Genomic DNA, 69,694 nt, shown 5'->3' on the forward strand with positions numbered 1-69,694 from the left:
TCAGATTTTTACTGAGAAAATGGGGAATGAGGAGTGAGGAAGGGGTGGGAACAAGATGAGAACCAAGGAGGCCAGCTGGAATCCTATTGCAGCCGTCCTGGGTGGAGACGATGCCATGCCAACCACGTAGTGTGGGAGGATGTGGAAAGGCCCAGGAATTTACGAAGCATTAGAAAGTGGAGTGGTAGACCAAACTGCCATCCCGAGAGAGGGAGGGATCTGGCTTTGATCAGGTCTAATCAGTGATTGAATATAACTTCTGACCTGCAGGAGTAGTCACTGTTGGGATGTATCTGGGATTTAGTAATGACCTACAATGGTGCCAGAGTCTCTCAGATGGATGAGCGCATCACCCAGCGGAAAGTCAAAGTTAAGAACAGGGCCGCGGACAGAACCTGTGGGGATGTCAGTGTTGAGAAAGTGGGCAGGAAGCGGGAAGGAGGGAAAGCCGGCATCCAAGGCAGGGGGAATGTTTCAAGAAGAGAACAGTGAGTAATCCCCACACATGCACCGTCCAACAGCAGAGGGCCATTCTTACCTGTCATGTTGGCAGAGATTTATTTATGTATTTAACAATAATACCCATTGTTGCCAAGGGTGGAAGAAGACACCGAGAGCCTTCACAACACGGAAGCACAAAGCATCCCCCCAGCGCTCAGGAAGGGCCCCGGAGCTCCTCTGCTGGGCTGGAGGCTGGTGCGCCTCTCCCGCCCAAGGCTGGGTCAGCACAGGGGACACAGCGACAGCTGGCGGTGACCACGCAGCCCCTGGAACAGCAGAGGCGGCCCTTCTGGGGCGTTAGTGGGGGCACGCGGGAGCCAGGTGGGTGAGCGCCCTAGGAGCAGAGACTGACTGGCGTCAGGAAGGGAGAAGCCCGCAGCAATATCCGCAAGGGGACAGCGGGAAAGGCTCTGGGTGGCCGGCTGTGCTGGAGAAGGCGCCCACTCTCCGACCCTGGCTGGCGCCCACGGAGCCCTTCCAAACGGGACTGGGGCCTTGTTTCGGGTCCTGGGGGGCACAGCGCACCAAGGCGGGGCTGCCGGGTCACTCGCTGGCCAGACCAAGACTCGGGATTCCTGCCCCGCAAAGGCGCTGGCCACAAGTTTCTTGCTTTCTCCTCACCGAGCCGCTACCCTGAAGTCCCGGAACCAGCCTGAAGGCGTGGCCAGCGGCTGCGAGGGCAGCCCAGGACGACCCTGACGACCCTGTCTCCTGGAGTGTGGACCCCTCGTCGGACGCGCCCACCACCCACTAGCAAGTCGAATCTCCCGGGCGCCACCACCCACGACATCAATTACAACTCGGAGCTCTCCGAGAGCGGGCGGGTTCTGCAGCGTTGGCCCCGCCCTGCACCCCCATTGGCCAGGGTCGGAGGGGCGGGGCCCGGAGGCGGGGCCCAGGACCCCAGGCAGCAGGGACTGGGGCTCAGGGCAGAGGTCTCTCTGGTCCCTCTGAGCAGGAGCTCGTGGGTCCCCACCTTCCTGAGCGCCAGGACTGCGCGGGCCTCGGCAGCAGTGGGGTCGGAGGGCATAGCGGCGACAGAGAAATTAGCCGACGTTGTGCAATCCCTGAACTAGCCTCTGCCCCAGGTGTTGGCGGCCACAGCCACCCAACCCAAAGCCGCGACAGGTGCCGCGTGTGGGTTTCTCCAGTGACTGCGCTGCGGCCGCGGCCAACTCCGCCCCGTCTCGCCGGCCGCTGGACCGGCCCGCCGCTGGCCCGGCCGGCAGCTCGCCGTCCCGCGTCTCCCGACCCCCCGGCAGGCGGCGAAGCGGATGCACGCGGAGTGAGCGCCGCCGGCCAGTCCCGCCCGCCATGGCCGCGCGCCCCGGGCCCCTGTGGCTCCTTGGCCTGGCGCTGTGCGCGCTCAGCGGCAGCAGCCCCAGCCCGCGCCCTGCAGCCGGCTGCCCGCAGCGCCGCCTGGGTCCACGTGAGCGCCGCGACCTGCAGCGCGAGATCCTGGCGGTGCTCGGGCTGCCCGGGAGACCCCGGCTCCGCGCGCCGCCTGCGGCCGCCCGGCTGCCCGCGTCCGCGCCGCTCTTCATGTTGGACCTCTACCACGCCATGGCCGGAGACGACGACGAGGACGGCGGCCCCCGAGAGCGGGGCCTGGGCCGTGCAGACCTGGTCATGAGCTTCGTCAACATGGGTGAGTGTGGGCTCCAGGGATGGGTGCCGATGACTCAATGACAGTGCGACCTCCGCGAGAGTGGGCGTGAGGGGACGGTGAGCGAGTGTCCGGACGCCCCCACGGTGGCTCCTTGGGAAGGAACACAGGCTGCAGGGGAGAGTACACAACCTTGGACAGTGGGTTCCCCTTGCGAGGAACCAGGAGTCACCGTGTGGTGGACAGGGCCCCACAAGGGAGTGCGAACTGCCTAGGTTACGGTGGCCAGGTCTAAGGGGTGTGTGGGTCCGTGAGCTGTTTGTGGGTCGGGCGGGGCAGACACAGGAATGTGAGCCCCAGGGGCGTGTACAGTCACCCCGCCCCCAAACACACCCAAGACTAGGAATCATGTAATGTCAGGTGGACCTGGGCAGTGCCAGGAAGACAGTCTGGTCCTGGGGAGACAGATGAGTAAACAGAGGCTGTGAGGCTGTCACTGTGATAAGGGCAGCACTGCAGAGAGGGACAAAGTTCATTGCAGAAACCGGGTCACATCACCAAAATGACCACAGCCTGAGAGGAAAACCCAGATGTCCTGAGTCCACAGCAGCCTCTTCCCTGGGGTGGGGCTCCGGAACTGTAGGTGGGGGTGTGGCTGTCAGGGGGTCAGGTGGGGAAGGAGCGGGGTGGGGGGAGGGGTCGGCTCAGCCGGGCAGTCTGTGGTCTTGTCACCCATGCCCAGTACCTGGGACAAGGCTTGACATGCAGCAAGTGTCCAGGTCTGTGGAATGGCCTGACGGGCAGCTTGGGCCCTCACTGTTCTCCCAGGCAAGGTGCAGCTTTTCCTCGCCACTGCCGAATGTTGGAGCCCTTTACCCTTAAGTCCTCAAACATGTTTTTTTCATTACCTAAACTCTCTTTAATCTACAGTCATGAATATTTGTCTCCCATCCACTCTGTCTCCTGTGTGTGGCAAGTGAAGGAAAGGGTGTGGGCTCAGACTGGACACAAGGGCTACAGCTCTGCTCGAGGTGGGGAGAGCTGAGGGCTGAGAGCCGGAGAGCACCCTTGCCCAGGCCACCAGCCTCCCTTCAGCTACAGCACCACTCTTGTTCCCCAACAACCCAGTTAACAACCAAGATGTTCAGCCGCATCTCCCAGATTAGGACAGTGAGGCCGGGGGAGGCAGTGAGTGTCACACGGAGGATGGCTTGGCCTCTGCATGGCTGAGCCAGCACAGCCCAGGGTCCGTGGCCCTACATCTGCTTCTCTGGGACATTTCTGCTGACGGGAGGGCAGGCTTTCAGGGTGCAGGGAGCCTCCAGAGGGGTTTAGGCAGAGGAGCCCAGGCACTGGAGCAGCAGCAGGTAGTGTGGGGTCTCAGCCATTTGCTTCCTACAGGAGGGCAGGAAGAGGGGGCAGCCAAACAGGCCTCTGTCCCTCAACCCAGAGCTGGTGGTGGGCTGAGGTGGGGGAGTGAGCAGCTGTTACCCTCTGCCGACAGCCCAACGCCAGGCACAGGACTTGGGTCACTGGGTCCTGGATGCTGCCTTCCTGTTAGAGGGCAGGGTGGGGACTAGGGACAGAGTATGTGGAACTGAGACTGGAGTTCTGTCCTTGGGACAAGCTGACCCAGGGCTCAGGACCAAGAAGAGCTGTGGATGGAGTCACCCGGAAAATGCCCCCAAGGGAGCCATCTGTTAGAGTGAGTCACCGCCCAGCCCACGTCCTGCTTCCCCCAGCATCCCCTGGGTCAAGGCGTGCACAGCCCTAGTGGGAGCGGCGGCTGTGAGCCAAGCAGTGCCCTGACCTCAGGAAGACCTGGTCCCCCCCCCCCCCCCCCAGCTCTGCTGTGTGATCTTAGGCGAGTCCCTCCCCAATCTGAACTTCAGGTCCCTCCGTGTGAGATGGGGTTCCTAGTGAGCAGTGCGTCGTCCTCGGAGGTGTGTGATTGGTTGATGCCTGGGAGGAGCAGAAAGTCACCCCCTTCCTCAGGATGAACCTGGGCCTCATCACTGCAGACTCCAGTTCCTCCCAGCTGGTGCCCAGCCCTGGGATGGATGTGACAGGAACGTCTGTCCCCATGCGTCTTATACACATGTGCAACCCAGAAAAGATTTAAAAAGCCAGCCAAAGGTGTCCCCACCCATTTTTAGAATAAAAACTAGCACTTGAAGTTCCATAGCTTTGTAAGTCCTCATTTCATCCAGCCTCATTTCATGGGCTCAGAGAGGTTGAATGGCCAGCCCAGGGCCACACAGCAAGTACATGACATCATCCAGGCAGTGGTTTCCAACCCCAGCTTCTTCCCCCACCATCCCTGCGTGTTGCATTAAGATCTGAGGCCTGTGGGGTCAACAAGCCTGTCCTTGTTCAGTGGAAGCCCAGTTGTGGGCGGGCCCCTCTGGCTGTCAGAGGGCCTTTATTCTGATGTGCTAATTGCACTGGTAGAAATCTCAGGGAGAGTGGTTTTAACTGGTAATTACTTAGGCTGATGTGAGGGATTAGACACCTAGCAGGACTCTTTCCTCATTTGGAGGCCCAGGCCCCAGGCCCCTGAACTTTCAGCACCCACACCCAGTCTCCCACACTTGCAGCCTCCCCAGCCACCTCCCTTATTGGCCTCATCTGCCTCCTGAGAAGCCGGGCCTGGTGCCTGCCAGGCCTCTGGCCATCAATGGCAGCCTGTGAGACCCAGTGGCCAGGGGCCTCTCCAAGGTCTCTGGACCATGGGTTAGGTCTCTGTGGCCAGACCTGTTGGCCCTGCCTTGCCTCTTTGTCAATCTCAGCCTTGTAGAATCTTGTCTTCCTATGGCCAGAACACAGTCATGCGGGCAGATGTCCATTTGGAGCCAGTAGAGCCTGTCCTTAGTGTCGCCCAGGCTCAGGGAGGGACAGCTCTGCGTTGGAGCACCCCCCAGGTTCTTGTCTTCCCTACCCCAAGTCACACTCCTTCTCTTCTTTGGGCCTGTTTTCCCATCCAGTCTAAGACTCAGAGATGGGGTCAGGAAAACAAGGGGCCTCCCAGCTCTGACCCTGTGGCTCTGTTGAGCTGGCCCAGCCCCTCCTGAGGGAAAAAGGCAGGAAGGACCAACTCTGCTTGTCCCTCCTGAATCCTCCACCTCATGTCAGTGTGGTGTCTGGTGTTCACCTTCCAGACTGGTAAACTGAAGCATGAATAGTACTTGTGGCAGAAACGCAGCCAGGAACAAATGAACCATGTTCACTCTTGTTCTGACCCTTCCCTACACCAAACTGGTTTGTTCCGGGGTCTCTGGCGACTGAGGACGGGGGCACTGACGGACAGGCCCTTGGATTGGGAGAGGCAGGGCTTAGTGGGAATGAGGGGTGTGGCCCCTCAGCCCTGTGACCTCGAAGAGCCAACTCTTTTTACCTCCGTGAGCCTCAGGGTCACTTTCTTTGGTTCTTCGTTGGGTTATTCTTTCATTTTCTTCACCAATTCACTGAGCAAATAGTGACGTGGTACCTGCTCAGTGTCAGGCACAGTTCTAGTTACTGAGATATGACAGTGAACTAAGCAAAGTCCCTGCCCTCAGGAAGCTGGCCTTGTAGTGGGAGAGACAGACAACAAAGACAGGAGCCACAGAGGTGATTGCCACCTCTAGACAGTGACACTCCCTATCTGGACACCAGGACAGTTGGACAGTGGGACGGCAGACAGGACTGGGGTAGGGGTTCTGACCTGGGACTTAGAATTTGCATCTTTGCTCCGCCACCTACTGAGTGTGGTCTGGACTTTCCAGCCCGCCTCTCGGATCCTCAGTTTCTTCTGTAAAATGGGGACCCTCACAGTACCCACCCTGTGGGGCTGCACAGGGATCGTGCGAGATGACACCAAGGGACGACCCCACGCCCAGACCGATACATCTGTTTTTTCATTTCCATCTCATGGGTACTGTCACATCCTGGTTATAAAGAGAAGAATGAGGCTCAGAGAGGTTAGGTAGTTTTCCTAAAGCCACATAGCATGTGGTCTTGCTGCCTGCACACCCTCTACTGTTCTCCTACCTAGAAGCTGCCTCTCCACCACCCTGAGGCCTGGGCCATCCCAGGTCCAGTAAGTGCTGAATCCGACTGTTCTGAATACGTGCTGTAAACTGAGAATCGTGCACAAAAAATTTCTTCGTTTTGGGATTTATAGAACTAATGCATGTTTATTGTAGAAAATTTATATCATATAGAAATTTATCATATATAATATAGATTTATTATAAAATTTCATTATAGAAAACTCAGATTATATGTTTAGAAACAGAATATGGAAGCCCCTAGTAATCCTTTCTCTACCTCAGAGAAAATCATCATTTTAACCCTTTGGTATAGCTCCCCAACCAGCGCTGATATTTGATCAATACAGATACTAACATTTTATTTTATTTTTTTACAAAGTGGGACACAAATGCCCACTGTTTTGCTACTTTGTCTTTTATTTAACAATAAATATTTTATCCATCTTAAAAAATTTACTATTAGAGTAACCACATGTCCCGTATTTCTCTTAAAAAAACTAATTAATTATTTCAGTTTTATTGAGGTATCATTAACATAAAAAATTGTAAGATATTTAAAGTATACATTGTGGTTATTTGATATACATATGCATTGCTAAAGAATTCTCCCCCCACCTAATTTATGAACCCATCCATCACAGTACTCTTTGTTTGTGAGAGCATTTACGTTGTACTCTCTTAGAAAATTTCAGTTACACATACAGTGTTATCACCTAGAGTTGCTGTGTTTGACACGAGAGTCTCAGACCTTATTTATCTTATAGTCGAAAATAAAAAAGCTTCCACATGTAAGTGGTACTATGCAGTATTTATCTTTGGCTTATTTTACTTCGCATCATGCCTTCAAAGTTGTCAAAAATGACAGAATTTTCTTCTTTCTCATGGCTGAGTAGTATCCATTAAATGTGTATCTTATTTATCCATTTATTCACGGATAGACATGTAGGTTGTTTCTATATCTCGGATACTGTGACTAATGCTGCCACCAGCACGGGACTGAAGCTACATCTTCACTCTTCTGTTTTCCTTCCCTCTGGACACACACCCAGAGGCGGGGTCGTGGGATCATGCAGTCGTTCTGTGTTTAATTTTTTGAGGCACCTCCGTAAGGGTTCCCACGGTGGCAGCGCCTGCGCGCATCACCGCAGTAGCGCAAGGGTTTCCTTTCCTACGCGTCCTCGCTCACACCTGTCACCTTGCCTTTTGCGTGACGTCTCACTGCGGTTTTGCCTCCCCTTGCCTTGGTGATTAGTGGTGTTGAGGACCCTTCTGTCTGCCTGTTGGCTGTTTGTATGTCTTGTTTTTGAAAAATGTCTATTTAGTTCTCCTGCCCAGGTTTTAATCAGATTGTTTGTTCTTGTTGTGTGCTATCGAGTTGTATGAGTTCTTTATATGTTTGGGGTATGAACCCATGATCAGATATGTGGCTTGCAAATATTTTCTCCCATTCCATACGTTGTCTTTCCATTTTGCTGGTGATTTCTCTTCCTAAGAATTGAAAGTGGGTCCCTATCTGGCCACCAGCATGTGCCCTGTGAATCTCTAATGACTAACTCCTCCTCCCCAACCTTCCTCTACTCAGTGTTTTCTCACCCTTCCGGGGTAAATGACTACTATTGCCCCCAGTAGATAGAGGAGGAAGTTGAGTCTCAAAGAGTATAAGTGACTGACCCAATTCCTGGGTACCCAGACCCACAGTGAAAACTGGATCACAGCATCAGGAGGGTCAGCCCTTGGGGCTAGGAGATCAGAGTGGTCAATTACTCTGGACTAGGACACACTGGGTCTTTAATCCTTCACCTGGTCCTGGCCCTGCCTCCTGACCCTGACACTGCCTGGGTCGGCCACTGGAGAGCTGTGAGGTGGTGAAGAGTTTGTTTAAAATCTCTGCATCTCAGTTTCCCCACCTCTACCATTGAGACCATACCTGTGTCACAGTGCAATGGTTAAGTAGGCAAAACATTGAAAAACTTAGCAAAAGCCTGGCAATGCTCAGAATGGCAGCCGGTGTGATGGGGGCTGCGGTGTTTATTGACACCCCTTTGCCACTGGGGAAGAGCACGGCTCTGGGACCAGGCTGCCTGGGTAAGTGCGAACAGAGATGGCCTGTGTCGTGTGCCCCTTATGGTGCTTGACTCAGGTCAGTTCTTAACTGTGGGGGCTGGCACGTTACTTCCGTCTCTCTTCCTTCGACTAGAACACTCTGTTCCGTTTCTGCTTGTCAAAATTCGTCCGCTCTCAAATACGGTTTCTAGAAAAGCGTCCCTGACCCCTCCCCCAAGGCATCCTGTGTAGTTAGAGCCTTCATGTTCCGTCCTGTGTGTGGTTCTCAGGGTTCTAGTCACTTTCCGCCTATAGATTCGGGACCTGTCTGCCTTCTTTGCCCTCCTCCCCAGGAAACCACGAGCCGCCTGGGAACAGGGGCCACAGGCGCCTCTTCCCACTGCTCCCCTGCCCAGCACCCTGGTCTCTGTGAGTCAGGGCTCGGGGCCAGTGGGCGGAGTTGAAGGAAAGAGGAGTTCAGTGGGAGGCAGGGCCAGGACCAGGCGAAGGAGTCTGGCCTGGCCGGTGGGGCCAGCCCTCTCTGTCACTTTGGAAGGTGACAATGGGCGCAGCATGTCCCTGGGCCCTCCCCTGGGACCCCAAGTCCCTGCAGGGTCCTGCCTGGAGGAAGGTGGCTTCAGCAGGCATTGTCAGGGCACCTGCTGACAGACCTTGAAGACAGGTGACCCCCCCATCCCAGCCCTGCCCCCCAGAGGAACTCAAGGGCCACTCGTTTTATATCGGCTCCGAGTCCGAAAGTCCACGTGAAGGACCTCTAACCTGCCATGCGACCCCTGGCAAGTCTGTGCCCCTCTGGGCCTCAGTCTCCCCTCTAGGCACGGTCGCCCCGAAGGCCTTTCCAGCTCTGACCGAAGGATGTGCCCACCGCTGCCTCCTGATGGCGGCGCCTCCAGGGGTGAGGCGCAGGGTGGAGTCCACCCCTCAGGGCCCCCCCGCCCCCGGGAACACGCTCCCCACGGGAGAGGGGACGTGTCAGCGAGGCCGCATGTTCTGGAAAACGCCCACAGTTCCGTTCTCTCCCGGGCTTTTACGGGAGGAATTCGCATCCTCCTTGCTCACATCTCCTGGGTCTATTTTTGGCCTTGGCGGGCTTGATGTGGTGGAGTGTGCGGGTGTTCCCTTTTAATTTGGGGTCTGAAGCCGTCTGAGGCCAGGGCCGGTAATTACGAGAACAGCCATTTATGGAGAGAGCTCCGAAAACAGTCGGTAATGAGGACTGACTAAAAATACCTCAGCACCGAAACCTTGGGCTGCCCTCGGTCAGTGCCGAGATTTCTGGAGGGAGGAAGCCATTCAGGGTGCAGAATCCACAGGTGATCGACTCTGCGGCTCCCCCGTGGGCCTGCACAGGCCGTGGGGACCCGGGCCTTGTTTCGGGTCTGAAACGGGCCCTCGGCCTCCGGCACCAGCAGGACCAGCCAGACGGGCCCAGCCTGTCCGCCTGTGGGGCCCTGGGGGGGGCCTGCCCTCCACCTCGGGGCCAGCGAGTCCCACGGGAAAGTGAGAAACACGAGTGGTCTCTGATGGAGGCACACACAGTGACATGGAGGCCACTCCCAGACTGGCAGCAAGGGCTGGCGGTGCTGGACGCCGGGCCACTGCCTTGGGGACCGGCAGCCCTTGGGAAGAGGGGGGACCGCTTCACACTGTTGGGCCCCTGCCCTCAAACTGCTCTCCACCCCTGGGGGCAGATGAAGCAGGGTCAGGGGCCCCGGGACGGGGAAAGGGGGCACTGACTGGCTCATCTGTGTGGGGTCAGAGGAGGACAAGGGGCTTTCACAGCTGGACTGAGAGGAAAGTGGCCTTCAGACATGGGATGGGGGCCGCCCAGGGGAGAGCGGCTTCGAGGAGGGACTCAGGGGAGGGTGTTGGCAGCCAGAAGGCCCAGGAGGACGAGTGGAGGGGCCGGGCCAGCTCAGGGGGTCCTGGAATGCAGAACCCAGCTTAGGCCCCTCCTGGGGCCCCGCAGGGCTGGAGAACAGTTCGAGGGCAGGAAGGACAGATGGACAGGTCAGAAGATTCTGTTGTCTTAACAGCTGCTCTGGGCTGGAGGAAGAGGGGTTCTTTCGCAGTCTTACTTTTTGGACAGAAACAAGATAGACTCAGGTCATCTGGGTGACTCTAAATTTTGTCCAGGGCACAAAAATAGCCAAAGGCTTTGCTGGTGTCGGGCTGGTGGACACGGGGCGTGGCCTCTGGGGGTTCGGCCTGTGAGTGGCGGGTGCAGGGCCTCAGTGGCCGCCTCCTGCCCACAGGGCCCTTCCCGCAAACATGGGGCCTGGAGGCTGTTTAATCGGGCTGGAGGAGAAGGCCACCAGTCCCATTAGTGCATGGTGATTCATGATTGTTGATTGTTCCGGAAGCCACATTAAGGCCATTCAGGAACTAAATTTGTTCGCTGCTTCCCCAGACAGAAGCTGGTTCAGTATTTGAACACTTTTGGCAGGGTTTATAACTGTGGGAAATAAACATTTAGAGGTCCCTACTGAGCAGGCGTTGCCTTGTCTGTTCCCCGTGCCCAACAGTAGCTTCGTGCACACGGCTTTTCACACTTTGCCAGTGTGTCCGTGGGGTAGTTGTGTCAAAGGGTGAATTCCTACGCAGTTTTGCTGGGGTGCTGCAGGGGGGTATCGCCAGGTCCCTCGACACAGCCTTCCTGCCAGCCAGCCACGTGGGTGAACGTTCACCTTCGCTCCCACCTGTTCTCAGAGCAACGCTGTACTGACCGCCCCGCGGGCAGGAGCCCCCAACCTCTCTTTTATTCTCGATCCCATAACTCTCTGCATCTCACTTACGACAGCTGTGACATCCCCCATTTTACTTTTTGTTTGTTTATCTTCTGCTGCCCCCTTTAGATTGTAAACTCCATGAGTGCCGACACCTGACTTATCTGTCCTCTTCACGGCTGTATTTCCAGTGTCCAGAACAGAGTCTGACATACAGTAAGAACTTGGTACACGTGATGATGAATTGAGCCTGATAAATTAATGCATAAATAAATCAGCAAATGAGTATAGTTATTTAGAAAAACATCATTCCGCGTCTCCCCACCCCCCACCCCCACAGCCGTGGGTTTTCTGACAGTATCGCATCTGGGCCCAAAGTCAGCAGATTGCAAGTCAGGCTTGTCCTCAACTCCTGTCCAATGGCCGCCCTGCCCAGCCCAGTCCGCGGCCTGTTTACGAGCCCATTCACGGCCTGTGAGGAAAGCTGGGCAGTGTCTTTATTCCCAGTTCACAGAGGAGGAGACTGAGCCAATGGGGGAAGTACGTGCCTGCAGGGCCAGGCCTGCAGTGACCACTGGCCCGAGCACTCCCTGCTGCCGAAGCTGCTGCACGGGCTAAAGCAGGCTGGACGTGCACCGTCACCGAGGAGGGAATGGGGGGGCCAGAAAATGCTTTCCCAGAATACCCCTTCCGGGAAACCTCTCTCCTAACTCAAAGCAACAGCCACCGAAAAGGTGACCTCTTCCAGCCTCCCTACTGGCTGTCAGACTGAGTCGCTCTCTCTCCCCACTTCCACACTTCAGGAAATTTCACCAATTTTTGACGAAAATCATTTTTCTAAAGTTTTCCACTTTCCAGAGCTTGCCTGGTGCAGCCAGGTGGGCAGTTTCCTGCACTGGAGCTACTGGGTGGTTTCTCAGAACTTGCAGAATGGAAGTTTGGAACTAGAGTCAGTTCAGGTGAACCAGGCGCCCTGACCCAGCAAAGGAGGGAGGCCGCCCGGCTCCGTGCCTGTGTGGCACTGGCAGGTCTGTGGGTTGTTCCCTCAGTCCCCGGGTCCAACGTGAAAATCGGCGTCAGGCCTGCAGAGGTTCCCAGTGACCCTGTCAGCTCCGCTGCGCCCTGGGCCAGGTCACAGAACGCTGCTCTGACAGCATCTGGTGCAGGGTGTGGAGGAAAGGCAGCCCTTCCTGCTGTGCCACAGCCTGTGACAGCCAACAGCCTGGACCTGCTTTGTCCTGAAGATGTGGTTTGTGTGATCCTGAATCCACAGGAATTGTCACCAAAGTGGTGTGTGTGCGTGAGTGTGTCTGTCCGGACGCCTGCCTTCCGCGCTCGCTGCCCGTGCGGAGGACCCGACGCCACCCTGCGTGTCTGAGACAGCCCGGCTCCCAAGGGCATTTGCTGCGTGTCCGGTGCCCTAATAATGGACATTTTATTTCCTCCTGTCCCGGGTCTGGGGATGGAACCCTCTTCTCCTCCTGCCCAAACACCTGTGCCCGCTGGCCCCACGCAGCGCAGCTGTTTGCCCCGCCCATCGCTGGACCAGGCTCCCACCGCAATGACAGGAAGTGCTCCCCACATCCACCTCCGCCACCCGCCTGGTGACTTGTGGTCACTGAGCCCGGGAGCCAGAGAGAGTTTTTAAAAAGACTCACAGACATATAATTAAAATCTCAGTGTTGGGTTTTGGGGAAGGTGCTGGGCGGCTCCCGCCCCTGCTTTCCGGAAACACAGATTTTTAGTGTTTGAAAGTGACAGAGGCTAAAATGAGATGGCCCTAAATATACCGTGCTGGGCATTTCCGGCAGCTGGGAATATGTGGGATTTATTCTATACCCCAGGCCTCTTGCCCAAAGTGTTGGACCAACCCCTGCAACGGGGCCACCTGGGGTCCCCTCCAGCCTGTGCCTCACTGCCCCCTCCAGCACAGCTTCCACCCCACACCAGTCACCTGCTGCCCTGCTGCTGCTGGAACCCTGGCCCCCACGGGCCAGAGGCACAGCCCATGCTCCTAGGCTGCAACTCCAGCCCTATGCAGTCAGGCCACAGCCAGACTCACACCACGTACCCAACCCTGCTGATGTGTGGGTGGCCCTGGCCCATTTAATCTGTGCATATGACGTCCCCTCTGCCTACAAGGCCCTCCTGGCCACCTCTCCACCTGCCAAGACTCCATCCATCTTCCAAGTCCAGTTCAGATGTCACCTCTTCCAGGAAGCCTGCTCTGATCGCACCACACCATGGGACTTCCCCAGCACCTCACAGAGCCTCTCCAGGAGCTGTCGCTCCTGCCTTGCTTCTCCTTGTTCCTTCCCACCGCCCTCTGGCCCTCCCTCATCCTTGTTCTGAAAGTACCTGCCATCCTTTGGCCCTTTGCTGTGTTTTATGGCTGTTGTTTTCCTGCCTGTGCCATTAGTCCCTCAGCTCTAGGCCTTTTTGCTCATGCAGGTCCCTTCCTCTACAGCATCCTTTTCCCATGACCTCCTGGCAAGTTCACTGTCACCCCTCAAGGCCCAGTGTCAGCTGTGAGTGCTCACCGTCCCCACGTCCCATCCACACACATCGGTAGCCTCTGAAATGCACTCAGTCGTTGTCTGTGCCCACCAAACGGCCTACTCTGCCATGGAGCTGAAGTCCCCTCCAGGGGAGGGACCTGTCCTCTCTGCCTCATCTGTGGGTCCCAGAGTGAGAGCCAGCAGGGGCTGAGCAGGGCCCTGCTGGGTCGGATGCTTGGGACCCAGAAAGGGAAGCTGCCCTTGTTGGCCCTGACTGCGTGGCACATGCTGTGCTGGGCACCTGACTTCGGGGCTCACAGGTCAGCATGATGCAGTCAAGCCCGTTCCCCAAGGAGGAAATGCTTCCCCCGCAGGCAGCCCAGGCCCCTGGGTCCCACCAGGCCCTGCCACCCTGGAGCCTGAGCCTAAAACCAGGAGTGAACACCAGCCTGCTGTGTCTTGCAGTGGAGCTCGACCGCGCCCTGGGCCACCAGGAACCCCACTGGAAGGAGTTCCGCTTTGACCTGACCCAGATCCCGGCGGGGGAGACGGTCACAGCCGCCGAGTTCCGGATTTACAAGCTGCCCAGCACCCACCCGCTCAACAGGACCCTGCACGTCAGCGTGTTCGAGGTGGTCAGGGAGCAAGCCAACAGGTGCCTGCCCCTGCCAGCCTGCCGGTCAGGCCTCTGTCAGTGTGTCTGGCCCAGCCTTGTGGGGAACGTTCCCCAGAGGACAGACGGGGAGCTTCCTGGGGCACACCCTTCTGACGAAGGATGCTTGTTCCAAGGCCCTGGCACCCTGGCTTCAAGCCACCTCCCTGCCTGCCGCCCTGGCTGTGGGACCTTGGACAAGTCACTGAGCTCCCAAGTCTCAGTTCCCCCACCGTCTCCAGGGGCAGCGGCAGGTTCGTACGGGAGATGCAGTGAGATAGGGCAGTAGGCGCCCAGCTCAGAGCCAGGAGGGTCGATGCCCCACGAGGGTCCCCCAGTGGGCACTGGAAACACGGAGGCAGCTGTGCCGGCTCCGGTTAATTGTTCTTTCATATCCACAGGGAGTCTGACTTGTTCTTTTTGGATCTTCAGACGCTCCGAGCTGAGGACGAAGGCTGGCTGGTGTTGGACGTGACAGCAGCCAGTGACCGCTGGTTGTCGAACCGTAACGAGGACCTGGGACTCCGCCTCTACGTGGAAACGGAGGACGGTAAGACGGGGGGGGGGGCGGAGGTTAACCTTCCTCTGGGGGCTCCGATCAGAGAGGCCTGGGTTGAACCCCAGCTCTGCAGCTTTCCAGCTGTCACCTCGGCACGTTCCCTTCCCTTCCAAGCCGAGTTTCCTCACCTGCAGGAGGACTCACACATGCACTCATTCACCAGGTGTCCGGGGGCCCAGCCTCCTGTGTCCTGGGCGGTGGGGATAGAGAGCCCGAAGGCGGGCCCCAGACTGGCCTGCGTGAGCACAGCAAGGGCCCGCCATGGCTGGAGCAGAGCCGGTCAGGGAGAGGTTGGGAGGAGAGGAGACAGAGAGGCAGGCAGGGGGCGTCCTGAGTCAGGGTGAACCAGGGTGAGGGGCTGGAGTTTTCAGGAAGCCTTTTGGATTTACTGGCCTTGGAGGATGCGGGATCTGATTCAGCTTTTCATAGAAGATCCCTCCAGGATGTGTGGCTTCACCCCACCCCTTCAGTGTGGGCTGCCCTCGATGACCCGCTTCCCAGAGGACAGAGTGCGGGGGAGGGGAGGGGCCTGGACAGTGGACAGGCTGGCCAGCACCACCGCAGCCAGGTGACCCAGGCTCCCGTGAGTAGTCACGTGGCTCCTGTGCACCCTGGGTATGAGTGGGTGAGACCCCCAGCCCATAACCCCAGTGTCATAACCATAAGAAAAACACCGGACAGACCCGTGTTGAAGGACAGCTTGCAGAATGCCAGACAAGTACTTCTCGGGACCGTCAAGGTCGCCAAACACAAGGAAAGCCTGAGAAAGTGTCACAGCCTGGAGGGGCCTAAGGATGGGGACCTGGGAGAGAAAAAGGACACTGGGGGAAGCTAACAAAGTCAGAATAAACGGTGCTGTTTAGAAAATAAGAAGACACTGATATTGGTCCATTCGTTGTGACAAATGTACCACAGTCATTGAAATGTGAGCATTTCCCAGGGAGCACTGTGTCTGGGTACGTGGGAAGTCTCTATACCGACTGCAACTTTTCCATAGATCTTAGCCAGTGTAAAGTAAGAACTTTATGTGTCGTGTGCATAAAATAGACACCCCCTGACTTCAGTGGGCCATGCAAACTGTGGGAGACAAGAGTGACGTGAAGCCCGAGTGGCCCCGGGAGCCACGGTGTCCAGGTGAGGGCTGTGGGGGGCGGGGAGCAGCAGAAACCGAGGAAAGTGGGCAGAGGAATCGGGTAAAGTCGACGGAGCCGGTGGATTGGTTTTTAATTACAGTTTACAGTCAGTATATTTTATAATAGTTTCAGGTGTGCAGCGTGGAGCTTAGACAATCGTGTACTTTACACAGGGTTCCCCGGATATTTCCACACCCCCCTGGCTCCATCTGCGGTTGTGACAGTATTACTGACTGTATTCCTGTGCGGTACCTTATGCCCTGTGACTACTCTGTAACTGCCAATTCGTGCTTCTCAATCCCTTCACCTTCTTTACCCACTGCCAACCCCACACCCCCTGACAACCATCAGTCTGTCCTCTGTGTGTCAGTGGATTTAAGTATATGTGTATTTATATATTACATATAAATATGTAAATGTATTTATATATAAATATAGATAGATTTTTCCTGGCCTGTTGGGGAAGAGTAGAGGAAGTGTGGGTTTGAGGTGGCGGGTGGAGACTTCTCTCCAGCCCGAGAGCACTGATGGCCCTGGCAGAGGCCCACAAACGTGTCGTTCCGGGACAGGTGCGTGCTGGAGACACCGGTGTGGGGACCACAGCCATAAAAGTGGGTTTAGAGTCTTGAGACTGGAGCAGGCCACTGGGGAAGGAGCTCAGCAATGGAGCCCGAGGGGCCTGCGACTGAGTCTTCCTCTGAGTGATACCGCTGGGAGGCCCAACCAGGGCGGCTGTGTGGGTGTGCCCCCGCCCGCCCCCACCGTCAGAGAGGGCAGTCCGGGGGCGGGTCTCCTCCCCCACCTCGCTGTCTGCAGTTCCAGGGCAGGGAGGCTGAAAGCCTCCCATGCCCCTTGGTGGGAGGCGTGGCTGAGCGGCGTGGGGGCACCGGAGGGCTGGCGCATCGCCGCCTGGGTGCCCTTCCTGCTCTGTGACGCGCAGCCCGCGGCGTAAAACGCCGCCGCCTGTCCCTGGCAGGGCCAGTCCTGGCCAGGCTCTAGAGTCACATCGAAGCATGGCCGCCCTGCAGCGCCTGGGGGCTTCACTCCGGCACTCCATCCCCGCCTGCCACTTGGGCAATTTCTGCCGATTTGCCACCAGCGCTCGTGCCCGCGCCAAGTTTTACACAGACCCCGTGGAGGCCGTGAAGGACATCGCCGATGGAACGAAGATCATGGTCGGCGGCTTTGGGGTCTGTGGGATTCCCGAGAACCTAATAGGGGCGCTGCTCAAGACCCGCGTGAGGAACTTGACCGTGGTCAGCAGCAACGTGGGCATGGACAACTTTGGGCTGGGCCTTTTACTGGGGACCAAGCAGATCACCCGCATCATCTGCTCCTACGTGGGTGAGAACCTGCTCTGTGAGCAGCAGTTCCTGGCGGGAGAGCTGGAACTGGAGATGACGCCCCAGGGCACCCTGGCCGAGCGCATCCGCGCCGGCGGGGCGGGGGTGCCGGCCTTCTACACGCCCACGGCCTACGGGACCCTGGTCCAGGAAGGAGGCGCCCCCATCAGGTACGACCATGACGGCCACATCGCCATCATGAGTCAGCCCAGAGAGGTGAGGGAGTTTCACGGGCAGCACTATCTCTTGGAGCACGCCATCACGGCGGATTTTGCTTTGGTGAAAGGGTGGAAGGCCGACCGTGCGGGGAACGTCATCTTCAGGAAGAGCGCCAGGAATTTCAACGTGCCCATGTGCAAAGCTGCGGAAATCTCAGTGGTGGAGGTTGAAGAAATCGTGGATGTGGGGTCGTTTGCCCCAGAAGACATTCATGTTCCTCACATTTATGTAGATCGTGTGATCCAGGGGAAGAAGTATAAGAAAGTAATTGAGCACTTAACAATCCGGAAAGAGGAAGATGAAAAAGCCAAGTCTTCAGATGACATAAGAACACGAATCATCAAACGGGCAGCTCTGGAATTTGAGGATGGCATGTACGCCAACTTGGGCATAGGAATCCCCCTTCTGGCCAGCAACTACATCAGCCCCAATTTAACTGTTCACCTTCACAGCGAAACGGAATCCTGGGCCTGGGTCCGTTCCCACTGACAGAGGACGAGGCCGATGCAGATCTCATCAACGCGGGCAAGCAAACAGTCACCATTCGTCCCGGGGGCTGCTTCTTCTCCAGCGACGACTCGTTTGCCATGATCCGAGGGGGACACCTCCACCTGACCATGCTGGGAGCCATGCAGGTCTCCAGGTACGGTGACCTGGCCAACTGGATGATCCCCGGGAAGAAGGTGAAGGGGATGGGGGGTGCGATGGATCTGGTGTCCAGCGTCAAGACCAGAGTGGTGGTCACCATGGAGCACTGCAACAAGGCCAAGGAGCCCAAGATCCTGGAGAAGTGCACGATGCCCCTGACCGGGAAGCGGTGCGTGGACCGAATCATCACGGAAAAGGCCGTGTTCGACGTGCACAAGAAGAAAGGCCTGACGCTGGTTGAGCTCTGGGAAGGCCTGACCGTGGAGGACATCCGAAAGAGCACCGGGAGCACCTTCGCCGTCTCGCCCGACGTCAGGCCCATGCAGCAGGTGGCACCCTGACCAGGAAGGAGGCCTTGCGCTCGGGGCGGTGGCTTCTGCTGAATCTCAGGACATCACTGGAAGGAAGCCGGGAATCACCTTCCTCCGTTTCATAAGCAGTCTCATCAGTCTTCTCCTGCACCTCAGGCTAGAAAGACTCTGCTCTCTCAAGAGGGAAATGACTTTAAATAAAACAAAAGGAGAGCAGAGATGATTAGCGTGTGTGTTCTGAGTCTGCAGAAAGCTCTGCCGCAGGCGCTGAGGACATTGGCTGCCCTCTTCCCTGCGGTGTTCACGTCAAATCTGCGCTGCCCGAGATGACCCCACAGGAGGGATTTCTTCCCTCGTGAATGAATGACGAGTGGCGAAAATGGGGGGGGGCAGCTCCCCGGAGAGTGTAGCCAAGGCACCATTTCACTAGCTCCATGAAAAACACAGGAACGTGAAAGTCTGTCCGTGTGTGGTCTGAGGACATGCTGTCTGAATGAGAGATTCTTTCCTTTGGCCATCTTTCTTTTATTTCTAGTTTGTCTCAACTTTGTTTGTTTAGTGTTTATTTATTTATTTATTTTTAGAGAGAGGAGAAGGGAGGAAGGAAGAGCGGGAGATGACCGAGAATCAGACTGACCTTCTGGTTCCCAGGCCAGCACTCAGCCCACTGAGCACAACAGCCAGGGCCTCTTCTGCCCCTTCTGGGTTTTCGTTCGTGGCCTTTCCTTTTGAGGCTAAGGTCTGTTTCCCTGCAGCCTCACCTTCTCCAGCCCCACGTGTCTCCTCCTCATTGCTAAATAGGTGTCTCTGGAAGGGAAGCAGAACCTGCTGAGGGGGACAGTGACCGGGTAATGGGAGGTGCTGAAGGGGAAGGGACTGTCAGGCCGACAAGCCACCAGGAAGTCTCCTCCATAAATCGTCCCCCTGCGTGCTGCCAAAGGCTGTGGCGTGTGATGGGAGGAGTTCTAGAAACCTAACCAATGGACTGAGATGGGTTTGCTCATCTTAACCCACGGTGTTCCTGCGTCGTCCTGAACAGACACATAGATCCTTCGTCTCTGTTGTGGAGCCCAATCCAGATGCTCGTTAATGCTCTCTTGTAACCCAAGAGCGGGCTGTGAGGTATTTTACCCCCAATCCTTAGTGTCAAGGCCAAGGGAAAAAAAGTGAATTTATCTGTGTGTGTTTGGGGCCTGGAGGGCTGTTAAAATCTGATATGGAGCTCGCACTTCCTAAGCATAGCTCTAGGGGGCGCACGACCAACAGGAGCCCCTTAGGTAAGAACAGGAAATTCCAGCTGGACAAGGAAAGCTTTTCAGGGAGGCCTCACTGGGCCCTCACCCCCAAGGAAGTGAAGGAGCCTGGAATGGAGAGGTGGGGGACAGTGCTCACCGAGGGGACAGTTTGAGGATGTGGGGGGAGTGGCCGGGGACCATGACCAGATAGGGGTGGGTGGCATGGAATGTCATCAAGTGCTCGGGGGAACCCGTGGGGGCTTCTTGGTAGGTGTACCCGGGGTGTCAGGAGAACTTTTCATCAGCACACGGAGCAGGCAGAGGTTCCAGGGCAGACCAGTTACAGGGCTGCTACTCGGCAGAAAGAAGGGAAAGGATTGAGTTTCCCATCTGGGCAATGAAGTCACACCTGCGGGACTAAAACAGACCAGGTTAACAGCTGGGATTCCCCTCAGGTGTCACCCATGCACCCTGAGTGCCCTTCAACGTGGCAGCAGGGTCACATCCATGACCTGGGCAGGGGCTGCAGGGAAGGGTCCGGTGCCACCCAGAGCCTAGGGGAGAGATGGCGGCCATCTGGGCCTGGCATATTTGGGGAGGGGCATGACTAGGGCTCCACACCTGCCCCGGGAAGGAGAGGGCTAGTGAGCTGCCAAGACATCTGGGCCCTGATGGGGCAGACGCTGACGCGGGTGAAGCTGGAAGTTTCATGGGGCCCCCCTGGCTCAGAGGAGCAGCCTGTCTGTCTGGGCCTCAGGGGGAAGCCCTGTGTGGCCCACACCTCCAGGCAGGGCCCCACACACAGGTCTAGAGGCAGGGAGCCAGGACCCCGAGTCCCCTAAGCTCCCATCACTGCCTTTCTGGAAAGGGACCTGCCAGAGCTGGTGTTTATGTACAGCTAGGGCCCCCACACACACTGTCAGGAGAAGGTGGGGAGCCCTGCTCAAGATGGGGTGGGCAGGGAGCAGAGCCCTTTGGAAGGGGAGCTCTGGGCTCCTGGAGGAGGGCCTGGGGGTCTTTTCCCAGGCCTCCCAGAGTAGGCCTTCTGAAAGACCAGGGGTCAGTCCCCTGGTACCTGCTACCCACCGCCCACACATACCAGGCTTCTGCATAGCTTGCTGGTGAAGGGCAGGGTTCTCCTGGCTGGGCTGCAGCTTGCTTCGGACCTTGCACAGGTGCTGCTCTCATGGGCCTTAGTTTCTGCTTCTATGAGATGAGAACCGGAGATCAGCTGCATCAGGATCCTCGGTCAGGCCCCCAGTGCCCCCGACAGGCCTGCCTCGCCTGCTGCCTCCTTGGCATTGCCTAATTGATCCACTCTGTCGTTCTCTCTACACCCAGGAGACCCCAGTAAAATCCTTGAACTGGCATTTGCACAAAGAAAAGCAAAGAGTGAACACAGCCTCAGGGGACCAGTCAGTCCCCCAGCCCCTCAGTGGACAGGGCTTTCCAAGGAACAGGGCAGTGCACACGCAGGCCCAGAGGGCCACCTGGGCCCGAGGCTGTCCCCATGTGTCGGCCAGGCCATGGAGCTCCACTCCAGTGCCGTGTTGGTGACAGCCCCCCGGGTGCTCCTATCTGCACTGCTGCCCCCTCGTCGTGGCTTCAGTGGCCTTTCCCAGGCCTGTCATGCATCTGGCGTCCTGTGTCCTCATGGCTCCACTGCTTCCACATGACTGCGACTTGTCATGACCCAAAGTCTCCCAAATAAATGGCTTCTATCCGGGCTCCTCCAGCAATATTCCCTGGAGCTACAGCCCGTCTTAGCAGGTCCCATCCTGAGTGGGGCCTCTGATGGGCCTGGCTCACGGCTTTGTGGCAGGTGAAGGCATAGGTCAAAGGCGGGTCTCAGGACTAATTAGCTGTTCAATTCACTAAGGCCCATGGACACAGTCTAAAGCTCAGCCATTTAAGAGCTGACCTTTGAGCAGGATTGTGGGTGGGACAGGCAATGTCCTTGACCTATAGCGTGTGATGCAGAATCACGTCAGACCTGCTGATGCGACATATATATATATATATATACCTACATATGTGTACGTACGCACACTTCATGCAGATGTGTGTGTGTGTGTGTGTGTGTATCAGTGATGCAGCAGTGAGGAAATGCACCGGAAGTGGAACAGTTGCCCTGGGGTTTAGGAAATGAAAATGAGTTAGTAATCATGCTCCTGTTGTTAAAATCCCACAGGAAAAGAAAATGAAGAGGTTCTGTCTCATTCTCATTCATAATGAAAGCCAGGAAGTAACCTAAATGTACAATGATAAACTCATCTCCAAGAAAATGACGGTGTATGAGTTTTCCTCAAAAGCCTTTTTATAGTCGTTACTATATTGCTTTGACAATTAAACACCCAGAGCTCGTTTGGGAAGACAAAGAGGCCCAGGAGGATGGTTTCCTTGGTGGAGCCGACACTTGCAGGCTAATGAGTGCTCTTCACGGCGGCCTCAGTCTTTACGGCTGTGGGTGAAATCCCGTTTTTATAGACCTCACTCTTCCTGGGGCTGAGGCGCCAATCACCTCCCTGCCTGCAGCCCTCTCTTTCTTTCTTTTTTAAACCACCGACCTGGTCTTCTGGATAAGAACTTGGGCTCTGGAATTAGACTTACATCAGCTCTGGAACTTTGGTCCAGTGCCTCTGCCCCTCTGAGCCTGGAGTTGGTCTGTGGCATCAGGGAAGAGAGAGCGCCCCCTCTTGGGCACTGATCAGCAGGGCAGGCACGGGCCCAGCCCTGGCAGCTGCTCCAATCAACTGGGTGTCATCCATCCAACCTTAACACCCCCAGAAATGGGGGGGCCAGAAGTCCTCAGACCAATGTGGGTCCCTGGCCATGGGGCTCTGGGAGACCACGGAGTGACTGTGAAGTTTCCCAGTGACATGTGAGGTCCAGGATTACTGTAAAGACCAGCGAGACCCTCAGTGCAAAATGACACTGAAAGCTGTGAAATGCCTCACATGCAGCCGTGTACATGACTGTCACCCTTGCTGACCCTGTGGTTTGCCAGGCCCTCCTCCCACCATCTCCTCCAGACCCACCTGCCAGGGGCCTGGGGCCAGACTGGGGGCTCCAGTCTTCAGCTGAGGAAGCCCAGGTCCTCAGCTTTTGTGTCTGGGCCTGCCTGGCCCCGGCAGAGGCCCCAGCTGTGTCCCCGCGTGGAGCCACCGCCCTCAAATGACCGCTGTCTTTCCTCTCTCTGTCTCAGGGCGCAGCGTGGATCCTGGCCTGGCCGGTCTGCTGGGGCGACGGGCACCGCGCTCCAAACAGCCTTTCATGGTCACTTTTTTCAGGGAGAGCCCCAACCCCACCCGAGTCCCTCGGGCAGTGAGGTCCCTGAGGAGGAGGCTGCCAAAAAAAACCAACGAGCTGCCGCAGCCGAACAAGCTCCCGGGGATCTTTGGTGAGGCCCGTGGGGCTGGGGTCTCAGGTCCACAGGCTTGTGGCCAAGGGCCAGTGTTGGCCACAGAGTCTTCTGGCCCTCAGAAGGGCTCAAACTACGGTCACCCCTCCAGCCGCCTTTCCCGACACCCTCCTCTGCCCCAGGCCCCCTGTGGACCGGCCACTGCACTGTCAGTCCTCCCCGCCACCTGGAAGTCCCTTCTCTGCCCTCCCCCTGCTCACCAGGCCTTCCCATCAGGGGTCCTCCCTCCGGGCAGCACCGCCCTGTGGCCCTCGGCTCTCTCCCAGGCAGCCTGCAGGATGCACGGCTGTCGAGGCAAAGGTCCCCCATCTTGCCAAGACCCTCAGGATCGGGGCGGGCCTGCCCCGCCCTGTGCCTTCCTTTCCTTCACGGGGGTCGGCCCTGTGGCTGGCTCCCGTTGAGCCACTGGACCTGTGGGATGGGTGTGGCAGGACAGGTGGGGCGAGGGCAGGATGTGTCTCAGGAGGAAAGCAGGGTGTGCCCCAGCCTGATGGCAGGCGCCTGGGGCTGTTTTTGGGGCATCAGGAGGCCCAGAGGCAGAAGTTGGGGAGCTGGGCTGAGCGTGGGGGACTCTGGAGCCATCAGAGGCTCTTGAGTTGGGTCCCGGCACCAGCAGCACTGCAGGGAGGGGCCTTATGAGATCAAACAGTTTAGCCCCCTGTCATTCATTTATCCCACAAGTGTGCCCACCAGGGCATCCCCGCCCTGGGCGCCCGCACAGTAGCTGCACAGAGCGAGACCCCAGAAAAGACTTTGTGCCATCTGTCCCCTGCAGATGACATCCACGGCTCCCACGGCCGGCAGGTCTGCCGTCGGCACGAGCTCTATGTCAGCTTCCAGGACCTCGGCTGGCTGGTAAGCGCTGCTTTTCCCTCACTTTCCTTTTTTTTTTAAGGTTTTTTAGAAAATATATTTTATTTATTTATTTATTTTCAGAGGGATGGGGAGGGAGAAAGAGGGAGAGAAGCATCAACGTGCGGTTGCCTTTCACGCGCCCCCCACTTGGGACCCGGCCTGCAGTCCAGGCCTGTGCCCTGACTGGAACCTAAGCGGCCACCCTTTGGGTCACAGGCTGGTGCTCAGTCCACGGAGCCACACCAGCCAGGGCTTCCCCTCCCTTTCTACCCCAACACTGTAAGTGGCTCCAGGAGGGGGTAGAATTATAGGGAATTTTATTTTCTCGTGTATTATTCTTTTCTTGGTTTTCCAAGTTTTCTAAAAGGTGAATATGTTGCTTTTATTGTAACAAAGTGCTTTTTGGTAAAATTATGAAAATGGAGATCTGAATCCTGAGCCTTAAAACGTCAGAGTTTCAACAGGGAAACCAAAGCCAGGGTGGCAGTGCCTTTGCTGCAATGGCAGCTGCAGGACACCTGGGCCATGGGGGACAGGCTGGGAGCATGGTGCTGAGCGCTGAGGGCAGGCGACAGGGACAGAGCTTGTTTCCAGGCCTGTCTGCCGAGGCTCTTGGGGCGGTTGTCAGGCTTCGGGGGGCCTGCCCCAGGAGGGGCTCAAGGTGGGTCAACAGGTCCCTGAGGCTGAGTGAAGGAGGAGGAGGGGCAACCCTGAAGCTTCCTGTGACAGGTGCTGGGTGGGACTCACCTTCTTCCTTCCGCCCACCCAGGATTGGGTCATCGCCCCCCAAGGCTACTCGGCCTATTACTGTGAGGGGGAGTGCTCCTTCCCGCTGGACTCCTGCATGAACGCCACCAACCACGCCATCGTGCAGTCCCTGGTCAGTACCCACCCTGTCCTGCCTGGACCCCGGGGCGGGCTGCCCTGCGGAGAGGGGTTCAGACAGCGGGGGGTGCACGAGCACCTGCTGGGGTCTCAGGGAGGTTTCTCCACGTGGCACCTCGGCTGTGCGCAGGTGCAGTTGAGTGCCCACACCTGTGCAGGCGCTGGTCCCTGCGTGGCCACGCCGTGTGTGTGTGTGTGTGTGTGTGTGTGTGTGTAGACTCACTGCTGGCGTGCACACCTGTGCACACACGTGCAGGTACATGTGGTGGGACCCAGACTCCCAAAGGCAGCCGGCTTGTCATCCCCCACACACACACCCCAGACAGACAGGCCTCCCACCTGGGCTCCCGTGTGCTGTGAACACACACGCCCCGTACACCAGCTTGTTTCACCTCCCGTGACGTGCACACACAGGGCGGGGGAGGCGGACGTGTGTCCACCCGCCCTCTTCACAGTGAGTGCAGAGATCACCCGTGAGGCCTTGTGCACAGGACCCCTCTGGGCTCGGGCTGCCCTTCCGGTCACTGCCCTCGGCCCTGTCTCCTGGTCCTCCCCGCTGCTGTCCCCACGGACAGTGTGGCCTTCAGTGTGCTGGTGCCCGGGCTCACTGTACTGCTGAGCAATAGTTTCTATGAGGACAGTCGCTGCTGCTTGTTGCCCAGTGTTTTACATGGTGTGTGTGTGTGTGTGTTGAGACTTCTTTCTGGAATGTTCACCTAGACTCCTAGGTCCTAGTACACCCGAGCCTTATGTTCACATGGCAAGAGGCCGGCAAGGCGACGCTTTAGGGTGAGAGGAAATGGGTGTAAGGAAAGCTGCTTTGCCTCTTTTCTCAGCGTCAGATGGGATTTGCTGGACCCCGGGGGCTGCCTTCCCAGGTGAAGCTCAGGGTGACAGGCCGTGTGTGGCGGCCCCCGGGCCTCCCGTCCTTCACGCATGGGCGTCTCCAGGCCCCGTGAGGGGTGTGGGGTGAGGACCGCACCTGCACCTCCAGGCTGTCCCTCCCCCTCCCACACCTCTGTCCAGGCCCCAGGTCCCCACCGTGGGTGGGCAGGAGCGAGTGCTCAGGCTGTCGCGGGTGCAGACGGGACAGCAGCTGCCTTCTGGGGGGACCGTGGTTGACAAACAAGCCGGGTCCTGTGAGAAGGGAGGCCTGGGCCTCTGCGTGAGGAGGAAGAACGTTCTGGGCAGAGACCCACGGGCCCCAGGACAGGAGCAGCTGGGTGGGCTCCAGCCTGTGCAGAAGCGGGGCTGGAGAGGAGTGAAGGAGGCCCCAGGGAGGTGACGCTGAGTGGGCAGGGGTCCCTAACATAGGCCTTGAGGTCCCTGGTAAGGTGGCAGGTGGGTGGGTTTCATCCCAAGTGAGCTGAGGTGCTATTGCAGGGTTTTAGGGGCAGTGTCACAATCCGACTGGCTCTCTGGAGCACAGGTGGCGAACACGTGGCCGGGGCCGAATCTGGCCCTCCACTTTGTGTTATCCGGCCTGGCACGTTGTTTCTACCAGGTGACGGTGCCAAGCTTCTTACCCCTAGTTAAGGAGTAGTCACATTTATACAGTCCTAAAATTACATTCGGCCCTTTGACAGTAACCTTGAGGCTGACATGGGCCCCGGGGAAAATGAGTTTGACACCCCTGCTCTAGAAGCATCTCTCTGGCTGCAGTGAGAGGGCTAAACCATGGGTGGAGGGTGCAGGAGGCCAGGACACAGTGAGGCTGCGGTCCCCACGGTCACCTGACAAGAGGGCCAGGGAGGCTGGAGGGTAGTGAGAAGTAGCCAAAGCCCTGTAGATGGGGAGGCAGGGTGGCTGTCAGGATCTGGTGGGAGTGACAGGGGGAGGAAGCAGGCCTCTCAGGGACAGCTTAGCCGATGAGTGGGTGAGGCTTGTGGGGCAGAGTTGTTGTGGGAGGAGAATTTGGGGGATTGCTCATCTTCTTCTGCCACGTGGGGCCTGATGAGACCCCATGTGGCCAAGTCGGGTGGGCAGCAGGGTCCCAGAGTCTGGAGTACGGAAGAGTCCAGGCTGCAGCTCTGAACTGAGGGTCGTGGCCTGTGTGGCTGGTCTTTGAGTCCTTAGAACAGGCGAGATTCTCTGGGAAGATGCAGGCATAGGAGGAGAGAGGCTGTGCAGACTGGCCTCCCCCAAGGAGGGGCTGGGAAGGAGGAGGAGACTTGGGGAGCCTGAGGGCATCTTATGAAGGGAACTCGGGGTGTCCTGGGGACCTAGAGAAGGAAAGTGTCCCTCCAGGCTCACTTTGGGCCATTATCCACGCAGCAGCTGGGCAGTGGCAGGGGCCCCACTAAAATACAAACCAGACCTCTTTCTTAGCTGAGAAACTTCCCTTCACTTCCCATTGTCTTCAGGAGGAAATCTGAGTCCTCGGCTGTGGACTGGGGCCCCTCATTAGCCACTCTGCCCATCTCACGGACGCCCCCAGCACACATCCCAGTACCCTCATCTCCCTGCACATGCTCCGTGGCAGCCTGTGCCGCAGGTTTTCACCTCCCTGCCTTCCTGGCTTTGCACTTGCAATCCACCTGGAGGGCCTCCTCCTCTGCCCTCAGTCCAGCCAACTTCTGACCACCTCACGAGCCTCGGCCATGGTCCTTTCCTGCCAGGAGTGGTCACCAGCACGGACGCACCTGCAGTGCTGGGGCCTGCTGTGATTGTGGTGCCCTCCTGTGGATCCTGCTGTCTGTTGGAGTGCTCCCCCTGTGTCGCCTTTCCTCTCCGCCAAGGATGAGAGCTGGGACCATGGCGGGGACATTTCTGTGCTCCCTGTCCTGGTCCAGCAGCTACAAGGCATGTGTGTGAGATACATTTGTGTTGGAAATGGAAAAAGTACCATTATAGCCATTTCACAGAGTAGAAAACTGAGGCCCACAGATGTGTGATTTATACCCATAGTAACAGAACCTCTGATTTGGTCTCCTAGTGGCTCGAAGCAAATAGAATGGAATGGCACATTAGCTCTGCATATCGATCTCTTTGGTGCCACATGGAATAAAAGGCAGTTTTTCTTACTGTCGCTGACCTGAGAAAGGAGCCATTTCTGAGCAAAATGACAGAAAGGCAGCGTCCCTGCCTTTCTCCAGACTCTCCAGTGTCCCGAGTCTGCAAAGGCCTTCCCCGGTTTTCAGCCACTGAGAGCCCATGATGGGCACACCAGGGCATGTGGCCTGGTCCCTCTCACGTGGGTCTGGGAATACCAGGGCCAGACATCACACGTGGAGGCTGGGAAGCTGGGGGGAAGCGGCCCCCATGTCTTAGTCTGACTGGACACCCCAGAGGCCTCAGCTTCCCCAGAGGGCCATAGAGAGGCTCTGGGCCCCAAGCCAGCCCAGTGCCCAGCTGACAGTCCTCCTGGCCAGTGGGCTGGGGCTTCAGGGACAAGGCCGGGCATTGGGGAACAGGGGCCTGGCTGCCGGACAAGTCCCCCCATCAGACAGTTGCATCCGGGTCCTGCTCTGCAGCCTCCCAGAGGGCTGGGTGGTCCTGGGCCCTCGGAGCAGACACACCACACACACACACACACACACACACGCACGCACGCACGCACGCGCGCGGAGGGAAGCAGGTTTCCTTACTCTCCTGCCCCTGATAGCTCAGGATTGCCTTCTGGGCCATCAGCTCGGGGCCCTGACCAGGAGTCCAGTGTAAACTCAGCTCATGCTGCCAAGTCTCAGGATAAATATTTGTATGGGGCCGAAATAGCTCCTCAGTCAGGCTCTATTTGGTGGGTGAAGTTGTTCTGGAGTGGGGAGCCGGGTCACTGCACCTGGACCCAAGTCCTTCTGGGTGACAGCGCACATGGCCTCTGTGCCCTCGGGTTCTTCATCTGCCGGAGTGACACTTGCCTTAGAAGCTATTAGAGGGCGGAAGTGCTCCCAGAAATAATGGCGTCGGACACCCCAGGGCGGACCTAGAAGCCTAGGCTTTATCCATTTGGTCTGTGAACACTCACTGGGTCACAGGAGCAGAGGACAGATGGTAAACAGCATCTGTCTTTGGTGCCACATGGAATAAAAGGTGCAAGACATCAGGGACATTATGAAAGCACAGAGAGGAGGGAGGAGTATAGGGAACCCTGGAGGGATGGTGCTCCAGGGGTGTCAGGCAGATGGGACCAGCCACCAGCTCCATTGTGTGCTGGGGACCAGCAGGGTCCTCAGGTCTGAGGGGAGTGGGTATGGCAGGGAGTGGGCCTTGGGCCTCAGGGCAGGGCGGGGCAGGGGTCAAGTAGGATCACATAGGGCTGCAGATCAATGGAACAGGGGAGGAGTGAGCAGCTGGAGACCTGGGGCAGATGGGAGCTGGGGGCAGGAGCCCAGTGGGCCTGAGAGAAGTGCTTGGTGCTCACGCCTCTGCCCGCCACCCCCTCCCTGGCCAGGTGCACCTGATGAAGCCAGATGCAGTCCCCAAGGCGTGCTGCGCGCCCACCAAGCTGAGCGCCACCTCCGTGCTCTACTACGACAGCAGCAACAACGTCATCCTGCGCAAACACCGGAACATGGTGGTCAAGGCCTGTGGCTGCCACTGAGGCCCCGCCCCCGGCCCCTGTGAGCACCTCTCAGCCGGACCAGCCCCCTCTCCAGAGGCTGAGACCCTCAAACTCAGCCAGACCACAGACAGGACTGGCACAGAGAGTCCTCAGAGATCCGCGTGTCCATCCCCTTCCCTCCTTCCCCCCTGGACTGGATCTTATCAGGCCCCTCTGCCCCCTCCCCTGCCTGAGGTTGTGATAGATTCTGGCCTCCAATGCCAGTGGTCTCAGTCATCATGCTAGGTTCTTTCCCAGCCCTTGTCCCCAGTGGCATGTGCTGACTTTGGGGTTGGCACAAAAGTCCTGTCTGAGGACCTACTCTTGCTTATTGCTGGCCCAGATTGTGGACAGATGTGGAATGACCTGAGGGGCACCCAGAGCCCAAGGTGGCCACCTCAGGCCCTCTGCTCTCTGTTACAGGGTTGGGGGTATGTAGACAGGTCTGGCCCACCTCCGGTTGCCTGCCCTTCTCAGGGGCAGACCTGGGCATTGCCAGGCACTTCTGTTAAAGAGCAGGGACTTGCCCTCCGTGTTTCATATTTGCTGATCTGAATTACCAAACTGCTGGCCCTGGGGAGGCAGGGAACTCCAGAAAGAGCCGAATGAATGACATGGTGTAGGGCTAAGGCCAATGGCATTTATCTTATGCCTTCCTGTCCTTGATCTGTCCGCTTTCTGGGGAAGACATGCAGTGCATTGAAACTTTGCCTTTGGAGAAACAAAAAATCTTTGGGGCTTTACTGACCCATGTGAGTCATTACGCTGAACCATGGGGCGTTCAGCTCTGCGGGAAAGTAATTTTTTTACTGAGCCAAGAATACATTGGGTGGGCCAGGATGACAGTGCCCAGCACAAAGGACATCATTTTCCTTTTCCCTTTATATGGCAGGCATCAATAATCAATCTTGATATTTGTACTTCCAAATCTGATAGACTTGCAGCGTGACCAGCACGAGCTCCGGGCAGCCACTGCCAGCACGTTGCAGTTGGCATGTGAAGTAAAGACTCTTTGCCGTCCCCTGGTAAGAAGCAATCCAGTCGACCCAGAACGATGTGTCTGCGACACTGGGCAGCCTGTGGCCTGGTGTGGGGCCAGGGCAGGGACTTGTCGGCACCTGTTGTGCCCATAAGTTGTCGAAAACAGGCTGGTCACCAAAGTCTGCGTCATCCCCTGTGCCCAGGAGCCCCATCCTGTTTTTTCGGCTCCTGGGAGCCAAAGAAAAGGCCCCTGTCCCCGGGGAGTGACAGGCAGTAATTAGGATGAGCTGGGTGGGGAGGTTCCCGGAAACCACTGTTCTCTTTGGAGCAGCAGAGGCAGTTGGAGTGTTTATTTGATTTCTGACTTGCTAAACCTGTAATTTACCTGCTGGAGCAGACAGAGTCCAGCTGCCCAAACCCTGAAATACTGTGTCATTAATAGCAGACCCTGGGCTCCGCCCCAACCCACAGGCACAGCCTACAGAGGCAGAATGACCCATGTGCGCAAGGACGCGCATCCCTGGGGTTCACTCTGCACCCTGAGGACAGGCTCCGGAACAGCAGACCTGGAACAGGTGGGACTGGAGGCTGGGGCCATGCTGTAGGACAGTGGCCTCCACACCTGGACCTGGGAGGGGTGCTGGGAGCAAGTGCAGAGGAAGATACCCTTCCATGGGGCCATACTGTAAGGTAGTGAGCTCTCCATCAGTGTAGGGATTTAAGCTTTGGCCTAAATTTCTGGAGAGAGACCTGGCTTGTAGGTGACTTCCTCCTGCAGGCCTCACTTCCTATCTTTAACATGAAGGCAGGGCACTTCCTGATCTCCAGCGGGCCTTCAACCAAGAAATCGTCATCTGAGCCCTGAGCCCAGATGCAGCCTCGTGACCCTGAATGCAGAGCCCTGGAGGCCATCATAAGTCCAAGTCACAAACCAACCAGGTGGCTGCCACGAGTTGGTAAACATGGAACCTATTTGCCATTCCATTACTTAAGTAACGGTTCTGTCTTCCCAACATCAAGGATTGTCTTTTAGGTGACTGCAAATTTAAAATTAGCCAATTAATTTGACAGCTAAGTTTTTACTTCCCCTGGTATCTTTCATGCCCAGGAATAGCCTGGCATAGGCAGGGGTGCACCAGAAACGTCTGTCGGATTACCCAAAGGTTTGTAGGCATGACATGCACCTCCCCTACCAACCAGGCTGTGCACGGCAGGAATGAATAGGAGCTGTAGAACAGTCGAAAAACAGTAAGTCATTGTGTACCTACTTGCCCACCAGACTTCCAGCAACTTCTGAGATCTAGGCACCAAATGAAATCAAACAGAAAAAGCCCTGGGCAGTGAAATAATTGTGAACACAAAGCCCATGCATTGTATTCCATGAGGCATCTTATCTGCTGAGCCAAGGATGGCAGGTACACAGCACAGAAGCCACTATTTCCCTTTCTCTTGCTCGGGACATGGCTTGTTTATCTAGTCACATGGCTTGTTTATCCAGACCAGAAGGATAAATAAGGGTGGTCAGTGCACACCCACTGACAGCAACGAAAAGTCGCCTGACAGTTCACAGGAAGGGAGGGCACATGCAAAAACAGACTAAGAAACAATGCATGTCAGCCTTGATATTTGCAGTGCAATCTTGGCCTCAATATCAAACTGTCTTCTAACTAAGGTAGGGAAGTCACAGGTTCTGGAAACATCCCTAAGAAATAGGGAAGAGGCAGCATAGCAGGAATATAGATTGTGGGAGCCGAATAGATTTGAATCCTGGTTCTTCCCCCAGACAACAGGATATGGGCGCTTTCCCTCCAGGCTGTTCTGGGGATCAGATTTATACATAAATGTTTAGGACAATGTCTGTCTTAGTAATGCTTAACAACTGGTACCTGCTGATACTATTACAAATGAATTGGCTAAGTTTGTGCCCCTTCCATGCTTGTCCACTAAACCTCCTCCCAGAATGTGTCCTACAGGTGATGGTGTATTTATTTCAGAGCTAGGCTTCTGTCCACACACTGCAATCATTCAGGGGCAGGACATGAGTTTTCACCTGCTTGGAAGGCCTGAGGCAAGTGCCCAGCCTTGCCAGCTGCAGCAGGGGCCTTGCAGCTTCGGTGACCCCCACACGGGGATCCCACTGTCCTGTAGGGGGCGTTCAGTACTCAAGTGCCTCGGCGATTTGTGTGTGTACCGTGTCTTCAAAATATTTTTATTTATTGATTTTAGAGGAAAAGAGAGAGAAAGAAACAGCGATTTGCTGTCCCACTTATTCACGCAGTCATTGGTGGATTCCTGTGTGTGCCCTGACCGTGAATGAAACCCGCAACCTTTGTGAATCTGGACGATGCTCTCACCTACTGAGCTACCCGGCCAGGGCCCCTGAGCAATTTGAACAGGGATGGTCCCTCTCAGGTTTTCCTACTTATGCAAAGACCTTGTGCAAACACCTAACCCCTTTTTTAAAACGTGTTTTTCATTTACAATAAAGATAATGCAGTTTTTGAAAGAAGTTTAAAACAAAAAAATACAATTCAAGTCACCCTACTCCTACAACTCAGATAAACACTTAATATTTTGTTAATTTACTTCTAGTTTTTTTCCTCTTAGGATAAACATAGAGGTTCACATATTATAGGTAGGTATTTTTACAAGATTGGTTTCGTATTGTATTAAACTACTTCAAGATACGCTTCTCCTACTTTCTCATATGGTGAAAAGTTCCCTGTTAATAAATATGTTTTGAAAACATGGCTTTCTAGTTTTCTATCACCTGAACTCTATGAGAATCAGTTTTCACCCCTAAAAAAGTAGGCCCTACAACTCCAGGTGCCAGCAGCACCTGGAGGCAGATGGGCTGTTGGAGAGAGCTCCAGCGGCTGCAGCACTGACCCCAGCCCTGGGTCTCTCCCTCGGTGCAGCTGTCAGAGGCCAGTCTGAGGCCCGGGTCCAGCCCTAAAGCAGTTAGGGAATGAACTGGCGAAACAGAGTTCCATGTCCTCAGTCCTGGAACAGCAGCAACATGGACAGGGAGGCCCTCAGGCAGGAGCCAGGCAGTCCTGGGAAAGCAGCTTTGCCCTTCAGGCTGTAGCAAAGGCCCCACCTTGCCCTGGTGTCCACTCCCCACAGGCCAGAGCCCTCCTGAGCAACGAGGGCCAGTGCTGTACTGAGTAGCTGAGTATGCGGCCAGGTTACTATTCCCCCGGCTCTGGGCCCTTCCTGCTGCCTGGCCCGGCCAGGTCCCTGGGCCCCCTGCCATGGACTGAGCCACGAGGCCCAGAAAACCTCCCAGGACTTCATTATGACTGGGGGTGGGAGACAGGCCATGCTTTTGGTCACGGCTCTGCCATGTTGTCCCAGGTGACCTTTGCAGGCAAGTCCCGATCCTTGTTTACCTCTCTCTGTGGAGGGTTCCAGTGTGGACACAGTGAGGTAGCACCAGTGGACACCCTCGGAGACCCCTGGGAGGGGCAGTGGTGCTCAATGACTCAAAACCTGCCAAGCTCCCCAAACTTTGGAAAATCAGTCTCAACCTCCCTAGGCCTCCAGGGAAGAGTGGAAAGCGGCAGGGTCACCTTCGCAGGAGTCGGTCCTCTCAGGAGGCTGGCTGTGCCGAATTCTTCACACACATCTTTTCCTGGTTCTTTAAAGGCCCTGCAGTCACCGCCATCATCCCCACCCTTCACCAGGCCTGTCCATGGCTGTGCCTGCCCTGCAGTGGCTGTGGCATGCACCGACCGGGCGGGCCCTCTGCTCAGAGGGGCTCTTGGGAGCTCAGGGGTAACCATGTGGTACATCCAGAAACCTGGCCACCTGCAGCAGAGGGTGCTCAGCCGAAGGCCGGGAGTCCACTGAGTACATGGGAGCCAGAGGCTGAGCCAGAACGCCACCCTCCCTCAGCAGGAGCGTCCATCCCCGGAGCACAGGGCCAGAGGGCAGCAGGCCTGTCCCTGCTGAGAGCCCTGCACAGATGAAGGATCTTTTAAAGCACCCCAGCCAACCAGAACGTGGAAGGGGTGTGGAGAGAAGCCAGAAGCCAGGCCGCCTTGGCTCCCAGCAGTGGCCACCACAGTAGGTAGGACCAGAACTAAGCACAGGGTGGGACCATGCGTCTCATTCAGGGGTCAGCATGCTTTCTCTGAAGGTTCAGGCAGTAAATATCTTTGGGACTGTGCTCTTTAATTACATGTGTTAACTCGGCTAGGTCCCAGGATTCTGTTTGGGGTCAAATACCAGTCCAGATGTTGCTGTGAAGGCATATTTCAGATGTGATTAACATTTAAATCAGTAGAGTTGAAATCAGATTACATAATATAGGTGGGCCTCATACAATCAGCTGAAGGACTCAAGAGAGAAAAGACTGAAGTCATCACTTTGGGGGGAGGTTTTATTATATCTGGCAAAATAAATTATGATCCATTTTACCACAAGAAATGTCCAACAGCCACACCAGTGGGCTCACGAGAGGCGCCAGCAGCAAAGGCCTGCGAAGGCCACGCCCAGCCATCCACAGCAGGCACCCGGGCCCCGTGCCGGCTCCCCAGCCACACTTGGGAAAGAGCCAGGGGAAGCCCAGGCCGGCCTGCAGGGGAGCTGCTCCAAGCTGACCCCGAGAAGGGCCACGTCACGGACCCCTGCTTAACAAGTGCGGGATCCCCCGGGTGAACGAATCCGGGGCCCACAGGCGCAGCGCAGGGAAAGCGCCTCTCACACGTACTCCCCGCAATCGGAGATGATCACCTTCTCCTTCGGCTTCCCGTCCTTGCTGCCCTGGGCCTTCGTGGGAGGAAGAGAGGAGAAAGCGCGCAGGCAGGGTGAAGATTCGAGGGGACCTCGGGACAGCCAGCCCACCTCCCACGCCCAGCCTGAGCACCCGCAGCCTCCTCCGCCAGCCGCTGCGCCCCTCCCTCCAGGCCGCTCCCGCAGGCCTTCAAGGTGTCAGTCACCCACCTCGATCTTTCGCAGGACATCCAGGCCTTCCGTGATCTCCCCAAATACCACGTGCTTGCCGTCCAGCCAGTCCGTCTTGTCACAAGTCAGGAAGAACTGGGAGCCATTGGTGTTGGGGCCAGAGTTGGCCATGGAGAGCAGGCCTGGGGGGAGCAGGCGAGGGTCAGTCCCCTTCCCCGGCCAAGCCGACTCTGGGACGCACGGACCATGTGGACGCCTGTCCTTCACTCCAGGGGCAGTCCACGGAACAGGGATCAGGGCTGCTTCAATCACTTTATACCAGCTTGTCCTGTGTCACTCACTCGACAAATACTGTCTGTGCTGTGACCAGACCCCTGTAGAGCCTTGGGGACAGGGTCCCGGCTCTGGTGGAGCTCGTCTAGTGCAGGTCACTCAAAAGACAACTGTGCTGTGACAAAGGGAAGCCAGGGGCAGACAGCTGCGCAGGGCATGGGTGCGCAGGGGCAGCCACACAGGGGCTCTGGGTGCGTCAAGTGGGCTGCTGCCACCCTCAGGGAGGCTCTAAGGGGGGCGGGGGACGTCTGAGTTTAGTTTAAGGGCCCAGGTCTGGGGGCGGAGGGGGCAGCAGGAGCAGCTGTAGCCCATCTGTGGTGAGAAAGCCGCTCTCCATGTGGGGCCTCGGCACCCTGTGCTCCCTGGGGGCGGGGCGTGCTCCCTGGGGGCGGGGCGTGTCCCCCTCCACGCTCAGCACTGCAGCGGAGCAGGAGTCTGGCACGGAACAGACCAGCCCGTGAGCACTGTTTCCAATGGTCAAACGTTTACTGCCATGTCCACAGTTGGATCCCTTCCTTGACAAAGTCAGGAGGGGAGGTCCAAGACTTCAAAGAAGCATTTTCCAACCTGGTGGACGTGGCGTGGAGGGCATGTTTACCCCCCGAGTCAATTTTAGACATATCTAAAACGCAGAATAAGAATAGGCCCCCTGCGATAGCCTAACCAAGGCAGACAGCCAAGTTCCTGTTCAGACCAAGAAGCATAGTAACTGTAACTGCAAAAGCCAATGAATCCGAAATTGCTTGCCAGCTGAAATCACTTGCCAGCTAGACTAGTATAGAAGCTTCAGTCTTACTTTCAATAAAGGTCTTCAGAGCATCACCTGCCTTGAGCTGCGTAGTTGCCTGATTTCCGCGCCGACTCCTACCTTCACGGCAGTTTACTGTGTCAGACGCTGACACAGGAGTGAAAATAATCCCACATCCTGTGCTCGAGAGGCTGCCATTCTCAAGGGGAGACAGAAAATAAGTAGAAAAAGAAACTTCCAGTTTCAAACAGTAAGGGTGTGGCAAGAAATGAAGCTGGACTCAAAAAGACGAGTGAGATGGTAGGAAAGCCCACTCGAGGGAGGCCAGGGCAGGCCCCGAGGACGAGGGGACACGTGTGTGATACCCAAAGGGAGGCAGGGGTGGCCCTGCGGAAACCGGGGACAGATGCTCCAGGGAGGAATCAGCACTGGCCGAGGCCCCGGGGGGAGTGAGCTCAGGGTCTGAGGAACGGCGAGCCTGCAGTGGGGACACAGAGCGGCGGGTCGGTGGGTGTGGGCAGGTGCCAGGCCCCGGTGGGTCCCTGCTGGACCGGACCCCACGGGCGACGTGGCCCCAGGAGGAGTGTCCGCAGAACCATGGGACTGGGTTTCCATCTGGAAGGACCGCTCTGACTACCTCGACGTCAGACTACGAGGGGCAAGAGGCGAGAGCGGAGCCGGAGGTGAGCTGGGAAGGCCCCGGTGGGGAGGAGGGTGCGGGGCGGCCGGGCCAGGCAGGGACTGCAGACAGAGGGCTCTGACCTGAGGGTGACCGAGGAGAGGGCTCAAGGGTGGGTCCCAAGGGCCTGACTCCTCGGCCAGGTGGACGGTGGTGTCACCGACTGCAACAGCAGGAGGGGAGGAAGAGTGTGGGGTGAAGAGCACGAGCTGTGGGGCGTGTGAAGCCGTGGGGGTGTGAGGGGAGAGGACAGGAGTCGGGCGGAGACGGACTGTGGGAGCAGCAGCGGGGACGTGACTGCGGCCTGGGGCCTGGAGTGGGCCTGGGCCGGTGGTTCTCAGAGGGGGGGGGGTCCCACGCCTAGGGGTCCTTCGGAAGTTTAAGTGTTTTTGACCATTAGAAATGTTATGGGGTGTTACTGGCATTAGTGGGGGGCCCTGAAATGCTAGGTGCTCTGAAATATCCCACTTAATAAAAAAAATTGTCCCACCTCCTCTGAGACTCTCAAATGTCCTGCCAGACAAGGGTGTGGAAGATCTGTTTACAATTATCTGTCCCTACAACCTCATTCCATTATGCATTTAGGCCCAAAGTTGTTATTTGCAACTACTAGGTAAAGTGAGAGACTACTGTTCTGTTTAATTCAGAACGTAACCAGCTGTGTTTACCACTCCACAAAATCACGTCGCCAACAGCAATACTGCTCGTGGCGTCCAGGCTGCCGGTCCGCCTGCCCAGCCGCCCTTCTAGTCGCTGCGCCCAAACAGTCGCTGTCACCCGTGAGTGGGTCGTGCTGGAACGTTTGCGTGCGGAAACCCACAGTCTCCTCCTGCAGCTACTTACTGTCCTTCGGTGTTCCATTAGTCCAGAACAGTACGGACTTCTCAGTGAGTGACTGAAACTTGGTTTGTGAAGTAATTATGTGGGGAGGCAGGATACACAGTCTACAGAGGCTTCAGCAGAGCAAAGAGCCGCACTACAAACAATCGGTTAGAAAACAGGGACGATGGACGACACCAGGCTTCCATGGAGAACAGGAAGGATGGCACCGAGCCCCTCTGATTTTTCAGGGTCAGTTAAAGGAGGAGACAGCAAAGACTGAGAAAAAGGAGCCAAGTGGATAAAAGGGAAACAAACCAGAAGAGGGAGGAGTCCCGCCAGCCGAGGAGCACAGGCTAGGAGTGTAAACGCCGCGGGGAGGCGCAGTAAGATTAGGCGACAACCAGCTATTGGCATCTTTCCCAAGAGTGGATAGGTCGGTGGGGCCAGAAGTCTGGCTAGAGCGGTATGGGGACAAGGGAAAACAGGGAGTCTACAGAACTTTTTCAAGAAGTTTGCTTAGAGCCCTGGCTGGTGTAGCTCAGTGGATTGAGCACGGGCCTGCAAACCAGACAATCGAGGTTCGATTCCCAGTCAGGGCACATGCTGGGTTGCAAGCCAGTTCCCTGCAGGCCACTTCCCAGCAGAGGACGCATGAAAGGCAACAGTACATTGATGATTCTCTTCCTCTCTCCTTCCCTTCCCCTCTAAAGATAAATAATAAACGCTTAAAAATAAAAAAGTTTGCTTAGAAAAGGGACCAAAGACATGGGTGAGAGCTGGGGTGGGATGTGGTAGGGGAGGGGGGCGGTGGGCAAAAGTCGAAGGATGATTTTTGGCTGATGCCACATTTTTATGTTGATGGTGGCTCTGGCGGAGCAGGGGAATGGGGTGTCCAAGACAGCAGGGGGAAGGGGAGGAACAACCGCAGAAGCCGGGTCCCTAAGTAGGGGAGAGGGGATGGCGCGGGGAGACAGCCCATCCCCTGTACTTGGAGGGAAGTCAGGGTGGGAACGAGAGATGCAGAACAGCGGAGGCAGAGGGCGATCTGGAGGTGTCAGGAGTGAAGGAAGGTAGGGAACTGTCGGGACTGAGCGTTAACTAAGGGAACCTAGTAAGTCTGCCCAGGGGCCCGGAAGAACCATGGTCATAAGCTTCGAGTGGGACCACTCAGGACAGCCCTCTGTCTGTCTCTAGCTGCCGGGGGACCAACCACTGTGATCGCTTACTGGGTCAGTCTGACAGGAAGGAAGGGGGCAGTGGGGTTCAGCAGTAAGAAAGAGTTGATAATGGCAGACCACAGAATCTAAGTTGGGGGCTACAGGCAGTGTGGACACGGCGCGGGGATGGATAGCATATGAATGGAAGCAAACTTGCTCTGCTCTGGCCGGGCTGAACCCTTCTCCTCTGCCCGCTAGCTGGGTCTCCTGCAGACCCCGATCCCTTGGCCACACCACAGCCCAGTGTTCCTCCCGAACAGCCAGTCCGATCCTGCCCCAGCCCCACTCGCCACCCCCCACCGATCCTGTCCCACCTGGCCCCGTGTGCTTGAGGATAAAGTTCTCGTCATCAAACTTCTTCCCATAGATGGACTTGCCCCCGGTGCCATTGTGGTTCGTGAAATCGCCGCCCTGGCACATGAACTGGGGGATGATGCGATGGAAGCTGCTCCCCTTGAAGCCAAAGCCCTTCTCGTGGGTGCACAGGCAACGGAAATTCTCTGGGGGGAGAAAGGAAGAGGTGCTCAGGAAAGGCACACAGACCTCCCTCTGACTGGATTCTGAAAACTGTACCTGATTCCGTTTTCATTCGAACGCTGACACAGAGGACCACAGGAGACCCTGGCTAGAGGAGGAGGGAGTACATGCATTCTAGCTCTGCTCCACGCTGAACAGAGGAAAACTGAACAAGACCTTCGCAAAAAACACAGGGGCAAAGCTTTGTGGCTTTGGATTTGGCAACTGTTTCTTAAATATGACACCAAAAAGCACTGATAAAATAAAAGATATGTAAATTAGACTTCATCAAAATTAAAAACCTTTATGCATCAAAGAACATTGTTAAGAGCGAAAAGGCAACCCACAGAATGGGAGAAAGTATTTGCAAATTGTATCTCATAAGGGTTTTGACACCCAGAATATATAACAAACTCCTATAACTCAACAACAAAAAGACCGACAGCCCAGTTAATAAACGGGCAAAAAATGGGAATAGACATTCCACAAAAGCAGATACACAAATGGCCACTACAGCACATGAGAAGACGCTGACGTTACTCCTTAAGGAAATGCGGATCAAAACTGTATGAGACGCCACTTCGCAGACACTAGGACAGCTGTGATAAGCAAAAAATAACAAGTATTGGCGAGGGAGTGGGGAAACTGGGACCCTCGTACACTGCGGGTGAACCGTAAATGGTGCAGCTGCTTAGGCAGACAGCTTGGCGGTTCCTCAAAAAGCTAAAGTTACCTTCTGACCCAGCATTTCCACTCCTAGGTACATACCCAAAAGAACTGAAAACAAGGACTTAAACACACATGGATCACGAATGTCTGTATCATTCACAACAGCCAGAAAGCGGAAGCAACGTTCATGCGTCCATCAGCACGTGAACGGCCAAACAAATGGCGGTGTGGCCACACGATGGGGCGCCGTTTGGCCATGAAATCAGTGAGGTGCTGACACATGTGCACATTATGCTAAGGAAAATAAGCCAGAATGAAAGGACCGCTATCACATGACTGTATTTATATGAAATATTTAGAATAGGCGGATGCAGGAGCTGGGGGGAGAGGTGGGTGAAGAGGCATTGGCTAGTGGGGTAGTTTCTGTTTGAGATGATGAAAAAATTTTGAAAATAGGTACAAGTGTTGGTTGTGCACACTGTGAATGCAATTAATGCCACTGAATTATACACTTAAAAATGGATAAAATAAATAAAAGAGAGAAAGAGAGAAGAGATAACAGCAACAAAAAAATTTTGAAAGCTTGAAAACAAACAGATGAGTCGTAACAGCTCTAAGAAAGCTGACTCTGGCTGGCACAGGTGAGAAGCAACCAGACTTATGTTGCAGAAACACCACAAGCTCAGACACGAGGGTGAAGGCAGTTCTAAAAACAGGAAGTCTGGCTGAAGGCCTGTTTAAATGGCCAAGATGTGAAAACAACCTCAGTGTTCTTTGACGGATGATTGGATAAAGATGAGGCATATGTACACACAATGAAATAGTACTCAGCCATAAAAACGATGAAATACTGTCATCTGTGACATAAATAGATCTTGAAAGTATTGTGCTAAGTGAAGTCAGACAAAAAAGGACAAGAACCACATGATCTCACTCATGGGATACAAAACAAAACAAACACACAAACTCATAGACACAGTATAGTGGCTGGTATAATTTAAACAGTCACATGTAGCTAGTGGCTACCATATAGGATGGCATAGCTCTAGATAGGGAACAAAAGAGGTTTGGTACAAAGGACCAAGCATTGGAATGACATTAGACTTTTCCAGAATTCTAGGCCCTACCTGTCCATCAAGTGGGAAGGCAGACATTTTCAGACATGGGTCTCAAAGAGCTTACCTTCCCAAGCACTTTTCTGCAGAAGCTGCAGAAGTACATTCTCTACTGAAATGAGGGAATAAATAAATAAATAAAAAGACAACAGAGGTGGCGACATAAGAGGTGGAAGAGCAGATCCCAGCACAGAGGCTGTGAGTGGGCCCGGAGAGCAGCAGGCCCGGACGGGAGCTCATCTCGAGCCTCCAAGGAGAGGCTACTACAGGAAAGTGAAATCGACAGAACATCTGCTGTGTTTGAATTTGATGAGAGATTTAGGCAGGTAGGAGAATTCGGGAGAGAATCAGGAATAAATGCATACATACAAAACTAGGCAAAGGGAAAACAAGATAATTTTGAATTCCAGGGAGAACAAGATGCTATGCACAAAAGTTCTCACAGTATGATGCTTATTTACATAGTTAAAATTACCTGCGATCTAACCAAAATTGTGGTAACTATGTAAGGAAGATGAAGCTGATTTTTAAAAGCTAATTCCTTATCTTCTGAAGTAGGAAGCCAATAGATAACGTCTGTCCTGAAAAAACCAGGAAGTGGCAACATAAACCTGTTACCTACCGACACAGCTAAGAGCTGAGACTGGCCGCCTCTGAGGGGGAGCAATGGGAGGGGCGGGGCAGGGCAGGGGACAGCACCTGGGACTGCCGGTTTATCAAGCAGGCTTTCTGAAGTTGATTTGCAAATCTACATGTCTGAATAATAATCTTTAGATTAAAAAGAATAAACTGAACTTAATATTTACCTAACTGGAAAGAATACAGTAACTTAATGGGGGTGAAGGTTTCACAGGAACAACTATAAAGGACACACGGACAACAAGGCGGACGTGGAAATGGGAAGGCGGCGGGGAGGGTTGGGGTGGTGGGAAAAGGCAGAAAACTGTACTTGAACGCTTAAAAATAAATAAATAAAATGGATAAGAAAGAAAAGAATATAATAACAGTTAAAGTACTTACTTCTGGAGAAGACTAGATGTGAAAAGGGGGAAAAGACTAGTTTTAAATTTACTGCCTTCAATATTTTTGAAATATGTGTAAAGTCTACGACCATACCACCCTGAACGCGCCCGATCTCGTCTGAAATATGTGTGTGGTATTTTTTAAAACTATGAATACATGTTTACTTACATTTTTTCTTAAAAGTAAGTAAATTATATTTAAAAGTATATTTATAAAGTATTATATTTTATTGACAAAGCTATTACAGTTGTCCTCCTGATTTTCCCCCCTTTGTCCCCCTCCACTCAGCACCCCCACTCCCTCAGGCCATCCCCCCACGGACACTGTTCACGTCCACGGGTCATGTGTATAAGCTCTTCGGCTACTCCATCCCCTGTACTGTACTCTACATCCCCGTGGCTATTCTGTAACTACCTATTTGTACTTCTCAATCCCCTCACCCCTTCCCCCATCCCCCACACCCCCCGCTTCCCATCTGGCAACCATCAAAATGTTCTCTGTATCTGTGATTCTGTCTCTGTTCTCATTTGCTTAGTTTGTTTTTTAGATTCACTTGTTGCTAGGTATGTGTTTATTACCATTTTATTGTTCATAGTTTTGATTTTCTTTTTCTTAAATAAGTCCCTTTAACATTTACTATAAAAATGGTTTGGTGATGATGAACTCCTTTAGTTTTTTTCTTGTCTGGGAATCTTTTTATCTGCTTTTGATTCAAAATGATATCTTTGCTTGATAAAGCAATCTCGGCGTAAGTCCCTGCTTTTCACGACTTTGAATATTTCTTGCCAATCTGGTTGAGCCTACAGGGCAGGGTGGTGGTGCTCTGACGTGGTCTGTAGCTGTCCACTGGGTGCGCAGCCCAGACTCTGGGGTTTCGTGGGTGGTGCAGGCCAAGATCAGCACCCAACCTGTGTTCTGCGTGGGGCCACCCTGCAAGAACTACAAAGCAATCTGCAGATGGCTGCTACTTGTGCTGGGCTTGGAGGTTCCCAGGCAAAGCCAAACTGTGATCCGCAGCTGGCTGCTGCTAGTACCAGACCTGGGGCCACTTAGCCAGAGGTCTAGGGGTTAGGGGCTCGCTGAGGCTGGTTGTTGCCTGTTTGAGAGGATTTGGGATTATGTGAAGCCTGAGCTAAGACCAGCCATGCATGTGGAAAAGCCACTGTTAAAAGCTTGGATGGGCCCTAAATTGGGTAGGGCGGAGCCTCGGGAATTCTGTATGAGTAAACTATGTGAGCCAGGTTAATGGAGTCTCAGATATGGCCCCCACCCACCTTTCTGTCTGGGAGATAGTTGTCCCCCAGCTCTCACCCTGATGCCAGACACTTCAGTTCCTTCCTGCACACCACCTGTGCCTTTCAAGCTGCTACCCAGGTGCTGGAGCCCAGAGGGAGTGAGTCTAAGTCTGTGTGCAGGTCCTTTAAGAGGCACTTCTTGGGAATCCAGTACTTCCTTTCACTGACTCAAGCTCCACTGGTTTTTACAGCCAGAGGTTGTAGGGACTTACCCTCCTGGCACTGGAACCCTGGGCTGGAGGATCTGGTGTGGGGCTGGGACTCCTCACTCCTGAGACAGTCCTCTCGAATTTTTATCCACCACACACGGGTGTGGGACCAGCCTGTTCCATGTCTCCGCACCTCCCACCAGTCTGGACGGATGTGGTTTCTTTGGTTCCATAGTTGTCAGACTTCCATTTAACTTGATAACTCGATTTCTGATGGTTCTGAGACTTGTTCTGTAGTTCACTTGTGATTTGTATGTGGTTGTGCAAGGAGGTGAGCTGTGTTTACCTACTCCTCCATCTTGACCAGAAGTCTATTTACTCATACTTTAAAAAAATTATTCAAAAATAGTAAACCAGCACCTACAAGGCTTAAAGAATGCTTGCTCTTGACTTGTCTGCTACCGAACTGCAGGATCAAATCTACTTAGGTCAGAAACAATGTCAAGGGCGCCAGCCTCCCGGCAGTCCTGACCTGAGCCCTACTCACCTGCTGTCATGGGAACGACATCCGAACGCAGGAGCATCTGGATGCGGCCCGCTGGCTTGTTCCCGATCTTGACGTCCATGTACACCTGTGGGTTGGAGCGGGCCTTCTTTGCAGCGGGCTCTCCCTGGGTGAAGAAATCGCTCGGTTAGAGAGAACTCCCTGACTCCCCGAGTGGGAGGACGAGGATTTCTCTGAAACCACACCCAGAACCTGACTGCAGTGAGCAGGCGGGGCTGCAGGAGGCAGAGGCCATGGTCACGGCACCCAGCTGGACGCCCAGTGACAGGAGACCTCAGCGCTATCTAACCCCAACCCCGCCCCACAGGCACGTTATCTCATCAGGTGACTCACCCTCAGACAGGTCAGCCCACTTCACCTCCCTGCGGTCACAGAATGACACTGTGCTGACCTAACACAACTCTCAGCACCACCAAGCCCCAGCTCAAGCCCACCCACCTTATTCCAGGTGAGCAGACCCATTTCTGCAACACCACCTCCTCCTGCTGTGCTTAGCCCCATGGATCCACAGGCTGGCTACGATGGAAGCAAGGGGGCCCTTGCTTCCCTGGGCCCGCTAGTTGGGCTCCGAAGACAGTGAAGGAGGTCGAGGGGGCCTTGCTTTATACCCAAGTAGACAAAGCTAAGCAGAGGAGAAGGAGACATCTGACACAGCTGTCACATTTGTTCCAATAGAAAAGTCAAAGGTTTGCAACTTGTTTGTGGTTCAGTTTAATAAATGTCCTGAAGATGTCATTCCTATCGTTTGTGGCTAACGACATCAGCAGCAGCAAATGCCCACATAGCCTTTGCCATGTACAGAATACTATTCTAAATGTTTTAGGTATAGTAGCTCATTTAATCCTTATAACCATCCTTGAGATCAGGACCACTACTACCCCTGCTTTATAGATGGGGAAACCGAGGCACAACAAAGTTCAGTAATTTGCCCAGGGTCACAGAGGTGGTTAAGTGGTAAAACTGGAATTCAAATCTACGCTACTCGCCCTGCCTGGTGTGGCTCAGTGGCTTGAGTGCTGGGCTGAGAACCAGGGGGTCATTGGTTCGGTTCCCGGTCAGGGCACATGCCTGAGTGTGTGGGAGGCAACCACACACTGATGTTTCTTTCCCTCTCTTCTCTTTCTCTCTCTCTGAGAAAAGATTAGTAAAATCTTTTTAAATAATCTACGCTACTCATGCCACCCACCCAGTCCCTGCTCTTAATCACATTACCCCACCTGACATTTTTATTAACAAAATGAATGACCCAAGACCCCCATCCTCACAGCGAGTCTGCTGCCTAGAAAGGGAGGCAAGAAGCACACGAGTGGCCTACACGAAAGCAAAGACAGGGAAACACACAGCCTGCTTTACAAGAGCGTCAAGTGGGGACTGCAGTGTGGAGAGGTGCCACTGAGACTGGTGAGGCGGGCAGGGCCGAGGACCTGGAGAGTCCCTCCTGGGCTTCACCCCTGGGACAGGCGACAGGGAGCCACAGGGGAGTGCTCAGCAGGAGAGTTAGATGACTGGTCTTGTGCTTTCAAAAGATCTTCCTAGCAGCCTTTCTGAAAGACTGGAGGGCAGGGAGATTCCAACCAGAGGCTAGTTAGGGAGCTACTGTAACTATCCAGATGAGATGACAGACTAAATCAGGACAACGGGACAATCGGGAGGAGGGATTCAAGGAAGACTTCAGAGAAAGACTTACAGAATATGATGATATATTGTCATCAGAGACATTTGTCTCTGTTTCAAAGGGGGGTCTAGACGATCCAGGGTTATTCCTTTGACCATGAGGGTAACAATTTATTTGCTGTTTTGTACCAGAATTTCTGGCTCGGGTCAATGTGTGGATGGATGATGGAAAATTAGCAGCTTGGGAATGAATACAGGAAGAACAGGATCAGAGAAGGAGAGCAGCCGTTTAGGCAAATTTGAGGTGCCCGTGAGACTTGCAGCACAGTGTCGGAGGCTCAACACTAGACACAGAGACCATGAAAGTCTCTGTTTCACAGGAGAGGCTGCGAAAGAGCCAACTGACTGCTACCACTTTGGCCAAAAGAAGAAAGCATGCTGTGAAAGCCAAGAAAGCAGCAATATTCATGAGGAGGGGAGGGAAAAGCCCGAGAAGCAATGATCGGAGAGGCTGCTGAGAACCAGGAGAAAGTGTGGAAGTGGCACACTCTGAGAAAGGGGGACCTTGAACCCGTGCAGAGATGGCAGGGGGTGGCATCTCCACCCTGACCTGACTCTGCTACATCAGGGCAGGAACCGGAGTACCGTGAGCCTGCTGTCAAACGCTGGCGTGAAGGGGGCGGGGCTGATCAGGAGGGGTGAAGAGGAGCACTCATTACCCTTCGCTGGAGGTGGGCTTCCTCCTCCTCTGCTGCCAATCACTAATCAGCACCTAAACCGAGCTAACGAGGCTGACAAGTTCACTCCCCACAGCACGAGAATGAGACGCTTAAAGCTTCTCTCTTTAGTCCACTCAAAACCGCCTTCGCCAAAGTACTAAGGGTTCGTTCTTCATTCTTTCTGCTGCTGTATTTCCATAAAAGTTAAAAAGCAATCTCCTGTGGAAGCGTCAGCCTCCCCTCCAGAAGCACGCGCCTTTGATCTCACCTCCTGCTTTTCCACTTTGGGAGGCTCTGACCCCTCTTCCTCTTTGTTTTCTTCCAGAGTCTTCCCAGAGAACTTCTTTAACCAGTCATCATCTGACCAAACTGAAGGGGGAGAATCCAACAAGTGTTAAGAGATTCACACTGTCAGCCGACTGCTAATTAGCTGCTTTCGTCGGCCTAGTGGAAGAACCCCGAGGCCCGCTCAGCCACAGGATTCTGCCTGGGGAACTCCCAAGGGTACAGGAGGGTCCCCCTGGGAAAGTCACTCGGAAGTCCAGATCTCAGCAGGGCTAGGTGAAACAGCTACGTCAAGGGGGGGCTGTAGTCTTGCCAGTTCCAGCCCTTGGGGGGACACCCCAGGAACAAGAACATGGGGAAAGGTAAGAGACCAGACAGGGTTTCTCTATCGTGGAAACAACTACCCTAAGAAGCTCCAACTCTTTTTATTCCCCACAAAAGTGGCATGTGCCCTTCGTCAACATGAACCACCCTCAACTCCTGTTCACCAGGTGTGGCACTTGGCACCTACTTCCATGGAACAGGGCTAAAAACGCAACTCAGGCAACACTGGAGGACATGATGGGGAATCTGTGGGGGATCCCACTTACCCGGTCTGGAAGAGCCTTCCTTAATCCTCATCGGTTTGGCCAAATTGACGCGAATTGTTCGTCCAAAGAGCTCAGATTCATTCTGAAAAGATTGCAAATTCAGCTGCTTAAACTCTTGTTAGGTTAAAAGAGAGTCAGACAGCTTTTCCATTGGCTTCCGATACATCTGAGACATGATCCTGATTTGTTCTCTCTTAATTCCTGAGACCCTCACAGCAAGCTCTGCGCCCACCACAAAGCAGCCCATGGGCTGCAGGGAACTGCCTCCTCGGAGCTGTCACACACCTGTCTTTCAAGGCAAGTGAAGAGCTGTGCTACCGATGGTAACTCTAGGTTCAGGGTTACAAGGGTAAATGCAGTTTCCAAGTACCTGGGTTCACCTTTAAAAGTCAAAATCAGCTTTGAAATGGTGAGAAGCGATCTCTCTCTGAGAGCTGAGGACGATGTTCAGTGAACAGGCAGAAGAGACCAGGGATAAAGGAGAATCTTACTACCCAAAGATAATTAGTACCGGGAATGGCCACTTACTGTAAACCCATTTAGGGCAGTGAATAGAATTTCATGGTAAAAAGTAAAGGAAAAAAACGTTTGACTGTGATGAAACTGAAAGTAATGAAAATAAATTTCTTGTAGTTCAAATTCAACTACGCATGAATTTGTAGAACAAATGTATAGCAGGTGCTGATGAAATTGCAGTCTCTTTTTCAACAACAAAAGTCCTATCAACAGTCATCTTTACACCTTATATATGACATGCAAACACAGGGCTCTCAACGAGAGCACAAACACTCAAGAGCTCCATCATTTTCCCCAAGGGCCTCTCCAGGCATTGAAATCGTTTGCCATCGGCAACATACCCGGTCAATATCCTTATTGAATTTCCATTCTCAGTTGTTTCCTGGTCTGATGCTTCATGAAATCTTGCCTCTTTTGCAAAATATGCGCACTGTGCAATCAGTTGGCATAGTGCTTGCAATTTATTATCCTAGACACAGGGTAGTCAGTGAGAGATCCGCCCATAAGGACGATTATGATTTGTATTATTGTTGAATGGGGAAGGATGTTTGAGTAAAGGTTAATCTTGTAAGTGATTACTTCCCAGGGAACATTTTCACACGATGACAGTTTTTACTTCCCCATGCAACCTGGTAACTTTGGAGGTTCAGCAAACCGATATGTGAACAAGGACCCCTCTGTACCACCAAACCAACTTGAGTAAGAATGAAGATTCCCAGCCATACCATGTTGTCAATAGCTGCCGCCGCATCCTGCCAAGGAAAGACAGTACAAGTTTAGCTTCTCCTGAGCATATGTTTAGGTGTCTAAAACATACAGATACATAAAGAACCCCACAAAAAATCAAAACAGGAAAAAAGTCACCTCTACAGTGTCTGCCTAGGTTGTGTGTGCATCTGACAGAGAGGGCTTCCTGGCTGACTTTAGAGCTGGTGGTACAGCAACTCGCCATCTAGTGGAGGGCGTAAGAAGTGATCCCCAGTGCGGCCAGGCAGGAGCCCTGGGGAGCTCTGCAGAGCAAGAGCTCCAGGACCTGGCTGGTCTGCGGTGTTACCCAGTCTACACTTTGTGTGAGGGAAGTTTGTTGGTGTTGCTTTTTGTTTTTAATCCTCACCCAAGGATAGGTTTACTGATTTGAGAAAGAGAGAGAGAAACATTGATGTGAGAGAGAAATACTGATTGACCGATATTTGCCTCTCCTAAGTGCCCTGGCTGGGGATCAAATCCACAACCTAGGTATGTGTCCTGACCAGGAATTGAACCTACAACCTTTTGGTGTACAGGTGACACTCCAACTAAGCCACCTGGCCGGGGATGTGGGCAGTTTCTCTGTGGACAGCACTTCTTGTCCTCTTTGAAGTGTCAGCGTAAGGCCCAGAAACCGAACCCTTTGCAATCAGTAATGACACACAAGCCAAAGATGAAACACAGGTTAAACAGAACTTTCTCACCTCGGCCAACTCAAATTCAACAAAAGCAAATCCTCGGTGCTTTTCTAAAAAAATAAAATAAAATAAAAATTAAAAAAAAAAAGGAAAACAAAACCAAGTAATTACTGTTTAGGGCAATGGGAAGAAGAGACGGTCACAAGGAAAGGGAAGCCAGTCACAAGCCGTATGCAGACATTAGAAATGCTATCCAGTCCCTCTTTCAGAAGAAGGAATCTCTTTAATTCTTCTGGGTTTAAAAGACATTTCAAGCTATATTCACTCTATCTTTTAGTGAACATAGCTAAATAATAAACAACACTTTTCTTTAAAATAAGCATTCTTCTACCAAAGCCAAATTAAAACCTTTACCATTGCAAGCAAGGCGACTAGAAAAATTAAGTCATTTAACTTATTCATTCTGAATATATATCTTGAGCAACAATTGTAAATAAAGCACGAATCCTAAAACCCGGATCAGGATACTCATTCTTTATCCTCAGGAAAATGCTGATCTACCTAGAAAGGCCAAGCACAAGAGGGTTAATTTAATTAATCGAGTAACCTTATAGAACCAGTATAATTTTACTGTTTTTACAGATAAAGATCCCAGGTCCAGAGAATTTAAAGACCTTGCTAAGAAACATGCAGGGCTGATGACAGGGCTGGGCCTAAAACTCCAATCTTAAAAGTCACAACAAAAGTAAACAGAAAACTGAACTATATCAGTGATGTCTATTAAAGGAATATCTACTCAGGCAGACAGAGGCCAAGGCCCCATCATTAGGTGAGGCTTTCCTGCTGTCATGTTTAATAGCAGAGAAGCAAGCAGGTATGGTAGGGTCCCGGGAGACAGTTTGAAACAACAGTCAGGTCCATTTTGAGCCCCGTGTAGCTCAAAATCTATCTTCCAACTGGGCTATTGAAAATTGTTTTATCTCAAATCCAATAGATGGGACTTTCCGAAGAGTGCTGTTACAGTTTACAACCACAAGCCTCAAAACATTCCCTCTACTACGAGATCATGGTCATACTGCCCTACTGAGGCACCACCCTTCAGAACTTTCCTACATACCAACCTTATAATACACTATGACAGGACTTAAAAAATTTTTTTAAGTTCTTTGCCCAATAGGAGGATTCTTACCATAAGAGAGTAAAAGGACTCACCTGTTTCATAATCCAGAGGAATCTGAATATCTGTGATGTCTCCAAAAGGAATAAAAGCAGCATGAAGAACTTTGTCATCCACCTCCTCTGCAAGTCCACCTGCAAAGAAGCCAAGGGCCTTCTGAATCACTGTCCTTTATTCTCTTGAGAAGTCCCTGCAGCCCAGTTAGCATCCTATAGCTAAGGGGAGGGGTCATTCCATCCAGTCCTTTGGGTACACAGGCATTCCGTTCATTTGCTCCCTCCCCCAACTTATGAAAACACACTGCTCTTTTCACCCTTCTTGTAGAAACCTCATCCAGCTCCAGAATTACTGCAATAGCTTCTTAACTGATCTCCCTCTCCCCTACACAGCCAGCTAGGATGATTCTGGGAATTAACCTATCACTTCCCTGCTTAAATTCCTTCAAAGGTTTCCTGCTGTTCTCAGGATAAAGTGGCTCAGGATAAAGTGGCTCAGGATAAAGAGGCTCTTCATAATTGCAGCCCTGCCCACCTCTTCAGACTTTTCCCCCCTGCTTCCTCAAATCTCTGGGTTCTCCTAAAATGACCCACTTGCTCACAAGTATTTCACACCTCCTGGGCCTTTACTCTTAAGGCTCTCTTTCAGTAAATACACTTGCCCCTATTTTGACTACCTGGCTAAATCCAGGTCATTAGCTCCACCGTCACCGCATCCTGAAAATATGCTCTCACCTCTCCAGATGGATCATTTCTCCCCGCACCCAGGTGCTTGTCATCGTTGTCTGTCCCCACCAAAGCGCTAATCAAACTGTGCTACTGAAGTTATTCTCACTTCTACCTGGCTAATCTGAGGACCCCTTTCTTTGAGGAAGGGGCCAGGGCTGAGCCATCGCTGCAAGTGACTGTTTGTAAAATGAATGGGCGCGAGGATCTGGAGGCTCATAGCATCACTCTACTAGTCCTCCGCACCTAGGATATGAAGGGGTACCTGTTAGAGCTTAGCGGACTTGGAAGGGAACCGGAAAGATCTTTACGTCTCGGGCTAACACCCAGAAGCAAAGCAATACCACCATAGATCCCAGCCTAGACAGCTACTCGCTGCTCTCCGCGTAGGGTCCCACACCCGGCCCCACTCTGATCGGGTTCGCCCAGACCCCGCTTGGCGCTCACCCACGTACAGCACACGCTTGGTGGTGGCCATTTTGCTCCCGCACTCTCCTTCCGGAAGCCTGCGCCAGGTCCGCCCCCTTCCCTAGGCCCCGCCCCTCGGCTCCGGCCGTCCCTGCGTCTCGGCTCTCACAGACCCCACCCACTCCTGAGAAGAACAAGCCCGCCTGCGTCTCCTAGGTAGCATCTGGCTCCCGGGGAGGTGCAAGTGGATGAAAGAAGCTGCATGATCCAGCGCTGCGGGTGCTCGATGCTGCTGGAAACAATCGTGGGCCGAAGGAGTCGGTGCGGCAGATAGTAGACTACTGCGAATAAACTACGGTCCGCGGGCCACCCCTACCACCTGTTTTTGGACAGCCTACAAGGTGAAACTGGTTTTTCATTTTTAAATAGTTGAGAAAAATATTTAAACAAGAATAGTTCGTGACAGTAAAAATATTGAAATTCAATGTTCAATGTCCATAAATAAAGTTTTATGGGAACATAGTCATGCTCATTCCTTTAAGTATTGTTTGTGGCTGCTTTCACACTACCAGGGCAGGGGATCTATGGCCCACAAGGCCTGAAATATCTACCACCTACCTGGCTGTTTAGGGGAAAAGTGTGCGGACTCTTGGAATAAACCAAATAATACATAAATCATAGATTGACACATGTAGTAGAAAATTATGGGGCCACCTGTTTTAGATAGAGTGGTGGGTTGTGGCCTACCTGAGGTCACATTTAAGCTGAAACCTGAAGGAAGGGTAGCAGAGAGTGGAAGAAGCAGAGAAAAAGATTTCAGGGAGTGGAGACAGCTTCTGCTCACTCAAGGAACTAACTGAAAGGACAGAGGTGAGGGACATGCCATCCCTCAGGAAATGTAGGCAGGAGCCACCCCATGCAGGGCCCTCGCTGTAAGCCATGTGGAAGATCTGGAAAACTCAGGAAGCTATCAAAGGTTGTGACTGGCAGTTCATGGTCACACTTATGTTCTAAAATGTGTTCTCTCTGACAACTGCCCAAATGGAGAGCCTATGATTGTTCCTACAGCATCATCCAATCCATGCCCCACAACCCCACCAAACTCCTCCCATAGATTGTGCCCTGTCTGCCATAGACCAGGACTCCAATATGTTTGGTCTGTATCTGGGCTCTCTGCCCCTTTAAACTGCTCTGAAATCATTCTACCCCATTTAATTTCTATAGTTTAATAATAAATCTTTATATCTGCTGTCTTTTTCTTCTTGCAAAATTATCTTGATTATTCTCATACATTTACTCTTTCCTATGAATTTTAGAACCCACTTAGCCAGTTACACACAAAATCCTGATAAGTTTTTGTTGACATGCATTGAATTTGTAGGCTTCTTTTGAGGGATAAGCGACATCTTTATGATACCAAGTATTCCTATACGTAAACATATTATATACCTCTTTATTTGTTCTTTTATATTCTTTTTATATTTAAAAATATTTTGCATTTTCCTTAGTGAGGTCTAGCACATCTTCTATAAGATATATTCCCAGATAACTTACAGTTTTTATTGACATTTAGAATGGTATCTTTTCACCTGTTATGTATCTTCTAGTTTCTTGTTTCTATAGGTAGTGATTTATTGATTTTTGTATGTTGACCTTGTACCTAGTGGCTCTGCCAAACTCTCTTATTAGCTCAAATAGTTTTTCTCTAGATTTTATTGGATTTTTTGGACAGTAATCTAACCTGCAAATACAAACTGTGTTGTTTCTTTCTAATTCTCACACTCTTATTTGTTTCTTACTAAACTGACCAGGGGCCCTAGAGTAATGGGGAACAGTAGTGGCTACGGAGAGCGATCTTACCTTGTACCTGACTTAATGGAAACACTTCCAAAGTTTCCTTTTAAGTATAAAGGTTAGATTTGAGGTAAATATTCATTCATGAATTTAAATTCCCCTCCTAGTCTTAATTTCATAATTTTTATTGTGAGTCAACTTTAGTTGTACACTTCTCCATTTTTGAAAGGATCCTATGATTTCTCTCCTTTACCAGTTAATTGGCAAGTCACAGTGATAGATTAACTAGTATTCAATTTTCCTTCTGTGAATCCAGGGAGAATTATTACCAGGCCTGGATGATGCATGCCTGCTTGACACTGACCTTGGTCTTCTGCAATACCATTTCCTTGGAAACTGCAGAATTAGGATAAGTGGGGGATATTGTGTTTGCCTCCTTTGTTGTGTGCGTAGATTTACAGGAGTTGTCAAGGGGCACATAGGCTGTGGGCCTACACAACCAGAACCATATAAAATATTGGTGGAAAATAGGGCCCTCAGCTTCTGCCAGTCAGTGTGACCCCCACACACCTAGGTTCTCCGTAGGCTCTACCCTAGGGGTGGCTGCACATGTCCTGTGGGTGAGTGACAAAAAAACCTGTATACTCGGGTAGCTGCTGGGCCTCCCAGGGAGGTGAAAATACAGTCTGTGCCTTATCTTCTGCTTAAATCATTTTTGTCTCGTGGGTCAGATTGCCAACTTGAAATTGTAACCACAGCTGGGATACTGCACCTTTCATTCCAGTGGTTATGACGTAATTTTTATACACTGCTGGATTCTATTTGCTAATATTTTATTTCAGGATTTTTGCAAACATTCTCATGAGTTCGAGGTAAATATTCTTTTTTCACACTGGCATCCCAGATGGTGTTGGCGTTAGGTAACAGGTCCACAACCCTTATTTTCAATTCCAAAATTCAAAAAGTTCTGAAAACTAGAAATAGTTTGGGTTTTTTTTTTTGGCAATGGGAGTGGGATAGGTATGTTTAAATCATATTCCTTTGCAGCAAAACCTCATCTAACCTGATGTGAAGCTATTTCTAGTTTTTATTTATCCTGGTTTGTATGTTTTGCTGCAGAGACATTAATGTACTGGATTGTGGAAGCCAGTCCAGATTGTACCAGGGGGGTTATATACAACTCACACACTACATAATCTTTCTAATCTCCCAACTCCACAATGTTTAAGGTAAAGGATTGTGAACCTATGCTACCCTAATAAGATGAGTTGATCAGCTTGTCCTTTTTTTTCTGGTTATTTAAAGTAGTTTCATAATAGAGGAGATAGTCTGTCTCTCTGAAATGTGGGGAACTTACTGGTAGAGCTATTTGAGCTGTGTGCTGTGTGTGTGTGTGTGTGTGTGTGTGTGTGTGTGCAGCGGTGGTGGGTACCTTGCCTTTTCTGGGAATAATTCATTGGTGCCATTTGACCCTGCAGTAGCTGACTGGGCCAAGCCTTCCTGGTCTCCTTTGAGGAAGCCTGGTCTTGAAATTCAAAGACATTGGAAGCACTAAAGACCAGGTATTGGGCCATTTGATTTGCAGAAGCTACTGAGTTTGGGGCTGGACAGTTTGAGAAGAAAGGCTTTGGGGGATTTCGTTTGGTTTAGTTATGGAGTCCGTATTTTACTTTTACCTCTAGGGGGCTGTCTTGGATCATAAATTGGCATGCTATTTTTAAAACCATAACCGGAAATAGATTAAACGGATACCTATTTAGATATGTATTATTTCCACACTTTACAGGTGGTGAAACTGAGCCTTAGAAAAGCTAAGTAACTTGCTTAATTCACAATAGCAGCATAAAGCAGATCTGAGATTTTTAACCTAGATTTCAACAACACTATTTTCTCAGTCTCCCTGTCTGTCTCTCTCTATCTCTGTCTCTCTCTCTCTCTTTCTTTTCGATTTCTTTCTCATAAAAGAACTATAGCAAGGTGGTTAAATGTACCAACTCTAAAGTCGACCTACTTGACCAGTAAGGCTTGGCCCATACCAGTATCTATAGGGCAGAATGGCGCCAGGTAATGGATCTTTATAAACAGTGAGTGACCTACCATACTTACCAAAGCCTGGCTCTCACCTTCAGCTGTGTGACTGAAGGAAGGTTACTAAATTGCTTGCTGGTCCAGGTCCCTCATTGGTAAGAATGAGATGGTAAAGAAAATTTTCCTTGAGTCTTGAGCATACACAGAGGGACTTACCTACCACATGACTCTGAGCCTGTGTTGCTAATGAAGTACATGAAAGAAATCGGTCAGGGCCCCAGAGGAAGGCGCTAAAGTAACGGCTTCCTGGAGAATTAGTCAAAATCAGCAAAAACAAAACAACAACAAAAACACAACTCAGCCTGGTGATGAAATTGTTATTTACTTGTGAGAGCTGTACTATTGGAGTCAATCTAACAGACTTATTGAATCAATAAAATTCCAAAAAACTACAAATGAAGTTGGGACTAAGCTCCATTACAAGCCAAACAGTTCTGTTCTGACACGCTAAAGACTTGTTTAAACCAGCCAATCACCTCTCCTTTGGAAACTCTGCCTTTTGACCTTATCGGCCCACCCTTGTTTTTGGTCCTGGAGTCAGACTTCATGGGGCGTGTTCTCCCTTGTATGTTATTACCTACATGCGTTAGCTTGTGCATGTTGTTTTCCAACATTTAATCTGAAGACCCTATCCCACGGGTCCCAACTTCCCTGTTGAATCAAGTGTCTTGCTGAACTGGCAGCACATTCAGTTAACATTCACTACATATCAGTATTTATTTTTTCTTTTATTTGGGATAATAGTTTCTATCTCATAAGACTATTTTAAATGATAAAATGAGAGGATACCCATAGAGCAATGGGAACAAAGCGTCAAAAAATGTGATTGCTATTGACGTTGAGTGCCTAGACATCGGGCACTGTGGTCTGGTCAAAGGACACAAAGGTGTGTGTGTCAGGAAGGGTCTGATCAAGGGACAGAAACCACACCAGTTATCTGGGCAGAGAGAATTTAATCCAAAGCATTGTTACCTCAGTATAATTGACTGGTTAACTAAAAGGCAAGAGAACAGTAAGGCATCTTACAGGCAGCGACTACAGTAGTTCTTCCTCCTGTCCCTTATCTGCAAGGGACACGTTCCAAGATGCCCAATGGATGCCTGAGTCCCAGGATACTGCCGAACCCTATGCAGGGGTGGTCAAAAGGAGGTTTACAGTTGTGAGTATGTGAAACACAGTTTCTTCTTACTCTTTTTTGACCAACTAGTCTTCCAATAGTTTATTCTTGTATTGTAATCATAGCCTGTGTGTCTTTTCTCATATGCACAACTATAAGCTATTACCCACCCTGTACATGCCGCTTTTCCCTATACATGAATATTCTTCCACTTAAAGGAAGCACTTTCAGGCGTCCCTTTGGCATATTTGAATTGCCAGCATCACTACTCTTGTGCTTTGGGGCTGTTACTAAGTAAAATAAGGGTGGCTTGAACACCGTGCTACTGCAACAGGTGCTCTGATAAACGGAGACAGCTTCTCAGCGATTTAATGGCCGGTAATGTATGCGATGTAGACACGCTGAACGAAGTCGTTAAAGGGATTAAGAGGGAAAAGAATATAAAATTGCTATTGGATTGCAAGAACCATTCCTGATAATAAATATCTCTATCTATATATAGACACAGATCTCCTTTTGGTTCCATTTTTCTTGAGAACCCAGACTAATGTAGTATTGTTTGTATTTGTGTTCCCAGAGTTTAGAACTTGATGGGCATCCAATAAATATGAATGAATATTTCAATGAATGAATGAGTAAAATGCAAGTTGAAAGAAGACAGATGCAGAACTTTCATGCAAAAGGAGGCAAGGGTTGTGAAGGTGAAGAAAGCCGAGCCCTCCCACTCCCCTCTCTCCATTCCTGGCACTTAGGTGGGAGCCTCTTGACTTCCACATCTGCCCCCGATTTTTCAGTGTTTTTCCTTAATTTCCTTTCCTATCACCTCAAAGAAGAAAGTGTCCCTGTTTTCCTTTTTCAGATTGTTCCACAACCTTGGCCTTCAGAATCTTTCGTCCATCCCTTCCCTGACTTCTCCTCACCGAGGGCTCTCCACTCCAATGACATCTCTGTCCCCTGGAAGCGTCTAAAGTGTGTGACCACTGCCCAGCGGTCCTCTTTTGTTGCCACATGTCATTTCTGGCTCTCTCATCTCTGGCCCTTTGGTTATGTGCTCAGTGAAATCAGCAATAACAGCTAAAATACGAGAGCAGTGTGTGCACCAGACAACTTAAGAGGCATTGATGCATTTACCCTTCACAACAATATTGTAAAGTTGGTTCTAATTTTATCCCAGTTTTGCAAATGAGGAAGCCAGAGGGTTTGGGTGACTGGCCTGAGTGAGTGAAGTGAATGATGTAGCTGTGACTGGAACAAGTCTGACTTTCCATCTCGCTATCTGCTTGTGTGCCTTTCCTGCCCTGGCTGGGATGAAATACTGGAAGAGCCTTCTCCCCACTGTCTGCCTCTTCTACCCATCTTCCTTCAAGGGTCTCCAGAACCTTTGGGGCCATTCAAAGGCCCTTCAAGGTGTGACCACACCGCCCTCTGCTGGCATCTGCCTCTCACTTCACCTCCTGTGTGCGCTTAAACAGCATTTATGAGTTGAGTCTTTGGGCCACAAGGCGTAGGAGCCAGCTCTAGCTAACTTAAGGGGGAAAAGGGTGGGCTAGGTGGGAAGAGCAGGGGATGAACATTAGAAGGGTCATGGGGTAGCTCATGGATTCCAAGACGGGGTTGAACAGCCAGGAAATTGTCACAGAGGGGCAGTCCTAGAGCCCCCCAGAGCAGGAGGTCATAGGGCTTTCTTCCTAGAGCACTGCCATCCATGTGCTTCTGCTCTAATGACACTAAGACTTCTGTGCCTCTCCATTCAAATTCTGCATTTCCAGGAAACAACATCTGATTGGCCCAACTCGAGCCAGGGGTTTTCTGCAAGCACAGACTGAGGCCCTGGGGCCTCTGTGGTGGCTCACTTACTTCATCTAATGGCCAGGCTGGCCGCTGTGTGCCTTGATCTGCTCCTGTATTCCCACAGGCGCACGGAAGTCTTCAGAGCCGATAGGCATTCCAGGGTGCGTATGTGGGTATGTGTGCTCAGTGGCTGAGCATCCCTGCTATGCCAGGCCACAGGTAGCGGGCAGTGGATGGTCCATTTGATGGTTCAAAAGTCCTGGGCATGGGGGCAGGGTGCCTGGGGTGGCAGGAAGCACACGGGGAAGTGGCTATTTACCAACTGATATGAAATGTTTTAATTTTAACAGTTGGTTGTTCTGGTATGTCATGGTTGAATTTCAGCCTTGCCACCACAAATCAATTGCTTGTCTTTGACTCAGAGCCAGGAGTGACATCCTACAGGCCTGCTGGTGAGGTGCCAGATCCTGAGCTATGCTCCTAGATAGAGATGGTCTCTTGAAACATAACCATATGTGCACATTTCTTTTCCGACCCCCAGTGGAAAGCATGCCATGTTCCTGTGCAGTGGACCCAGCAAGCCTAATTACTTGCTCCCAATCTTATCTAGCCTCTTTGCTCCCAACTTCAAGGTCTTTACATGTGCTGTCCGGTCTAATAAGCACAACGTATAGATGATTATCTAAATTAAAGTTAAATAAAAATTTAAAGTTCAGTTCTCTGTGAGAACTTATGGTGAGCAATGGTACACTAGCCATAGCTCACCATAAGCGACTAGTGGCTACTTTAGGGTATGGTAGCCTGGGTACCGAACGTTTCAATCACCACTAAGTTCTAGTCAGCCCTGGGCTGTAGGGCCTTCTGCGATTGTCAGGAATTGACTGCTCAAGGGCACACTCTATCCTCTCTCCAGCTGGTCGTGACCACACGTCTTCTTGCCAGTGCTTTTTCCTACCGTGTCCGACCCCTGCTACGGCAGCACTGAGGCAGATCAGCACACCTATGGGTCAGCTGAGAAAGAGCTGGAAAATAGGGGTCAGACTCCCCTTTGTGAGGATCCCCCAAAACTTCATGAGCTAATTCTTTGGGGAAGAGCTTTGGGGGAAGGGAAGCATTTGAATTCACCCACAAAGAAAGGGCGGTGAGAACAGTGTGTCTCTCTCTACAGTCACGGTTTTCCTCTGGTCCCTGTCCACTTTGTAGGAATCTACTGGGAAGATAGAGAGACTCTTGGGCTAGTTCTGAAGCTGGGCCTCTCTCAGCAAACACTGCAGAAAGATGGCTGAAACGACAACCTTCAGTACTCTGAATTTGTAGACCAGTCACTTACCGGCTTGCTCTCAACTCTATTCTCATCCTACTATGCTTTTCTCTGTATAGCAAGAGGCTGGAAGCCTTTCTCAGATTTCTTTGTCCACTGGCTTTCTATTAGGTTTTGACCTTGGGAGGTGCTGGTGGGACTTTGGAAGGCAGAGGGAGACCCGTTTTTCCCTTTTCCAGGTGTGGTAGGAGCAGAAACGGCAGGTGGGCACAGGTTCCTCGGTTCCTGCTCAGGCTCCTCGGTTCCTGCTCAGGCAGTGCTCTTCCAGAGGTGGCAGCCATGGCAGGCCCTACAGCAACTTCAGCAGCGTGGCACTCGTGAACTCTAGCTCTGGCAGGGCCACCAACAGCCCCATGTGACTTCAGACTTCCAGGCGGCATCAAGAGTGGGAGCTCCTGGCTTCCTGCAGCGCGGCAGTGGTAGTGGTTCTCGTGAGGGCAGCAGGCGCTCCCACTGACTTAGCAGCACAACGAGCGTGGGCTCTGGAGGGCACCGTTTCCCCTTCTGCCCCTCCAGCCGAGGGGTGGGAGTGTCTTCCTCCAATCACAAGTGTCTGGGTAACCGCCCTGTGGTTTGTTTCTCTAGCCCTTCTAACACTTTTGTGTCCAATCTCTTGTATTGAATTCCTTCTTCGAAATACCAGAATAATTTTGTTTTCTCTGGAATGTGAAAGGAAGTGGCCTGAACCACTTCCAGCTTCCTCCGCTCTCTCTTTCCTTTTTTCACTGGCTGGAGACCCTAGGGGATGATAGAACCACAAGGTAGAAGGAGCCCTGGTCCCAAATCCCTGTGAGAAGCAGAGCCGTCCTTCAACCTGACACTAACCCTGGACTGTACATAAACAAGAAGTAGGCTTCTATCGCACTTGAGCTATTGTATGTTTGTATCTATCGGTTATAGCAGCTTAGCCTTTGCCCCAACTAATACAGCACTTTAACCATGATTTATATGTTTATGTGACTATAGTGCTGCTTGTGCCAAGCACTCTGCTGAGCACCTCGTCCTCACATAACAGTAGCTCTTTTCATTATTCACATCGGCAGACTGGGCAGCTGAACTGCGGAGAGGTTAAAGTAACTTGTCCAAGGGCTGTCTGACTTGGAAGTCCATGTACTTAGATAATAGATAGATCTCTGATATACATATATGTAATGCAATGTGGGCGTATGTATCTGTATAGATAGATAGAGTTCATAGGAACTCTTTGAAATAGATACCGTATTTTCGGACTATAAGACTCACCCTCCAAATCTGGGTGGAAAGGGCATGCGTCTTAGAGTCCGAATGTAGCTTGCTTGGCTCACTGTGGTCGGGGGCGGGGGTGGTGGTGGTGGTGGAGTGGGGTCACAGGTTATTAAATATTTTACCACATTTTTAGCTTCAAATTTTTTTTCATGTTTTTCTCCTCTAAAACTTAGGTGCGTCTTATGGTCCAGTGTATCTTATAGTCCTAAAAATAAAAATACGGTATATCTATAGGTGTGTAGATACAGACAACTATCTATTCCCACTAGGTTTGTCTCTGCTTGTCTCCACTCTCTACCCTCTCTGTGCCGCCCCCATGAGGCTGATTTGTGATCTACATCAGCTGAGTTTCTTTATCCTCCGGCTTCCTGTTGGGTTTATCCAACGGAAATCCCAAGTAGGAGAAAAACACATGGGTATAGAAAGAAGTCAAGATATTTATGCCACTCACCCTCAGTCTCTCTCTACCACACCATGCCTTGGCGTTGGCTGTGTCCGCTTACTGTGTCTCCTGTGTCCAGGGCCTCTACTGGAAGGCTCTCTCTTGCAACATCTCTGCTCCCTCCACTGGCCCTTTGAGGCCTAGTCTCCACTGGTGTTGGTCTCATGGTGCTCCACCAACCTTGTGGATTTCTCTCAGCCCTGCCCATGTCTGTGTAAATAGTTCTCTCTGTGACCTATCTTCAGTTACCTGTGTGCTATCTGCTTTTTCCTGTTGGCACCCTGACAAGTACAGCTTATATGTATTTTTATACTTTAGGAACTTCTGCTGTCCTCAGTAGGAAGGCCCACTTTTCCTACCCTGGGTGCACATTCTTTGGGAGGAGTTGACCTTATCTGTCAGTTCTAGGGGTAGGTAAGTGACTCAGCCCTGGCCAACCAGAGCACTGCATCCCTCTGTCATTAGTGATTGATTCTGAGCTTAGCATGGATCCCAAATCAGGCCAAAGAGAACCAGCAAAGGATGTTGACTGGCTGCTCTGGGAATGAGAAGCTCTCTCCTTCTCTGTGGGACTCTAACCTGAGAGCATGTTGGCCTGGAGATTCTGGCAGACATCTTGTCTTTATGTGGAGCAAAGACCTGGGAAGAGGTCACATGTCAATGTCATTGTTTAAGCTCATGAATCCAGCTGTCCCTAAAGTCCAATCTACTCCCGGGGTTTTCTCTTATTTGACCCTCTACATCCTTTTCCTGCTTAACTCATGTGGGTTAGATTTTTCTGTCACTTGCAACCAAGAGTCATAAATGATGTAGAAATATGTCAAATTCATATGTGTTTTCTGCAAGCAAACAGAAGTCACCTTTAAATATCTGAAAGAAAGAAAGAAAGAAAGAAAGAAAGAAAGAAAGAAAGAAAGAAAGAAAGAAAGAAAGAAAAAAGAAAAATTAGTCTGAAGGGATGTACAGTGGCTCACAGAACCAAAGGTAAAGCAGAAGAAGCAGGTTTTGAAAAGGACATGTACCCGAGTGGTCCCTGGGAATTCAGATAGTGGGAATGAACAGACAGTGGTGTTCATTCCCACTATCTGAGCACTGCCCTCTAATAATTAACCAGTGCTAACCATCTACTACCCCTGAGTCACTTTACTCGAGATTCAGATTAGGAAGGAGAGAAAGAGGGAGCCCAGTGAGCCTTATATAAGCCTCATGCCCAATCCTTGCCCACAGGAAGGCAGGACACTTGGATTGATAGTCCCCCAAGACTGTACACAAAGCAGGCTGGGTAATTCCCCAGAGTGAAATCTGTTCTAAGCACTTTGCATATATCAGCTCATTTTAGTCCTCAGAGTAGCCCTTTGAAATAGGTAGTTATTATTATCTCTATTTTGCAGATGATAAAATTAAGACACGGAGAGGTAAAGTAACCTGCCTGTGGTCACACACCTGGTAAGTGATGAGCTGGGATGCAAACCCAGGCAACTTGGCTCCCGAGTCTGTGTACTATCCCCACTACACTATAGGGCTTCAGGAGCAGGAGGGGAATGAAGGCAGGGCAGGCAAAGACACAAGGCTCCCTGCAAGTAAAGCTCAAGGGAGGATTATGGGGAACTTCTACTCTCTGCATCATTTTTTTTAGCCACCATGTATTAACCAGACCTCTCTTCCCCCCACAAAATTTAATAGAGAAATTTCTGTTTTGGAAAGTTAAAGAAAATCCTGCTTAGGACTTCCGCCAAGATGGAGGTGTAGGTGGGAATACTTTGCATCCTCGCACAACCAAATCTAAAAACAACAAAGTTTTAACAACAATAAATGCAACCAAACCACACAGAAAATTGAATACGGAATCTGAAAAATACGAACTGCTCAGCTAAACAGGTGAGAGGGGCAAAGCCAGCAGCAGAGTGGGTTGGGCAAAAAAGATCCCCCAACCCGGGCGGTGCACAGGCAGCAGAGGGCACAGATCCCAGGTGCGGGCTAGCTACAGGCAGAACCCAGGGAAGAGGCACAGCTGGCTGTCTGCAGTTGGTCGTGCATTTGCACACAGATAAACCAGTGAAGAGGCGAGTGTTGAGACAGATCACACAGGCCCCGGTGGCCAACCCAGGACGGCGGGCTCACACATTTGTGCTCGGATAAGCAGGCGGGGCGGGAGCGGCAAGATGGACCGGGTGAGGGGAGAAGACCGCCATTACTCCCTCTCTGACCCCACCCCCACATACAGCGTCACAAACCAGCGACCTGGGGGGCCCCACGCTGGTGAACATCTAAGGCTCCTTTTCTCATATGTAACAGGCGTGGACAGATCAAAACATGGCTCAAGAAGAACTCAGAGCCCCAGAGCCAATAAATCTAAGCAATGAAGAAATAGCTAAACTTTCAGATGCACAGTTCAAAACACTGGTGATCAGGATGCTCACAGAACCGGTTGATTTTAGTCACAAATTAGAGGAACATATGAAGGCTAAACTAATTGAAATGAATGGTAACACACAGGAAACCAATAGTAATGGAAAGGAAACTGGGACTCAAATCAAGGGAGCAGACCAGAAGGAAGGAAAAAATGACCAAACAGGAAAATATGAAGAAACAAGAATTCAAAAAAATGAGGAGAGGCCTAGGAACCTCCAAGACATCTTTAGATGCTCCAACATCTGAATTATAGGGGTACCAGAAGGGGAAGAGGAACAGTTACAAGTGGAAACCTTATTTGAACAAATAATAAAAAAGAACTTCCCCATTCTGGCAAAGGCAATAGACTTCCAGGAAATCCAGGAAACTCAGAGAGTCCCAAAGAAGTTGGACTCAAGAAGGAACACACCAAGGCACATCATAATTACATTACCCAAGACTAAAATGAAGGAGAGAATCCTAGAAGCAGCAAGAGATAAGGGGACAGTCACCTACAAAGGAGTTCCCATCAGACAGACAGTGGATTTCTCAAAAGAGACCTCACAGGCAAGAAGGGGCTAGAAAGAAGTATTCCAGGTCATGAAAACCAAAGACCTACAACCAAGATTGCTCTATCCAGCAAAGTTTTCATTTAGAATGGAAGGGCAGATAAAGTGCTTCTCAGATAAGATCAAATTCAAGGAGTTCATCATCACCAAGCCCTTATTATATGAAATGTTAAAGGGACTTACCTAAGAAAAAGAAGATAAAAAAGATAAACAGTGAAAGGACAGCAAACTCACAGTTATTAACAACCACACCTAAAACAAAAGCAAATTAATAGGACAGCTAGATCAGGAGTGGAAACATAGAAATGAAGATCATGTGGAGGGTTAGAAACAGGGGAGTGGGAGAAGGAGAAGTGGGGAGAAGGTACAGAAAATAAGTAGCATAGACAGTAGATAGAAAACAGATGGGGGGAGGGTAAGAATAGTAGGGGAAATATAGAATCTAAAGAACTTGAGACACGTGGTCATGAACTAAAGGGAGGGGAATGGTGGGGGAGGGGTGTGCAGGGTGGAGGGGAATGGAGGGGAGGAAATAGAACAAATGTAATAGCATAACCAATAAAATTAAAAGTACTTAAAAAAAAAAAGAATAGTATAGGCAATGGAGAAGCCAAAGAACTTACATCTATGACCTATGGACATGAACTAAGGTGGAGGGTAGGGGGAATTCTCGTTGGAGGGCAGTGCAGGGTGGAGAATTAAGAGCAGGAAAAAAAGGGGGACAATTGTAATAGCATAATCAATAAAATATACTTTAAAAAAGAAAAAATCCTGCTTAGCTAATAGAAAAAAACAGAAGGAGACCAAAGCTGGTGCTTTCACTGTCTCCCAGACACAAAGAAGACTGAAATATCTAGGACCCAGGGGAATTCTGGCTGTCACCAGGCTGCACTAGCCAAGGCTGAGGAAACCCAGGGAGGGAGTCAGGAAGGCATTATCCATCATAAAGACACTGTTAGTGACCAAAGAGAGGAGGAATGCCAGCCCTTCGGTGAAGCCAATTGAAGCGGCCACTGACTGCAGACCTCTGCTCTCACTGAAAACCCTGCCCAGGGCTCAATTCCCTTCTTGCCCTTTTTTAGGGCCATCCACACAACCACGCTGTTTCTTCTTCCGTGAAGCTTGCTCTGACCTCACTCTGCAGTGCTCGTTCCTTCAGCAACGTGAAACGAGTGTTGCCAAGGCTCCAAGCCTGAGAACAACAAGGCACAACAAAGCTCCAGAACCTAAAACGCATTACTCCAGCTCAGCCATTAGCTGCAGAAAAGTGGAAACTCCAGCTCTGCTCTGGACACTGCCCCTTCTCAGGAACGCAGGTCCATCACAGTTAAGAGTGTGGGCTCTTGAGTCAGGTTCAGGTTGCCATCCCAACTTTGTCGCTAACTGGCTGTGTTACAATAGGCAAGTTGTCAAACCTCTCTGAGCTTCCGTGTACTGCCATGAAATAAAGTAATGATACCAGGGCTGAAATTCAGTCCCTATGCACTTGTACAGCTGAACTGGTTGTCAAAATATCAAAAATACCTTCCAAATTGACTGGTAAATAGTTAGCAGTAGTCCATGGGCCCCTACCTCTCTAGCTTAGTTCCCCTTGATCCAGTAACCAACATGTTCACTCTTGGCAGAACAGAAACCTACTAAATCCTTGTCTAGCACTAAAGCAGGGCTTCGGGCATCTGTCCTGTTGGTAATGCTCATGGCTGAAGAGAATTGTTAGATGTACATATTTTTTAAAAGATTTCATTTTTTATCTTTAGAGGGGAAGGGAAGGAGAGAGGGAGAGAAATATCAATTATGGTTGCCTCCCATGTGTCCCCTGCTGGAAACTAGTCTGCAACCCAGGCATGTGCCCTGACTGGGAATTGAACCTCGATCCTCAGGTTCGCAGGCCCGGGTTCAATCCACCGAGCTACACCAGCCAGGACAGGTGTACATATTTTTTAATCCTCACTGAAGGATATGTTTATTGATTTTAGAGAGAGAGGAAGGGAAATGGCGTGGGTGAAGAGAAACACTGATTGGCTGCCTCCCTTGCATGCCCCTGCTGGCGACTGAACCCACAACCTAGGTATGTGCCCTGACCAGTAACAGAACCTGAAACCTTTTGGTGCACGGGATGACGCTCCAACTAAATGAGCCACCCGGCCAGGGCAAGAGTTGTTAGATATTTTTAATATCGCCCTTGGCAGTGGTCATCTCTGGAATGGAGATGATGCAGATAAAGGTCTTGGCAGAGAGTCTGGTACATAGTGAAGCCACTCAGTCAAGGTCAGCTGCTATTGTTGTAAACATCAAGTCTAAAGAGCAGGGGCAGGATCAAGATCAGGGTCTCAAGTGTTACGAGCAGGTGAAGATGGATTACAATTGGCAGTTCAGAAATAGTCACAGACCCTGAAAAGATTCATGGGTGATCCTGCCTGATTTAAAGAGCTAGAACCAGACCAGTATACCCTGCCTCACCAACTGCCCCTTGCCTTTTCCTTCCTCTGCTTACCTGGGATTCCTGGATCACATGCTAGATTCCAGGGCCAGGGAGGGGACATCAGGAGAAGCACACCCTGGTGCTCTGCTACCAGCTCTACTGCTCTCGTTGGAATCCCATGTCTTGTTGGCCTGAGACAGAGAAGCTGCTCCCAGGAGACTGGGTTTTGCCTTTCTAATGCCTTGGAGTATCGGAAAGAATATTACAACCCAAGGTCATTCCTCACAAGGACTCGAAAGACCTTAAAAGAGAGGCAGTATTATGTACTGGTTGGAGCCAGACTACTTAGACTCAAACCCCAGCTCTGCAGCTTTATCAACTATGTGAACTTGGGCTAGCCAACTGCTTTGAGCCTCAATTTCCTTATCTGTTAAATGGGAGTAATAGAGTTCTTAGTACCTGCTTCATAGGGCTCTTAAGAGGAAAATAAATAAGTAATACGTATAAAGTGTTACAATAATGCCTGACTCAAGGACATTCTCAGTTATGTTATTGTTAAGAAGCTCACAAGTATAGTGGAGCAGTCGGATTCGTGCCCACACACTTCTGTTCAGGGTGACAGCCTTTCTCCACCTTGCTGCCCTGGGACTCCTGTACCAACGTCTTCTACATTTTACAGGCTGGGAGCCCGGAGAGAGGAAGATCTTGCCCGGGGTTATGTGTGGCGTCATTGGCAAGGAAGGGACCCATGGAATTTCCACTGCCACTTCCAGCATCCTGGAATGACTCTCCCCACTTCCTCAGGTCTTGGGGTGTTTTCGTGAGCAGGGATGACTTCTGGCCCAGAGTAGAGAAGGTGCTCAGGAAGTGACAGAGTCAGGGCTTTCAAACACCTGTCCCTCTTGAGTCACCAACCAAAGGGGCCAGGGATTTGTCTGCTAATGGAGCTGCAGCTAGGGCCCCAGGCTCCAGAGAAAAGATATAGCCTGCATCCGGGAGAATGGAACAGCAAAATGAATTCAAGGAGAAATGGGACTGTTCCGGCAGAGAGGGGGAGGGGAGGTAAGGGGAGGGACCCACTGGCTGCTCTTCAGCGAGCCTGGACCTCGAGTTTCTGGGACCAGCCAGAGAAGCTTGTCTCCACCCTTGGCCCGCAGCTCCTCTACCCGGCTAACGCCCAGAGCACCTCAACTTTCGCTCCTTCGGCAGAAGCCCCGCCTCTTTCTCCGCGGCTCTCCGGCATTCCCGCTCCCATTGGACCAATCTCCCAGATGCCCCGCCCCATTTTTGACAGCTGCCTAGATGTCCCTTCCCTGCACGTGGCCCAGCGGGAGGCTCTCTGCTCCTCCTTTCGCCCCCAATTTGGACTAAAAGAGCTTTCCCACACCCTGGGTCCGGCGTTCTCAGCTGCTAGTGCCGCTGGGCGGCTCGGCCGAACTTAGGGGAGACCCTCAAGTGAGAGGAGGAGGTGTTCCCGGGGCCCTGAAACCTTCCAGACCCGCTCAGTGTAAACCGCCTCGGGTTTGTGTCAACATCCGAGGCCGGAGACTGGCGGCAGCTGGGGACCGGCTCCGACTAGGGACAGGAAGATGGGAGGGTGGGGGAGTGAAGGGGTCTATAGGAGAGGCAGAGGGGTCCTTTTGGGGGAGATCCCGAGAGGTCTTTGGGGGTTCCATGAGTCATAAGGACGGCTGTCGGGGCAGGGCTTGGAATGAGGGGTTTACGGAGCCCATGACTAGAGCGGAGCCGGAGAGGCTGGGTGCTTCGCCATTCGAGCTGAGATCTCCGCGCCCGCCCACCCTGCTCTTCCGTTTCAAGGCGTGAGGGGAGTGAGCGTGTTGGAGGGGTGATGCGAAGGCGGGGGTTGCTGACCATCCCGTCTCCTCCCTCCCCTACCCAGCTCTCTGCACTGCTCTTCGCCTTCCTCCGAATTCGGGTGGGATATGGAGGGGGGCACACACTCTGACTCATCCCGCCTTCCATCCCCACCCCCGCTGGGGCCCAGCAAAGGAAGGCTTAGAGACTAGGCTGTGGCTCTCCCGTTTCTATAGCAACCGCGCGGTTGTTTTTGAGAACCCACTTCAATCGTCGACACTTCTCACCCCAGACTTCGGCCCGGGGTCTGAGCCTCGAGGGGGGCTCTTGAGGGGGTTACAGCCCTCCTCCCTCCTCACGACTCCGGGAAGGTCAGCGCGGGCGGGCGGGGCGCGCTCCTGCAGCTGGGCCTCACTGGCCGCCCGGTCCCCACCTGAAACTCCGCCTGCCACTCTGCCCCAGAGGAACCAATCAACGCCCAACCTGTCGGGGGTGAGGCGGGGCTTATACAAATCGTGTTGCCTCCGAGAGACACTTAGCGATTCAAGAGCTGGGAGGTGTCTCCGGCGCGGACCTCTGAGAACCTGGCCGCCAACCTGCGAGCCAGTCTTGGTCCCAGAGGCCGGCTGAGGCTCGGAGCCATCCAGCGACCTGCTGAGCCGCCTCAGGTAACGCGGGTGGGGCTGGGCGGAGGCCCTTGTCCCCTCACCCTCCACTCTCCATTTTCAGCCTCGTGTCCTGCCCGCTCTGATTCATCTCCCTGACCCCAGGTTCTGCCAAAGGGTGCAGCATCTGGAGGGTGGACCCCCACCCAAGTCCCGGTCCCATGGGTGCCAGGAAAGGGGGCAGAGCTGCTTCCTTATCCCTAGCTCAGGTAAGAACAACCGCGGCTCTGGCCCCCACCACACCCCCACACACACACCTGGGGGTGCAGTGTTGCTGGTACTAGAGGAGGCACCAGTCGACCTCCCTCCTTTGGAGACAGGTAATCCACTTAGTCCCATAGCAACCTCCCGCCTCCATAGATAGCCCCCAC

At 52.4% G+C, this 69,694-nt stretch overlaps 4 protein-coding genes across 4 annotated transcripts in view; 3 read left to right on the forward strand and 1 right to left on the reverse strand.

Moving 5' to 3' along the window:
• Positions 1–1,455: 1,455 nt before the first annotated feature.
• Positions 1,456–32,923, forward strand: BMP8B (bone morphogenetic protein 8b). Its single transcript, XM_053660736.1, has 7 exons — positions 1,456–2,149; positions 13,892–14,081; positions 14,480–14,628; positions 22,732–22,926; positions 23,723–23,802; positions 24,572–24,682; positions 29,078–32,923. The coding sequence occupies exons 1-7, from the start codon at positions 1,816–1,818 to the stop codon at positions 29,225–29,227; spliced, it is 1,209 nt and encodes a 402-aa protein (XP_053516711.1). The 5' UTR covers positions 1,456–1,815; the 3' UTR covers positions 29,228–32,923.
• OXCT2 (3-oxoacid CoA-transferase 2) lies at positions 16,784–18,321 on the forward strand. Its single transcript, XM_053660735.1, is given in 2 exon segments — positions 16,784–17,783; positions 17,786–18,321. Coding segments are annotated over 2 exon segments (1,536 nt in total).
• Positions 32,924–34,566: 1,643 nt separating the features above from the next.
• On the reverse strand, positions 34,567–51,774 carry PPIE (peptidylprolyl isomerase E). Its single transcript, XM_037155210.2, has 10 exons — positions 51,703–51,774; positions 50,569–50,667; positions 49,423–49,466; positions 48,697–48,723; positions 47,456–47,537; positions 46,849–46,949; positions 44,230–44,353; positions 39,230–39,415; positions 35,156–35,298; positions 34,567–34,981 (listed from the first exon to the last, which is right to left on the reverse strand). The coding sequence occupies exons 1-10, from the start codon at positions 51,731–51,733 to the stop codon at positions 34,913–34,915; spliced, it is 906 nt and encodes a 301-aa protein (XP_037011105.1). The 5' UTR covers positions 51,734–51,774; the 3' UTR covers positions 34,567–34,912.
• A 17,450-nt stretch (positions 51,775–69,224) lies between these two features.
• The window catches only part of HPCAL4 (hippocalcin like 4), a 9,315-nt gene continuing 8,845 nt past the window's right edge, over positions 69,225–69,694 (forward strand). The window contains exon 1 of the mRNA XM_037155214.2: positions 69,225–69,326. The gene's annotated coding sequence lies outside the window, so the exon portion shown is untranslated. The remainder of the gene's footprint in view (positions 69,327–69,694) is intronic.

The sequence above is a fragment of the Artibeus jamaicensis genome, unplaced genomic scaffold (genome assembly GCF_021234435.1).
Source record: "Artibeus jamaicensis isolate MK-2021 breed Jamaican fruit bat unplaced genomic scaffold, CSHL_Jam_final scaffold_847, whole genome shotgun sequence".
NCBI classification, from domain to species: Eukaryota; Metazoa; Chordata; class Mammalia; order Chiroptera; family Phyllostomidae; genus Artibeus; species Artibeus jamaicensis.

Bases quoted from the DNA above. Each gene is read 5' to 3' on its own strand.
- BMP8B (XM_053660736.1), top strand. From the start codon at position 1,816: ATGGCCGCGCGCCCCGGGCCCCTGTGGCTCCTTGGCCTGGCGCTGTGC. The intron at 14,629-22,731 runs GTAAGACGGGGG...TCTCTGTCTCAG, and splicing joins CTACGTGGAAACGGAGGACG to GGCGCAGCGTGGATCCTGGC. The intron at 23,803-24,571 runs GTAAGCGCTGCT...CCGCCCACCCAG, and splicing joins TCCAGGACCTCGGCTGGCTG to GATTGGGTCATCGCCCCCCA.
- PPIE (XM_037155210.2), bottom strand. From the start codon at position 51,733: ATGGCCACCACCAAGCGTGTGCTGTACGTGG. The intron at 44,354-46,848 runs GTGAGATCAAAG...TTCTTCACCCAG, and splicing joins CCAAAGTGGAAAAGCAGGAG to GGAGAGCCCGCTGCAAAGAA. The intron at 34,982-35,155 runs GTGGGTGACTGA...CCTCCCACGAAG, and splicing joins ATGTCCTGCGAAAGATCGAG to GCCCAGGGCAGCAAGGACGG.